Source organism: Apium graveolens, chromosome 4 (genome assembly GCF_009905375.1).
Source record: "Apium graveolens cultivar Ventura chromosome 4, ASM990537v1, whole genome shotgun sequence".
Taxonomy (NCBI): Eukaryota; Viridiplantae; Streptophyta; class Magnoliopsida; order Apiales; family Apiaceae; genus Apium; species Apium graveolens.
This window is the reverse complement of record NC_133650.1, coordinates 10591024-10663112: the sequence shown is the minus strand read 5'-3', so window position 1 is coordinate 10663112 and position 72089 is coordinate 10591024. Positions and strand designations below refer to the sequence as shown.

General features: G+C 32.9%; 8 protein-coding genes and 1 non-coding gene across 10 annotated transcripts; 5 read left to right on the top strand and 4 right to left on the bottom strand.

Annotated features, from left to right (window-relative positions):
- Positions 1–13908: 13908 nt before the first annotated feature.
- LOC141718311 (uncharacterized) lies at positions 13909–15138 on the top strand. The gene is made up of 3 exons (XM_074520694.1): positions 13909–14178; positions 14263–14810; positions 14859–15138. Exons 1-3 carry the CDS (start codon positions 13909–13911, stop codon positions 15136–15138), a joined length of 1098 nt encoding a protein of 365 aa, XP_074376795.1.
- A 13971-nt stretch (positions 15139–29109) lies between these two features.
- LOC141716648 (2-hydroxy-palmitic acid dioxygenase MPO1-like) lies at positions 29110–31179 on the bottom strand. Its single transcript, XM_074518839.1, has 4 exons — positions 30642–31179; positions 29696–29758; positions 29555–29626; positions 29110–29474 (listed from the first exon to the last, which is right to left on the bottom strand). Exons 1-4 carry the CDS (start codon positions 30975–30977, stop codon positions 29361–29363), a joined length of 585 nt encoding a protein of 194 aa, XP_074374940.1. The 5' UTR covers positions 30978–31179; the 3' UTR covers positions 29110–29360.
- A 30-nt stretch (positions 31180–31209) lies between these two features.
- TRNAI-AAU (transfer RNA isoleucine (anticodon AAU)) lies at positions 31210–31283 on the bottom strand. Its single transcript has one exon. It is a non-coding gene; the product is annotated as a tRNA-Ile (tRNA).
- Positions 31284–31405: 122 nt separating this feature from the next.
- Positions 31406–33065, top strand: LOC141717727 (photosynthetic NDH subunit of subcomplex B 4, chloroplastic). The gene is made up of 6 exons (XM_074519916.1): positions 31406–31676; positions 31772–31819; positions 31927–32086; positions 32350–32405; positions 32503–32574; positions 32774–33065. Exons 1-6 carry the CDS (start codon positions 31569–31571, stop codon positions 32903–32905), a joined length of 576 nt encoding a protein of 191 aa, XP_074376017.1. The 5' UTR covers positions 31406–31568; the 3' UTR covers positions 32906–33065.
- A 2705-nt stretch (positions 33066–35770) lies between these two features.
- LOC141716647 (thioredoxin-like 1-2, chloroplastic) lies at positions 35771–37252 on the top strand. The gene is made up of 4 exons (XM_074518838.1): positions 35771–36133; positions 36311–36493; positions 36605–36769; positions 36869–37252. Exons 1-4 carry the CDS (start codon positions 35936–35938, stop codon positions 37058–37060), a joined length of 738 nt encoding a protein of 245 aa, XP_074374939.1. The 5' UTR covers positions 35771–35935; the 3' UTR covers positions 37061–37252.
- A 1191-nt stretch (positions 37253–38443) lies between these two features.
- Positions 38444–39535, top strand: LOC141718310 (F-box/kelch-repeat protein At3g23880-like). Its single transcript, XM_074520693.1, has one exon. It carries the CDS (start codon positions 38444–38446, stop codon positions 39533–39535), a length of 1092 nt encoding a protein of 363 aa, XP_074376794.1.
- Positions 39536–43735: 4200 nt separating this feature from the next.
- LOC141718309 (F-box protein At3g07870-like) lies at positions 43736–44863 on the top strand. Its single transcript, XM_074520692.1, has one exon. The coding sequence runs from the start codon at positions 43736–43738 to the stop codon at positions 44861–44863; it is 1128 nt and encodes a 375-aa protein (XP_074376793.1).
- A 503-nt stretch (positions 44864–45366) lies between these two features.
- Positions 45367–51136, bottom strand: LOC141717726 (agamous-like MADS-box protein AGL65). Of its 2 annotated transcripts, none has more exons than XM_074519914.1 (12): positions 50865–51136; positions 50246–50431; positions 49517–49576; positions 49408–49426; positions 49251–49315; positions 49123–49138; positions 48928–48989; positions 47777–47873; positions 47450–47509; positions 47216–47343; positions 46589–46970; positions 45367–45624 (listed from the first exon to the last, which is right to left on the bottom strand). In XM_074519914.1, the coding sequence occupies exons 2-12, from the start codon at positions 50428–50430 to the stop codon at positions 45616–45618; spliced, it is 1083 nt and encodes a 360-aa protein (XP_074376015.1). In that variant the 5' UTR covers position 50431; positions 50865–51136; the 3' UTR covers positions 45367–45615. The 2 variants fall into 2 exon arrangements, with proteins under 2 accessions (XP_074376015.1, XP_074376016.1); XM_074519915.1 differs by having other exon boundaries at positions 47450–47497.
- A 5985-nt stretch (positions 51137–57121) lies between these two features.
- LOC141718308 (putative calcium-binding protein CML46) lies at positions 57122–57670 on the bottom strand. The gene has a single exon (XM_074520691.1). It carries the CDS (start codon positions 57668–57670, stop codon positions 57122–57124), a length of 549 nt encoding a protein of 182 aa, XP_074376792.1.
- Between the last annotated feature and the right edge of the window lie 14419 nt (positions 57671–72089).

Below are 72089 nucleotides of genomic sequence, written 5' to 3'. Positions count from 1 at the left end.
CTTCAATTGCATCAGGATTTAGTGCACATACCATAAATTGTCCGAGGCCCTCATGCATGAAAATCAGAATTATAGCCGAATACCGTCTAACTTCTTTCAGGAACCATGTAAGGTTAACAAAACTGTTTTCCTCCACTGAATACTTGACATGAATTTCACGACCACTTGGGAACCAAAGCCAGACATTTTTTGGTATCACACTTGCAAATGTTGTGGCCAACTTCTTTGGTAGTTTCTGTATAAATCAATTAAATTTTAAACAGCAAATAATTTGATCCATATTCGCAGCAACCTTAAAATTCCCCCCAAATTTAAGATATGAAATGTGTACAACATTAAATGAAAAACGTACCACTACATTTTGTGCATAGTTATCTGATTTAAGAATTACGATAAATCCTGGAAGCTTGGTTTGATTATTATCCACCTAATAATTACAGTAGCATAATACTTTTACATACATTTTTTAAAAGAACAAATAACTCTATTCTATTAAACACATGCGATATTATCACATACCATCTTATGTCTCTTCTTCAATCTCTGATTTTTTTTTGTAATTTTTCCATCCTTTCTTACTAGCAATGAATTACAAAATTCCTGCAATGGATCGATGTCATTGTCTTCTTCCATTAACATACTTTCTCCTCTTTCGCAACCAACAAATTCATGTTCCACCTCCATATCTATAAAATTGTAATATAGAAACATCAGTACAATAATTATAACTTTTACCCTCATCAGATTTTGCCACATTGATATGTATCAAACCTTCATCAGAATCTAAATAAATCTGTAGAAACCAATATCTTCCCATCATCTCTTTTCTTCTAATACGCATTTTTAAGTAATCAACCTCAAATCCATCTTCCTGAAAAATCCTAGCTGAAATGATATTGCTATCATCCATAGTAAATACAAGTGTATCTCTTTCGCGCAAATAAAATATCACTAGCACATATCCAAGGCAGTAAAAATATCCACTTGACGAGTTGTATGAAACGAAAGATTCATGCCCTCTAACCCGGATTTTCTCTATCGTCTGGAGCTTTTGACTATATTTGTACCGCACCAAACTTGGTACAATCTTGGAAAGAAACAATAAATAATGTTATTTTTACGAATTACACGTAAAAGCACAAACATGTACGGATGCACAAACATATAATTATATATGCTCTTCAATTTGATCACAACGGAAATTACTCACAAAAACTCCACATGCCAGAGTATCTTTAGACACAATTTTCAAGAATGATGTTTCCGCCAACAAGTTTCCTGCCCCCAAAAAAATATTTTATGAGTTTCTACAGATGTACAATTTCCTTAATTCATAAATAATTTATATGTAGAAATTAAAAAATTGAACTTATGATAGTACCTCTATCAAGATCTTTACCATAAACTTCATGTTTATAGATGCAAACATTCACGTTGTTCACATTATAAATATCATTATGCATTCTATACAAGACAATATAATCTCCAACTCCAAGTCCTGTGTCTGATACAAAATCAGCCCATCCTTTCCCAAATTTGCAATGTCCTCCAATCCTCTCTACCTCGAATTTCCATTCCTTAGTAGTAAACCTCAGACTGACCGAGTTCCCATTTTTCAAGTTTTTGTAGAAATTCTCCGTTCCTGGGTTCAGTGTTTAATATATATATAAATAATTGGACAATTATACACCTTATACCAACTGATATGAAAGTATGAATTTTAGCTGATATGAAAATAATTCCAAAATCTATCATACCAGATCTAGCGCATGTTCTTGCAAGTCTGTGCTATTTATGCAGATAAGGTAAGATTCACTTTTGTTCAGAATTGCATCATAAACTAAACGAGCAATAGATTTCTGAAACTCAATGTTTCCATATAGGACAACGAATTCATCCTGTTTCCATTCAGGTTTATTCTTCTTCCACTTATTTGGATGTATTGTCTGGTAGTTTATTTCAACCGCGGCTTCCTTATATATCTTCACATTAAAAACTCCGTCCCCATAATAATCAAAGAGAAAAAATCTATATATCTTAATGCCATAGTACTCCATGAAACGAGCAAGACCACATATTTTACCGACTTCTGAATCATATCGAGCATGCCATATATGTGTTTTACAGTATATCTTCAAGTGATCTGGAATTCTTCTACCACAAAAACCTTTAAAATTCGGTGGCACTCTCTGATGAAGTACCATTAAATCAAAATTTCAGAAGATTATAAAGAGATTAAAACTATATAAATGAACGTTATAAAATCTACACTTACAATTTGCCCGAAATCATAAACTTCCACATTTGCTGCCAGAAAGCTACATATACTATCTTCATTGTCTGAACAATTAGTATTATGTTAATGTACCTGAATAAAATAGTATAATGACTAAAGGTCAAATTCTTACCTAAATCTGCTACATTCTTCGTTGTAGAATCTGATGCTCTCTTCATCTGTAATTACATAATAAATTTATTCCAATAAATATAAATCTTGAAATTTACTTAAAACCAAGATGGATGAGATACAGAGCAGAAATTTCACAAGAACTCTACATGCATAAGATACAAAAATATTATATTACATGAATCAAAATAAAACATGTTCTTAAATTCTATGCATCATTAATAGATTAATTTAAGATATATATACATAAAACTCTATGAATCAAGCAATATAATTGTATACCAACAACTGATTCATAGCTCCATTCCATGTATATAGATATATATATATATATATAAACTGTATGTAAGGAATATAACTATAAAATCAAAATTGATTCATACCTCCATTATAGACAACGAGTTGATTGTACCGAGAATGCTATTGCCTTCTCTGTGAAAGAAAGTTAGACTTCTTGCTTAATGGAAGTTGAGAATCCCAAATTAACGGCAGTTTGCGTTATCTGGGTTTTTTTTAAGACAAGTATGTTGTATTTTTTTGGGATAATAAAATCTCAAAGTCAGCTTTATTTTTGGGCTTTTTTGTTTGTTTTGTTTTTCTTCTCTCTTTCTCCTTATATTAAAAGGCCCATTCTGTAAATTACATTAATATAGTATATTTCTATATAAGGATGATTTTGTATTTTTTTTATTTCAAAAACAATTCATGCAAAATATTGAACTATATATAGACTTTACTTTTTGTCTTTTCAAATTATCAATTAATTTATACTATAAGTTGGGTTTACTGCGCTAACTTTATTCACATTGTCTTCTCAAAACTTGAGAAAATAATATGTTACGACACAAGAAGTAGGATACTCTTTCCAGATTGGTTAAATCTTGAGAACTAAAAAATCATAATTAAATGTCAGTAATTGATGATTAAATATAATGTATATTTCGAATTTCATACATTAACGAAATCTAAAAAAATTCAGTAAACTTAAAAGATAAAAGTTTTCTAACTACCTAGGGTGGTACAAAGACAATGAGCTATATCTTGGTTGTAGCACTTTTTGTTATTGATTATATGTCTAGATACAATAAAACAGCATGATGGATGTAATTAATGCTCTACAAACTATAACGAGTCTTCCAATACAGTTTTAGCAATAGGTGTGGGGAGAACTGCTTTTGGAGATATTGTCATGATAAACATTGATTTTATCTTTTTTTTCACAAATATTTAAAATACAATTTTTAATAAAGTTAGATTAAATCAAAATATATGTTAAAAAAATTTAATTCCCAGAGAAGATACAAATAATTACTATCTTCAAGATAATTTTTTTTACAAATAAATTTATATTACTATGTCATGTAATTAGTTGACAGCTCAGAAAAATAAGTTAAGATTTTTTGCCCTGTGAAATTTAAATTTGGAAATTGAATTTTGATGACGCCAGATTTAATATTATTTTATTTTATTTTTGTTACGAAAATATTGATAAATATTAAAATTACGGGAATAAGTAATTTGTAGAATAAATATTGAAAGACAAATATTGTATGTAATTACTTTCTTCCATCTTTAGATTAATTTATTATATGATTATTTTTAGTTTATATTCTTCAATGATTTATACGATCTTTTATAAGCAAAATATGTTTTTGGGAATAATTACATAAAATCAATATATTTATATTTTATTACTCAGGATAAATAAATCTTATTGAACATAAAAGGAAGATGAAAGGATAACAATCTTTTGTCCAAAACAACTGCAGATCATCATTGTTTATTAAGTCCATACGCATTCCCTTTCTCTTAAACTCAAAAGTAACAGTTAACTACATTTTCCAGCAAAGCTTTCTCAAATGGCTGATCCAACTATTTTTAATGTTTCACTAGAGCTGATCATACTTATCTTTTCTCACCTCATTTTCAAGACAGAAAGCTTCAGTTTGTTCATGAAGCTTTTGTTGGTATGGGAGCGTATACAACCAAAGAAACATATCAAGTATGTCCTTGAAGCTCTTGACTGGGATAAGTTATATGACTTTCATCAGCATCAGATGGAAGTTACACGTGACCAGTTCTACGGATTCGTTTCTTATTGTGTTAGACACGATGTTCATCAGGAAAGCTGTTTTAACTCATCTCTCAGACTGTTGCAGAGGAATAATGTTGATTTTAATCTTGAGGTTTTATCAGTACTATCTTCTAAATATTTCCCACCCAGATTTGCTTACATTTTCTTTAAGGCATTATTTAGACCAGCTGAATTAGATAGTACTGCTGCTGAAATGTATATGATAGTCACCAATACTGACATGAGAGGAAGAGTGAAAGAGATTATTACTTTGCTCTCTGACATGCACGGTAACATTGCTGGAAATGATGTTATGCTACCAACAAACAAATTATGTCCAAATGCAAGGTGTGTTAAACCGTTCCAGCTGGAAGATGGACCTCCATTTGAGATAGACTTGTGGAATTCACTTTGCACTGGAGCTGTCCAAGGAAACTATCAGGAAGAAGGCCACTTATGGCCAGAGGGTTTGAAGATGGCTCATATTTGGAACTCAAAATGTCACAAATACACTCTTCAATTGATGCTTTTCAAGATTTTACTTTATGCTATGAATTATTAAATTTAAGTAATGTATTTGTGTAAACTTCAATTGTTCTTATGTAACTGGAATTTAAATCCATGATTCTACATGCACCATCTTCTATAACCTTATTTTGTTTACAAGATTCTTGATATGTTGTGCATTCATTCCTTATAGTTGGTTTTGGAGTTAATACATCTTTCACAAATTTGTCAAATAATGACAATGTTATCAATGCCTGCATTGTTTAAAATTATAGGTTACAAAGGTTGATTTGGTTCTTCCTGAAAGGTGTCTTAAAAGGGTACTTAATTGACAGCTATCCTCAAAACTAACTTTAGAAGGTGCTTTCAATAAAGAAGCTCTCTTAATTTAGGTTGTAAAAGGTGAAGAAATAAATTCAGATTTTTAGTCATTTTCAATGGAATTAGACCTATGCCATACCCTATGTCTAACACATTTTCAGATGAACCAAATATAAGAGTTTCATTTGGTTTTAATTTTTCCCAATAATGTTTTTCAGTCGCATGACTGTTTTAATTCGTTTCCGTGTCTTGCAGGTGAAACTCTTCGACTCATGAAGAGGTTTACTAACTAATTCTAAATAACTTGCCTCAATTGACATAGTGAAGCAGTATAGTGTTGGTAAGAAAGTTACTTCCGAGTACAAGGCGTGGTTAGAACTTATACCGATGGTGCACATGGTAAACTAACAATAATGTTGTGTTGTTGTAACATGTTGCATAGATTTTGAAACCAGAGATCTGAACTATGAGCCGCGACATCAGTTATAATGTAAGTTTTTTTTGAACATTGCCATTATTTTGCTTGAATTCATTACTTTGATAATTATATATAGTTGTTTCAATTTACATATTTTCTGATCACAATTTACAATCACATAAACAACTGCATGTTTGAAATTTTGATAAATAAAGTTTGTGCTAAACTAATTATTTACTTTGTATTGAAGAAAGTTATTTAATTCCTGAAAAAGAAATTCAATCATAATTACTAATTCATAAACTATTAAAATATGTTTTGTTTTATTTCTAATAAAACAGCTAATTGATAAACTTTTATTAGTACTAATAATAGATATTATTCTATTAAGCTTTTGATAGAAAAGTTTCAATGTAACTGTATATGTATCTGAATTTACCTTAGCTTTCATCATTTGTAGATTTCATCATATGTAGTTGAATTACCCATGAACAATGTATTTTAGAATTGTTTTTCTAATGGAATATTAAACGTTGAATTGATTAGATCATGTGTGAAGAAAATACTATTATTTCTATAATTTTTTCAACATAATAATTATCTTTAGGGCATATAATTATGATGACTATTGCGATCTAAATCCCACAACTTTTTGGAATAGACAAATCTCCTCAACTCTTCTATTCTTCTTTTTAGATAACTAAAACTCTTCAACTATTTGGAGCAGACACATCTATTGAATTCTTACAAAAAATCATTTAATAATATCTCATATAATCAAATTAAACCCATAAACAGTTAACTTTTGTTTTATACATTTAGGTAAAATTGAACATGTTGAGCGTGTATGGCAATTTCCTCCTAATGGTTGGGTGAAGATTAATGTCCATAGTGAGTATGTCCAGAATGCTCCTGAAGGCGATAATAGAAATGGTATTGGTGTTGTTGTAAGAGATACAGGAGGTCATCTTCTCAGACTTACTTATGGCACAATTCCAGGAATCACAAATTTGAATAGTGCATTATGGGCTATTTTATTAGGTATGCGTCGTGCATTCCAGGATTCTTACGAATGGGTTATCATTGAAACCGACAATATACAAGCATACCGAGAATGCAAATATTACAAAGAAGAAGGGATTACACCACATTCCAGACAGACTTTTAGACTTATTCTTTCAAGGCTTAGTGATAAGAACATCCGTTATGAACTTAATTTGGTTCATCCTAATAGGAATGCAGTTGTACGTCGTTTGGCAATATTTGGAAGACAGGAATCTCATGACCTTCGAACATTTGATAGGCCTGTTGCAGTTATACAGAATTTCCTAAACATGGATTTAGGTATTGGGCCAGAGCAAGCAAGATTTCAGGACTTTGAAGTTAATGATCCCGAACCACCAATTGATGGTCAGGTTGTGCAAGTTTGAAATTCTTTCAATGTATGTGAATATGATATATGTCTATCATGTAAGGAAGACATATTTGTATATAGAATAAACTGCAATTTTAATTGTTGTTCAATATATATATATGTTTTTAAACATCTACAGTAAACACAACATGACAGTAATCCAACATTAACAATCAATCATAGTTGTAATTATTGCATAAAAACGTTTATTACTATCCTCCAAGTAGAGGAAGTAAGTAGAATACATCATCACAGCATATCGACTACAACATAATTTATATATTTCGAGCATAATCATCTAATAATATGCGAAGCTTTCCACTTTCTTCACTCAATATATCAGCACGAGCATTCAAAGTATTAAGATGTTCTTTCCATCCATCACCAAACTTTTGAAATGCACTTACCATTTCTTCTGTGTTCTGTTTGAATTTGTTCTCATGACCATGTAGAGATGTGGACGTATCACCTAGGAATCTGCGTGAATCCACTGTATAAGAATGTGGAATTTCAGTACTACTTTGTGATGATTCTCCACATTTTTTCCTTGATCCATTTTTCAGAGTACTCTCTATTTCGCTGTGAAAGATCGAAACTGAGTCCATTAAATTTGTAATATAGAGCAATATAAATCATAAAAACAGATAAACATTTGAATATTACTTGAATTGTTCTTCAAGGCCAGTAGAACGAGCAAACAATTCAGATTGCCTATTTTCCATTGTAGCATACATCTCCGAGTAGAAAATCTTTGTGTCTTCCATGTCATTATTGAATTCTGCACACGCTATATCCAAATTTTGCAACTCTTGCTCCGAGACATTCTTTATGCCTGACCATCTCTTCCTCTGCTTATGTAAAAGGACCCTGCAAAGTAAATAAGGAAACAAAACATATGGCTTACCAATTCCAGGAGGTGAATCTGTAACATTATCTTCAAAAAGAAAAAAATTGGCACTAGGCTTTCTCCTCCGATTACTTTCTGTTGTGGAACGTGTAATTTTCGTTCCTTCACACATAAAAATCATTCCACAAAACTCACCATTCCCACCGAAACTGAATAATATCATATCATTCTCCACCAGACCAAAATACTTAATCAGTTGTTTTAGCCCAAAAGTATTCTTAAATTTAGCATCGTATCTCACATCCCACCGAATCCCATTGATTATAATATGTTCAACACCAAGGAGATGTTTTTCAGTCTCCTGGCCTAAAAACCTTGGGATTGTCTGTTACAATGTTAAAATATAAAAAAATTATTGATAATTTACTAATAACATACAAGAATATGGGTAAAAAACAATAGGTTACTCACAATATATCCAAGCTTCAAAGGACCCTCGAAAAAAATCTTATAAAATGATCTTCTTCCATTTCTATCCCATGTTCATTAATTATCAAATTTAAATTTATTACTAAATATATTTGAATCTTCCAGATATTAAAAGACTGATCTTTCAAATAAAGTGTTACACCCTCATAGCAAAATTAAAAGAATTGTGAGATACCACCTTTTTTCTCAGCTTCCACTTCTTTCTCATTAAAAATAAAAAGTAGAACAATCTCTGGTAGCTCATGAGCCATATTCATAGCTATTACATCACCTGCACAGATATCCAACTCCTTCAGAACTCCAGACCATCCTTTCCCAAACCAACACTTTTCTCCAACCCAATGGATGAGTACATCCCATTTTCTGCAGCCATACTTCAGACATATCTTGGACATTCCTTTCCATCGCTTATACAAATTTTCCAAATGAGTAGGCAGTTACTGTTCAATTGAGCACATTGAATATTAGATTTAAGATAAGTAAACCAAATGTTTATAGATATGAGGTAAATAATAAATTTATAGATAGAGAGAGTTGTTACCATATTATCCAAGTCCTCCATACTTGAGTATTGTCTGATCACCATCAAGGATTGTTCACAATCAAGTCTTACAGCATTGTAGTGAATACAAGCAAGGTACCTCTCGGTAACATCATGATTACGACAATATATAAACTCATCCATAATCCAATTGTTATAGTTCTCTTTGTTGAAGAAAAATATTGGCTCAACTGATGGATGTGTAATCAAAACAGCCATATGGTTGAAACACTGGATAGTAAAGTTTCCATACCCATAATAATCAAAAACAACAACAGAATACATCTTTAAATCATAAAATCTCATAAATTCTTGAAGGCCGCAGATTTTTTTTCGATACTTATCATATTCCACATTCCAAACAATTGTCTTGCACTTTAGGTGTAATTGGGAATGAAGTTTACTCCTGAATTTATCAATAAAATTAGACGGAACCCTCTGCAATTTTCGATAGATAATGCAGTGAGGTACAATATAAATTGGGTTTCTTAATAATGTTCAAATAAAATCAGATAAAACTTACAAATGTTCCATCCTCATCTTTCTCCACATTTGCAGAAACAAAACTGCCTAACGGTTTTCGTCCTCTACCTACATTTAACATTTATCAATCATGTATACCTAAGTTTTTAAATAAGCATCCAACAAGCAATTAAAAATATTATCTGACATATTTACCCATATCCCAGTCAACATTCCATGAGTCGTGCTTTCTTTTAAGTTCCTGAACATTGAAACTTAAAACTCAATCCAAAACAGTTCATGAAGAAATTTTCAAAAATTCGTGAATAATCTACTTTTGGAAATCTTATCAATCTGCTATACGGAAGTATAGGCATCCAACGGTGAACTAATTATATCAATTTGAATTCAAATCATTGTCTATATGACTCCGAACTAAAACATGCAATCAACATCAATACGAACCCCCGACGATACTCTATCTCGCACGCGAACTACTGACGGACACAATACATACTAAAATCGGCTAAGTAAAGTTTAGTATCTGTTACTGTTATACATACAAATGGAGAATTACATATACAAATCTCATTAAACAAACTATTAGCCATGAATTTTACAACCAATTGATAAATAAATAAAACATGGATAGATGGGGATACTAACCTCCATAAATTGTTCATAATCTTCTGATTGAGAGAGTTGGTTTCCATGATTTGAAGTAGTAGCCATCGATTCTCCCTCGACAGAGCTCTCTGTTCAATGTTTTGTTTGCAGTTAACGGTATTTTACCTAAATCCAACACTTTATGAACGATATGTTGGGTATGAATTACCTAATCTTTAAAATTTTAAATTCTTTTAAATTAAATATTACAATATACATACTATTGCAATTGTGTAAAGATTATTAAGTTAAATTTTACGTTTTATCATTAAAATCATATCAAAACAAAATATATTTTAATTTTAATCCTTATATCCTTATAAATTAATAATTATCACATTTTATAAAATTATAATTATCACGTTCTATTTTTTGTTTGTCGTTAACAGTATTGTGCCTAAATTCAACACTTTGTTAAAGATATGTTGGGTATGAATTACCTAATTTTAAAATATAAATCTAAATTCTTTTAAATAAAATATTATAATATACATGCTATTGAAACTTTGTAAACATTATTAAATTAAATCTTACGTTTTATCATTAAAATAATATAAGAACAAATTATATTTTAATTTGAATCTTGATATGAGTATAAATTAATAATTATCACATTTTATAAATTAATCAACACAAATTAAAAAATACATGTTGAAATTATTTTATTTTATTATTAATTAAATAAATTATTCTTAAATTATTTCCTTATTAAAATTGTAATATACCTTAAAATTAATCTATATCATATGAAAAAACGTGAAACATGCGCTGATTTTATTACAAACAAAAATTAAAATTAGTTAATTATTTTTAAAAATAAAAAATATGACAACACGACATATATTTTTCTAACATACGTGAAAGAGTATATCCACGTACATTTTTTTCATTAACTGAAAAGTTACGTAAATATTTCTCTCTATATTATTTAATAAAAAAATTAAATATATTTAGAACGCGTAGCGCGGGCAAAAATCCCTAGTTTAACATAAATGACCTTAATGAGTAAAAAGATAGATACATAGTGAGTTGACGAAGAATTGTTGGAGGAATTGTTTGATTTTGACTTCTAAATAATTAGGAGCTCATTTATTTATTATTTGTTGTGAAATTGTAAAGAGATTATTGGAGTTACTCTTAGTTGTTTTCTTATTTGTAAATATTGTACAATGTCGTATATCAAATACAAATTGATTGTTTATCAATGTGTATTATTTTCATACAAGACATTATCAAATTATACAATATTTCTAATATAGCTCATTAAGCAAAATATATAAATTCTTGTTTGTGTTGTATAATTTGTATTTAATAAATGAATATAAACATGATAGTCAGTGTACGTTTAAAATGAAATGATTAAACTTAATTTGTAGAATGCCATTAGTATGTTTACAAATAAAAAGTTAAAAATTAACATATATGTTGAATACCGAGTTGACCAAAAAATTTAAATTTTATTTAAATAAACTATATATACTGCCGCTCTATATTATTACTGAGTTCACTACTAACTTACAATTAACTTACTCAATTTAAAAAGATAAAAAATGCATAACTAAGGTCAGAATGACTTGCAATCATAATATACAATAATGTAAAATTTACATTACTGTTAATATTAAAGTTGATTTTAGTGAAATATATTAGTTTTTGAAATTCAACGTATGTATGTATGAAAATATGTTAGTTTTTTTATTTACACTAGTGTTAACAAAGTAATATTAAGTTATATGTATGTGTGTGTGTTAGCATGTAAATTATAGTATGTTACATTCATTAGTAAATTATGATGGTTTCAATTATTTATATGCTAAATATCTGATTTATGTACATGTATAATCATTATTAATATCTAGTGAGACAATTGATTACTTAAATAAGATGCATTTATATTTATTCAAAAATAAAATTATGTAATAAATAAATTGCTATAATTTATATATGGTATTCATATTATCACTGAAAAATAATCTATATTTATTTTTTACGCAACCGAGTATCAATCATGGTTGTAACATAAAAATAAATTATATATTTTTAAGATTTATTATTGATATTCATAATTTTTTACAAGAATTCGAAGGAAGAATTGTATTTATATCGTTATTTAAACCGTTTTTAAATTTATTTCATTACGACTCTAATATTTTTTTATATAATAATTTATTAACATTAGTTACTATTCTCCTAAAATTAAATATTATTCAATTCGATAAAGTTTATAAACAGGAAATTTACCAAAAATACCACTTTTATGAAGATATTTGCAAAAATACATAAGCGGGTTGCGTATATGGTTGCATTTGAGGTTGAAACGGTTGCATATGTGGTTACATATGAGGTTGATCCGTATTTTTGTAAATATTTTCTGCAACTTGTGTATTTATGCAAAAATCCCTTATAAATATCAGTTGAAATGCTTAATTCCTTCAAATTATTAAACAATATATACTTTTTCTTTAAATAATATAAAATGCATTGAATCAAATGCTAAAATATAGTATAGATAAAACTTTTATTTGAATAATTCAAAATATTTGTACAATATTATTTTGATCAATAAATATTGTCAATCTAAAAGAATTCTTTTATAAAAGCTAGTTTTTTTAAGTGAAATATGAATAATAAATCGATTTAATATATCATCATAGTTTTAACAATTCTCGTGAGATCTCATATCAAATTTCGAATATTCTTAAAATCGGGACAAATCCTAAAAACAATAATGTGTTACCAGTGAAGTAGTAATTTTAATATAAATAATCAATTGACTTGATCCTATAAAGAACTCAAAAACATTAATTTATATTAACATAACATATTAAAAAAATTTACATTATTAGTAAGATATTCTCGCCGAACTTGTAATTTAAATTTACTAAACATACAATGAGATGATATTTTTCGGCCGGGTCATGTAGTCAAATTTCGAGTATTTTTTAACAATGGGCCAAGTTGTGATTTCACATTCGAAATAAACTAAAATGCATTGACTCATTATAATCCGAACTTATCTAAATATGTAATACCAATATAGATTATTTATATATATGCGACTTTATTTTGAATATTTTTTTAAATATTATATATGTACATTTTAATTACTTTCCATAATACAAAATATGTTAAAAATATATAAGATATATTTTCAAACTAAAAAATAATTAATAAATAAGATAATAATCCATTTATGTACTATGCCTAACTTTATATTTGGAATTTAATTCTTTAAAATTAAATTTACAAATATTCAAGTAATTATCCTTTTTTTGCGGAATTCAAGTAACTATCTTTAAAGTAAAATAAAATATTCATTTAGCACACTTACATATTATGTGTATGATAAAAAGCACATGTGACAATATGGTGTAGTGGTATAAGGTTGTATAGGTGAATGAAATATCTTGAGTTCGATTCCCATAAACCACATCTTTTATAAAAATATTAAAAATCTAGTGGACCTAGATGAGACAAATGGGCTTTTTTTATGGATTCAAAAAGGAGAAGGGTGGACAAAGACGGGCTAGTAGGCCCAAATGAAGATAACTTAGAATATGATGCAGACATGGTCGATACTCAGGAAAATGAAAACATAATCTCAAAAAACTTGTTGAAGGCGGGTGCTGCTTTGTAGACCCCCCAGTCATCATGAGTACTTTAAGTTGGAACTGTCGGGGTATGGGGTTTCCCCGGAAGGTTCAGTTCCTTCATGACGTGGTGCGTCAAGAACAACCCATGTTTTTATTTTTATGTGAAACAATGGCGAAGAGATCGAGATTGGAATGGGAGAAGAACAAGCTTGGGTTTGAGGGGTTAATCACAGTGGATCCCGTAGGAAAAAGTGGTGGACTCACGTTAATGTGGAAGGAGAAAAATCAAGCAGAGCTGATTGGTTTATCCCGCCATTATATTGATGTTAAGGTCCATTTAACAGATATGAATGAATGGCGACTAACGGGTTTTTACAGAGAGCCTGACAGAACTAAAAGGCAGGATACTTGGAATCTCCTTCGTAACTTGGCAATGAATGTAAATTTGCCTTGGTGTTTGATAGGGGATTTAAACAATGTGTTCACCTCACAGAGTTGATGTTGATAGATGGTTTTAATGAAGCTATACATGCATAAACCACATGATGTTCACCTCACGGAGTTAGAGCTGACAGGGCATCAATTTACGTGGGAAAGAGGCAGAGATATAGATGGGTGGATGGAGATTAGACTGGACAGGGCCTTAATAAATGAGAACTGGTTAAATAATTTTCCCATGGCGAAGCTATATAATCTAGAGGGGGCTCCTTCTGATCATAGCGCAATTTTATTAGTTCCACATGTGTTGAACTGTAGTGCAAGGGCGTATCGGCTTAAGTTCGAGAATGTCTGGCTCACAGAACCCATGTGTGAGCAGCTGGTTCATGAAGGTTGGATAAACAGTCAAGGTCAGGGTATTCAGGAGAAAATTAAAATTTGCAGTGACAAGCTGACAATTTGGGGGAAAGAAATAACTGGAAATTTTGCTGGACGTATTAAGGAATGCAAGGCTAATTTGAGGCGGTTTAAGAATGGGAGAGACATTGGGTCTAGGGAGAGATATAATGAAGCGAAAGCAAAATTAGAAAGTATATTTAACCAAAGGGAGATTTTCTGGAGGCAGAGGTCAAAGTAGTTATGGCTGCAAGCGGGGGACAAAAACTCAAAATATTTTCACAGGACTGCTAGTGGACGTCGAAGAAATAACCATATACAAAAACTTCAAGATGCTGAGGGGAATTGGTTGGACTGGGATCACGGTTTATCAGGATTGATAACGAACTATTTTACTAATTTATTTGCTGCAACCGAAGCTGAGTGGCAGGAAGTTGTTGAATGTGTCCCGGGCTCAATTACAGATTCACAGAACAATGAATTGCTTAGGCCGGTAGTCGAAGAAGAGGTGAAAACAACATTGTTTCAAATGAATCCGGACAAAGCACCGGGCCAGATGGTATGACTCCGGCGTTCTATCAAAAGCATTGGGGAATAATAGGAGAGGATGTGGTGAAAGCTGTGCAGGAATTTTTTACAAATGGTGCACTAAGTCCTGATTTGAATGCTACAAATTTAGTATTGATTCCAAAGAAGAAATCTCAAGTTTCAATTAGTGATTTACGATCAAGCTCCCTTTGTAATGTTTTGGTGAAAATCATAACCAAGGTGGCTGCTAATCGTTTGAAAAATACATTGGAATCAGTCATTTCTGAAAATCAGAGTGCGTTCATGGCAGGAAGGTTGATTTCGGATAACGTGATGGTTTCTTATGAAGTCATGCATTACTTAAAAGGTAAGAGGAGAGGTAAGGAAGGACACATGGCCGTTAAGCTTGATATGGGTAAAGCCTATGACAGAATTGAATGGAGCTTTTTGAGGGCCATATTAAATAAAATGGGGTATAATGATTGGTGGGTTCATTTGATCTTAACTTGTGTGAGTACAGTCTCGTATAAGATAACACAGGGGAATAAGGATGTTGGCCCTATTTTTCCTAGCCGTGGAATCCGTCAAGGGAATGTTAGTGTAGGTGCCCTAGAGGCAATACATTATTCTTTTAAATCTTTATGTCAGTTGATCATTCAATAAATGTATTTATTATGACCTTAATTACTGCGATATTTTGTTAGCATAATAAATGTCCTTAGAATCATGATACACATTATATAGTTTAAGTACATGACTTAAACTTGCGATTATATAATATATAATATTCTTAAAGGTCCCTAGTCGAGTATTATTATATAGGACAATAATAATACATAGATAGACTAGTATGTTGTTTGACAAGATAACCACATCTCATTGGTTATAAGTATGGGGATACTAAAGTCAATACATAGGTACATGTGAGAGTACATGGTACTGGACAGACCCACAGTGAGATTCTTCATGTTTAATAAAGTCATAAAAAAGACTCACAGTGATAATGGTCTAACGATCCTTTGACTTGAAATCATTATATTTCTATACGAGGATTAATATACTTTGACTACATTAAAAGTTACTTTTGATCGGGTGATGATAAAAGTGGACATCGGGTATATCATGAGTCATATGAGAAATATGAATGATAGATAAAGGATTTAACCCTCCTATAATTAGGAGAGATATTATCGGGCTCTAGATTGAGTAAGATTATAAAAAGCATGGCCATGCTCAAATAATGATTTGTCTTGATAGTCTACTCATGGATCAAGTAAACCCGGATTAAATGTTGAAGAGGATGACTAAATACATGCCTCGAGTTTAATCTATAATATGTATGGTTAAAGGGATTATATTACACGAAAAACATTAATCACGAAAGGTTTTATCTAATCACGATTTAATTATTGTTTAATTGGGTAACAATGATGTATTACTAGATACCGCTCATTGTTTATAATTTTATTAGACACAAATTGAGTGTTTATCTATCAATGTGTATTATTTTCATACAAGACATTATCAAATTACACAATATTTCTAATATAGCCCATTAAGCAAAATATATATATTCTTGTTTGTGTTGTATAATTTGTATTTAATAAATGAATATAAACATGGTAGTCAGTGTACGTTTAAAATAAAACGATTAAACTTAATTTGTAGAATGCCATTAGTATGTTTACAAATAAAAAGCTAAAAATTAACATATATGTTGAATACAGAGTTGACCAAAAATTTTGAATTTTATTTAAATAAACTATATATACTGCCGCTCTATATAAAATGCATAACTAAGGTCAGAATGACTTGCAATCATAATATACAATAATGTAAAATTCACATTACTGTTAATATTAAAGTTCATTTTAATGAAAAATATTAGTTTTTAAAATTTAAGGTATGTATGCATGGGAAAATGTTAGTATTTTATTTACACTGCTGTTAACAAAGTAAGATTAAATCTATATTATATTATAATAGACGAAACATTAAAAGTTTGGTAGTCGGTCGGTCGGTACTTGCTGAAATTACTTAATTACCCTTACTTAATTATTCTAATTCTAAATATTAGGTCGATCAATTCTAATTCTAATTGATATTCAAATCAACTTTCTCTGTTACTTTACCGGTTTCAATTCTATTTTATATATAACTCTACTATATCATTATAATTTATATTAAATTCAACTTCTTCTACCAATTTATGCTTTAATTCATATCGAGTTCTATATTATTCTAATTTGTTACTTCGGGCTAAATTAAATTTAAGCAAACTAAATATAATTATTAAGATTTAGTTGATATATCATGCGAATCGAGCTAAAATAAAATCATAATACTATAAATCCTCCTAAAAAATTATACTAATGAACTTGAATAAATAAATTAATATATTTTATTTATCCAGGATAAAAAAAATACATTATATAATTATTTCAAACTAACACAAAACTAAAATAAAAATACAATTCGACCAATAAAAACAAAATCATATATACTAATTATTCAGTCTAAAACAAAATTATTTTATCAATCCAGACTTTAAAAAAATAAAAAAAAAACTAAAAATAATTAGTTTGATTTGGTCGGTGTATTGTGCATCGAGCTAAAATAAAATAATGTAAACCACTGATTCGAGATAAATCAAATTAATATTAGATTATGTATAATTCGTATCCTATTGATGTGAACTAAAAAATCAAATTTTAATTAAAATATAATTTTTTTAAAAAAAAAGTACACATAGAATTATCAATAAAACTATATCGTTCAATGAGAAATATTATTTTTTTTTCAAATATCTTTTATAGAATTATAATTAATCGATTAAGTAATCACCATGCTAAATTAATATTTTTTAAGGTCCCAATATAACGGAGACATTATATTTTTACCCTCAATAAAATAATAATTTCTTATAATAACATTTCCCCTTATCAATGCTATCATTTTAAACAAGTTTAAATATTTTTAAAAGTTACAAACATATAAGTCTACTAATATAATTATTATGAAGTAATATCATTTAAAGTTTTACATGAACAAAAATTGAATTCAAATTTTTTTTTAAAAATATATGTGCGATCCGTGTATCGCACGGGTTTTAAGCTAGTTATATATATTTGTGTGTTAGCATGTAAATTATGGTACGTTACATTCCTTAGTAAATTATGATGGTTTCAATTATTTATATGCTAAATATCTTATTTATGTTCATGTATAATCATTATTAACATCTAGTGAGACAATTGATTACTTAAATAACATGCATTTATAATTATTAAAAATTAAAATTATGTAATAAATAAATTGTTATAATTTATATATGGTATTCACATATCACTGACAAACAATCCATATCTATTTTTTACGCAATCGAGTATCAATCATGGTTGTAACATAAAAATAAATTATATATTTTTAAGACTTATTATTGAATATTTAGAATGATAAATATATATCATGCAGACATAATTGCTTATATTTATTTTATATTCTAAGTATTAACATATACCAAATACCATTTAAATTTGAAGTGGAAAAAGATACTATATTAACATAAAATTATTATTTCATGTGAATGAGCCGTTGCATACATAGCTCATATCCATAAATAAATAAATTATTCATCCACTGGTAACAACATAAATATATCATCACTATTACATAGAAAACAATTTAAATAGAGTATGTCCGTGCTACATAGCTAGTTTGGTCTAAACAAACATCTATGTTATTGGACCTAATAGAATTCGGTTGGACCATGTAATCAACTCACGGCTAAAATGCCTTTTCTTGTTCTTCCATTCTTGGATTAATGCTTCTATCCATAAGACCATAACTATCTTACAAAAGGAAATAGACATAGTGTCAACATTGAACATCACCAGGAAACAAGAAGCAATGTTACTTTCCTAACTATCATCTTCCCAAGCCTGCCAATTGACTTGCTTGAATCCGGTGATTGAAACCAAGCTCTCATTATACTTAAAAGTTTGATGATATTCAAGTGAAACTGGGACTTTCCTGGCCTCTTTATTGTTGGAATTATACAAAAGCAAGGTGTCAACTTCTTCTTGAATATATAGCAGCAAATCGCCACTTTTGAAGTAGCCAAAAACAAACTCAATTGGACGACCAACATCAATGCTAAGCATAAGAGTCCACGAAGCCTCGACTCGACTATCACGGAGGCATGCCTCATTATCCAACTTCCACAAATTAAACACATTAGTCAAATCGTTTTCCTTGACAGCAATACAATCATCAAAGTCCGTACTGCCAATAAGATAAGAGCCATCAGGTAACTTAATACGACAAGTAAACACTTCCTTATTTAAATCAAAAGCCACCATACCATGACATCCCACACAACACAAATAACCATTAACACAAACATACAACTTGACATTAGAATGTAGATCTTCCGGATTAGGCTCTACCCTTGGCCAAACATTTGTGACAAGTATAGCAACATAGAGGCAAGTGTATAAAGAATTTAACAAGTTTAGGCCAAGACCACAGTTAACAAAACAAAACATGCAGGTAAACAAAATCAGTAACTGAAATAACGAAGAGAGAAAGAAAGATGTACCCGAAACCATAGCTTTCAACAGTGACTGAAATAAAGGTTTACAGATACAAAATGCCAAGAAAATAATCACAGCTGAGTCACCAGGCCTTGCTCGAAGTCCTGACTGCTCTTGAAGAGATTATTGCCCCCTACCTGCTGCGTTTGGGATGTGCGCAATATCTCCACCAGGATAAAACAGCTCGGAGTTTATGTTAACAGCAGCAACAAAACCTCCACTTCGACCAGCACCTCAGTCGCCGGAAAATATCAGCACTTCAGGACGTATGGGAGAGAAATGCAGAGAGGTTGAAGAGAAGAGATGAGAATGTAGTGTGTTCAATCTTCATTCAGTTTAGCCTCTATTTATAGGAGAGGAAAAATGAAACTGTCCACACACTTAATGTCTGAATTAAACTGCTTCATTAATGAAAAAATCAAAACTGATCAGATTTTGAATTCATTAATGAAAAAATCAAAACTGAACAGCTTTTGAATTTAAATTATTTGTAACAGCTTTTCACATTAACACCCACATTATTATCAGAACTTAAGTTAAGTTCTGATTTAACTCATCAGTACTTAAGTTCTGATTCGACTCATCAGTACTTAAGTTCTGATTCTGATATCAGAACTTGTTAAGTTCTGATTTTATTCATCAGTTCTTAAGTTCTGATTCTAATATCAGAACTTGTTACAGATCAGATTATTTGCAGGTTCAATATATTTAGACTACTTAGCCTATTTCAGAACCCAACCCAATAATCCAGTCACCGATAAATAAATTCGAATTAAAATAATTCTCAAATAAATAAAATCCTCGCCCAGGTCGCCTCGCGTACGCGAGACGCCGAGACATTCGCCCAAATCGCCCTTCGACCCGACCCGGTCCGGTGCGGGGCGGGGCGCGCGTGTGTGTGTGTGTGTGCGCGTGAAGCACACAACAACACATTGGACCATCACACACCTTAGTAGTTGTATACTACTCATGTGGGTAATACCATATAAAGCACACAACCCCCTTTATTTATTTCAATGTGGGACAAACATTCTCAAATTTTCCAAGCTTTTCCAAGCTACTTTCAACTCTCATTTCATATGGATTTCATTAAGAAAATTCTTAAAACCATACATGAAAATTTAAGTTCAAATATCATTGAACAATTTCCAATCATTAGATTTTAGGATTAACATCAAGAACATAATTAAATTAAGTTCTAAAATCCTAATTTTCTAACAATCCCCCACAAATCCATACAGAAATGTGATCAATTTCCCATCATGACTTGTTTTTCAGAGTCGGTACCCTTCCGGGTTTGAACCCTCCTAATTCCTCTACTTCAATGGCTATCGGACTCAGATGGAATGTTTCACCTTGAATCTTAATCCGTTTAGTATAACCATATTCCATAGACGACGACAAGTCAAAGGTTATGGTGCCAATCTACGGCTTTGAGACATTAATGGTCATGTCTCGATCCTGTTCGTCGAATGCTTCAAGGATTAACCCTATCCTCTAATTGCGACCACACAATTACATTCGCTTAGCTGGGCATCTCCAGAGATATACTGCCTCTATCTCGTCAAATGACTTGATCCCATTCAGAGTTTTAACACTCTTGCTTTTCTGGCAGTGTCAGTACCTTCTAGGTTTACAGGGGATAGACTCAGATACTATAGTATCATCTATGTAGCAAAGGTACTACCAACTCATCCTTACAGCTTGTTATTACCCATTGAATACACTTCGAGGGATCTCCTCTCATGTGTATTGGGTTCCCACTGTTGATGAATTATGATGGGTTGACAGTCCCATCCCCAACCTTGACTTAAGGACCACTGCAGGTTCCAGTCCTTTAGTAAGAGGATCAGCTATATTATTCTGAATTCCTATGAACTCTATAGCTATGATCCTATCAGTCACTAAACCCCTTATAGACTTGAGTCTAACTTGGATGTGTCTCTTAGTTTTAGCATTATGTTTTTTACTGCTAATCTTGTCGATAGTTGTTCGACTATCACAGTGAATAGCAATAGCAGGAAGCGGTCTGCTTACTACAGGTATTGCAGACATAAGTCCGTGTAACCATTCAGCCTCCGTCCCTGTGGCATCAAGTGCACACAACTCAGTCTCAAAAGTAGACCGAGTAACTATAGTCTGTCTGCTTGACTTCCAGGATATTGCTCCACCAGCCAAGGTGAACACGTATCCAGTCACTCCATTGGAACCAGACTTCTTAGCTATCCAACTTGCATCACTGTACCCTTCAAGCACACCAGGAAATCTCCTGTAGTGTAAACTAAGGTACATTGTGCCTTTTAGATATCTAAGTACTCTATCAAGAGCATCCCAATGAGTTATGTTTGGACAGCTTGTATATCTAGCCAATTTAGACACAGAATATGAAATATCTGGTCTAGTGCAGTTAGCAAGATACTGCAAGCTCCCAATAATCTGAGAATACCTTAACTGAGACACAGGCACTCCTGAAGTATTCTTGACAAGGGAAACTTTCGAATCATAAGGTGTACTAGCGATTCTACACTGTGAATAACCATATTTCTCAAGTATAGATTTCTCTATATAATGAGATTGAGTCAAGGTTATTCCTTCAGTGGACTGAACCAGTTTGATTCCAAGAATCACACTTGCCTCACCCATATCCTTCATTTCAAAATGTCTTTTCAAGAATTCTTTAGTCTCGTTAATAATCTCAATATTAGTTCCAAACAATAAAATGTCATCCACATATAGGCACAAAATAACACACTCATTACCTTTAACTTTAGTGTAGACACAATTATCACTTTCATTAATCTTATAACTGAAAGGCAATATAGTTTCATCAAACTTTTTATGCCAATCTCTGGGAGCTTGTTTCAAGCCATAGATGGACTTGATCAACTTACATACTTTCCTTTCATTGCCTGATGCAACAAATCCATCAGGCTGATCCATATAAATCTCTTCCTCAAGTTCACCATGAAGAAAAGCCGTCTTTACATCCATCTGATGAATGATAAGACCATGGACTGAAGCCAATGCTATAAGCATTCGGATTGTTACCATTCTTGCAACCGGAGAGTATGTATCAAAATAATCAATTCCTTCCTTTTGCTTAAAACCCTTAGCTACCAGTCTAACTTTGTACTTATCTATTGAGCCGTCAGGGTTCAACTTCCTTTTAAAGACCCATTTGCACCCAATAGTAGAACACCCAGGAGGGAGATCAACCAACTCCCATGTTCCATTGGAAACAATAGAGTCAATTTCACTCTTGACAGCGCCCTTCCAGTGCCTTGACTCAGAAGAATCCATAGCTTGCCGGAAAGTTAAAGGTTCGTCCTCGATATTGTAAGTGATGAAATCACCTCCAAAATCCTTGACTACTTTTGCACGCTTACTTCTCCTTGGTTCCTCTAATTCCTTAGGAATAGAGCTACTACTAGGTTCTGCCCCCACATTTGTCATCTTTTCCACATGATCAGGAATGGAACTTGATGTGTGAGTAGGATCTTTCTCAGAAGTCGTTTCAGGTATTCCAGTCTTCATAGGGTAGACATCCTCAAAGAATGTCGCATCTCGAAATTCAACTATCGTGTTTGCCACTATACCATCTATGTCAGATTTTAACACTAAAAATCTCATAGCTGTAGTGGTTTCAAGATAGCCCAGAAAGATACAGTCAACAGTCTTTGGACCTAGTTTCTTTCTCTTGTGTTCAGGAACAAGCACCTTAGCAAGGCACCCCCACACACGAAGATACTTAAGACTAGTCATCCTGCCTTTCCATAACTCCAAGGGTGTTTTATCCATGTGTTTCAGAGGGACTCTATTCAAAATATGGCAAGCCGTATTTAGAGCCTCTCCCCACATGTATTTAGGCAACCCAGAGTTAATAAGCATACTATTAATCATATCTTTAAATGTTCTGTTCTTTCGCTCAGCAACCCCATTAGACTCAGGTGTGTATGGTGGAGTAACTTCATGAACTATACCATTGTTTGCACAAAATTCATTAAAAGCATTACTCGTATACTCACCACCTCTATCAGATCTCAACCTTTTAAGTATCTTACTAGTTTGTTTTTCTACTTCAGTTTTATATATAATGAATTTACTAAGTGCTTCATCCTTATGTCTAAGTAAATAAACATAACAATATCTACTACTATCATCTATAAAAGTAATGAAGTATCTAAACTGGTCCTTGGTCAACACACCACCAAATTCACAAATATCAGTGTGTACTAAATCTAACAAGTCTGAATCCCTAACAACGTTATGAAAAGGTTTCCTTATCTGTTTAGCAGACACACATACTTGACATTTAGAATTCTTTTCTATGGTATATTTTGGAATCAACTCTAAGTTCATCATGTTCTTAAGAGCACCAAAGTTTAAATGACCTAGTCTAGCATGCCATATATTTGAGGATTCGATACAGTTAACAGTAGGAATAACATTATTAATCAAATTTCCCAAAACGGGATCCGCATTAATAACAAATAAACCATTTGACAAGTAGCCCTTGCCAAAGAATGTACCAGTGTGAATAAGAACTACTTTATTACACTTAAACGAAATTTCAAAACCACTAGAAACTAAACAGCTTCCACTTATTATATTTCTACGCATGTTGGGAACATGATGCACTCTCGTCAGAGATAGAATACGTCCTGAAGGGAACTTCAGATCCACGTTTCCAACTCCATGTACTTGAGCAACACTAGCATTCCCCATCTTCACAGTCAGGCTATGACTCTGTTGATAAGATACAAATAAACTAATATCAGCACAAATATGTACATTAGCTCCAGTATCTATCAACCATTCATTTGACAGATAGGTAGAAAATATCACAGGGTTGTAGGATACATACCGGTCAACGTCGGTTTCAGAAGCCGTAGCCTCACCAACGACCATGTTCACTACAGGCCCACTTGCGGTTCCAAGCACAACATTTGCTTGCGCTACCTCGGTTTTCTTCGCTTTCTTCGTAGGGCAGTCCTTACTCCAGTGCCCAACCTGCCCACAAGACCAGCATGGTTTGTTTGCCTTGGGTTTCTTGGCCTTGTCCTTGTCACTCTTAGGTTTATTACTATTAGCTTTCTTAGCAAGAGCCTTCCTCTTTTGTCCTACAGTTGCTATGTTTACCTTCAAGGTACCGTGTTCAGTTGGTATCACATGTCCCTGTTTGGACTTGTGTTGTTCTTGTACCGAGATGTCCAGCATAAGGTTGGTCCAGGTGATCTCTCCTTTTTGTCTTTTCAGGGAGAGAGAGAACTCTTCCCAAGACTTCGGGAGTTTTTCAATCACACTCATCACCTTGAACTTCTCCGGGAGATTCATTCCAGACTCCTTCAAAGCATGCACTATCATCTCGAACTCATGCACCTGCTCAGTCATGGACTTATTGTCCACCAGCTTGAACTCGAGGAACCTTGCCACAAAATACTTTTCTAGACCTTGTGAGTCAGTATTATGTGTCTGGTCCAGCTTCTCCCATAAGAGTTTTGCGGAGTAGGCATCAGAAGAATAGACATCAAACAAAGTGTTTGTTAGTGCCGCCAGAATGGCCGCTCTAGCCACTCCATCCTTCTCAGCCCACTTCGCAAAAGCCTTAACTGTGTCAGCCTTCTCTTGATCCACTACTGGTTTCTTATATTCCACAACCGACAACAGACCCTTTATAGTCAACCACAACTTCATCCTTTTCTGCCAGCGAGAAAAGCCAATGCCACCGTTGAATTTCTCCGGTAAACCGGTTAGTTCAACAGCCTGTGGGAAACTATAGGTGGTCCAATCAATGGCCCCAGCAGTTACACCCGAACTGCTACCACCACCAACGATAACCTCACTTTCGTTAACCATTATGCTAAATTCTATATAACTAATAATCTCTTCAAGAATGTTGTAAAACTCACTAACAAGTATAGCAACATAGAGGCAAGTGTATAAAGAATTTAACAAGTTTAGGCCAAGACCACAGTTAACAAAACAAAACATGCAGGTAAACAAAATCAGTAACTGAAATAACGAAGAGAGAAAGAAAGATGTACCCGAAACCATAGCTTTCAACAGTGACTGAAATAAAGGTTTACAGATACAAAATGCCAAGAAAATAATCACAGCTGAGTCACCAGGCCTTGCTCGAAGTCCTGACTGCTCTTGAAGAGATTATTGCCCCCTACCTGCTGCGTTTGGGATGTGCGCAATATCTCCACCAGGATAAAACAGCTCGGAGTTTATGTTAACAGCAGCAACAAAACCTCCACTTCGACCAGCACCTCAGTCGCCGGAAAATATCAGCACTTCAGGACTTATGGGAGAGAAATGCAGAGAGGTTGAAGAGAAGAGATGAGAAAGTAGTGTGTTCAATCTTCATTCAGTTTAGCCTCTATTTATAGGAGAGGAAAAATGAAACTGTCCACACACTTAATGTCTGAATTAAACTGCTTCATTAATGAAAAAATCAAAACTGATCAGATTTTGAATTCATTAATGAAAAAATCAAAACTGAACAGCTTTTGAATTTAAATTATTTGTAACAGCTTTTCACATTAACACCCACATTATTATCAGAACTTAAGTTAAGTTCTGATTTAACTCATCAGTACTTAAGTTCTGATTCGACTCATCAGTACTTAAGTTCTGATTCTGATATCAGAACTTGTTAAGTTCTGATTTTATTCATCAGTTCTGATTCTAATATCAGAACTTGTTACAGATCAGATTATTTGCAGGTTCAATATATTTAGACTACTTAGCCTATTTCAGAACCCAACCCAATAATCCAGTCACCGATAAATAAATTCGAATTAAAATAATTCTCAAATAAATAAAATCCTCGCCCAGGTCGCCTCGCGTACGCGAGACGCCGAGACATTCGCCCAAATCGCCCTTCGACCCGACCCGGTCCGGTGCGGGGCGGGGCGCGCGTGTGTGTGTGTGCGCGTGAAGCACACAACAACACATTGGACCATCACACACCTTAGTAGTTGTATACTACTCATGTGGGTAATACCATATAAAGCACACAACCCCCTTTATTTATTTCAATGTGAGACAAACATTCTCAAATTTTCCAAGCTTTTCCAAGCTACTTTCAACTCTCATTTCATATGGATTTCATTAAGAAAATTCTTAAAACCATACATGAAAATTTAAGTTCAAATATCATTGAACAATTTCCAATCATTAGATTTTAGGATTAACATCAAGAACATAATTAAATTAAGCTCTAAAATCCTAATTTTCTAACAACATTAGTATTCGCAGAATAGACCTCAGCAGTCCAAGACTTACCGGAAGCAGTTACCAACACAACAACCTTATAATCATTACCCGTAGGATCAAAACCAAAGCCTATAGAAAGCGTCGTAATTCTATCGAAATGTATGTTATGTGGGGGAATTAGCTTAGCCTGTTTAGTGGCGGGATTCCAAAGATGGATATAAGGATTTTGAAGTCTACTAACATAAGGCGCGTGCCAAAAATAAACAATGCCATTACAACAACTAACAGTCCCTAAAATGGGAAAGGAGAAGTCAGCTAGTGAGCCTGAGGCACCAATTTCACAAGAATCCAGATGGAGCAGAGACATTCCCCTTCTGTCGAGGATAAGAATTTGATTAGCTCCAGGTGCTGTGATAGTGTGGTTGAGGTGCGATTTGATAAAATTTGGACTTGAAATTAGGGATAACCAGGGTTTACACACTGATTTGCAACGGAGTAATGGCTTAACTGGCAGTCTAACAAGAATCTCAGAAATGAGATCTTGTGTTAACATATCAAAGAAAGGAGTAGTACAATCGGAACTCATCGTAATGGGGTTTAGGGTTTGCGGGATCTCTGTTATCAGCGGCGGAACCAGGAATCTAACATGGGGAATCAAAATAAATAAAAGTAGAGAACATACCGATTTATTTGAGATGTACACGCCTTTCTTTGATCAAATAAAAAGAATTAATGATCTCCTCGGCAGAAATGGTCTCTGCAATCTCCTTTTCAATATACACTATCAAATATGTATAATATACTGCATATTTTTCTGGGGAGTACTCTAACCAAGGAAATTTATCAAACCAACTCTTTTGAAATCGACGGGATAATTTTATGGACCAGAGAAGGGATAAACTTGCACAGGTTGATATGGGCCAAGATCAATGTATGCTCTCCTAATTAAATCTTTTTTATTTGGATGATAAGTCTCAATTTGTTTCCGTAAACCAGGATCACGTATTAACGAATTGAAATCAATAATTTCATCAGTGTTCTCAGAATCAATACCTTAATTAACAATCTCTGGATTTTGAGGATTTTGCTCGGAATTTCTGTTTATTCCACCAAAAATCAGAGGCTCAACTTCATCTCCAGTGACTTCAATTGAGGCGGCAGAAGGTTCTTCATCTTCACAAGTAGTTGTTTGCTTCTTCTTGGGTTGAAAATAGGATGTAATCTCTTTTCTCTTACTCATATTTACGGATTAGATGCAATGGTAGAGTAGATAAAGAGGGATGATATTATGAATTGTAATTTTGTAACCTGTATGTATAGTGTGTATTGGGGGTTTTGGGACCGGAGCAGAACAACTGAACAAGTTTGTTCTGGTTTTAGACTTTAAGTTTAAGCATTTTTTTTTAATTTCAAATTGTACTATCTTTATCTTATATGTTTATTTATTAATTATTAAGATTAATGAACAAATTCCATGATTTCCATCTAATCAAAATTATTTTGAATGAAATAATTAACAAAATTAATAAAATTTTGTATAATCAATTCTCAATTTCAATTTTTTTTTTAAATCTAGGGAGACAAAAAAATTTTTGATAGTAAATTTTAAAAATTTATATTAAAATTTTGAGTTTATTCCGTAGTTGGCGGGACCGGGGCTCCTCTCCCTAGTTCCTCCCAATATGTTATAGTGTTTATGTTATGTTTGGTCAGGAAGAGAGAAACGAAATGAAATAAAATGAGGGGCGTTTGAGCAAAAATCAAACCAAAATCTAACGCTCTAATTAAGGTTTTGTTTAGTCCTAATCCGGATCGATTAGAGCAAATTAAAAATCGGTTAGATTCAGCTTTTGAAATATCCAGTAATAAAAACTATATTTTTAAATTATATATATTTTACATACATTTTTAATTTATAATTGTATATAATTATAAAAAAATATAGAGATTGTACCATGAACTAAATTATTTTGATTCGGGTCAGTATATAACACAACTGAATACTAAGTCTCATGAATGATTAAAATTAATGAGCAATAATGTAGTTTGGAGAGAAAATTTGGGTGAGTGCAAATTTGTTAGGATGAAAATAGTGAAAAAAATGGTACATGAATGCATTTTTTGTTGAGCTCTAGCTGATGTTATTAAGAATGAAATGGACGAAAAATAGAAAAATGAATATTCAACATATATTGTATTTTAAAATTTATTTTTATTCATTTCAACCAAATATAACATTAATTTATTATTGGCGAGTTTAAATACATAAAATTTAAATGTTATTTATATATTTAGACCTAATTGTACTTCAATGAGACGAAGTATCTAGCCAAAAAAAATACTCTGTTAACTGATGCCTACTAAAGAGGTGTGCCAAAAGTGAGGCTGCCCATTTGGTCTAAACAAAACATCTATGTTATCGGACCATGTAATCAACTCACGGCTAAAATGCTTTTTTCTTGTTCTTGTCCTTCCATTCTTGGATTAATGCTTCTATCCTAGCTTCAACAGCTTTGTGGAAGCCAGGATATGGTTCATAGTGCAATAACATTAATACCTGGATTAACACACATTGCATTATTATGACTCAAAAGGAGAAAGCAGTTCCTGTAAACATATTAGAAGAGTTAAATTTACCTCAAGTAGCACGAAGAAAGGTGCCATCAGGAAGGCCTGAACTAGATTGTCCAAAAGAGCCGGTGCCCGCTTCTACAGAAACAAGTTAGACTGTAACATGTTACGGAAGTTTAAATAATATCAGATTAGAGTAATATGTACCTCAAAAACACCATGGCCGATAAACTGTGCAGTCCAACAGATTATTTGAGCTGCTAGGACAACCTGAAATTAACAGGGTAATATTATTCAAAATTGCAAGTCTGCAAATAGAAAATATCATATCATATGACCGATGAACGGGCTGCCTATGATTTATCAATAATATAGACTTTTGATTGTTAAGTAACCAATCGCAATAAAACCTTAAGGTGGTAGAAGAAGACCCGAACAAGATCTTATATTCTTTAACCCTGATAATCAAACATGGGGGAATAATGTCTGTATACTAACGATGTCTTTAACATTTTTATGCACTTTCATTTCATCACAGTGATACAGATGTGCTCGTGGGAGTATTCCAAGTCTTCCTAATTCTACCTGGGGGGAATACATGCTTAAATGGATGGATTCTCAGCTTATTAGGACCCATAATATTTTAATAAGGTAGATCACAAAAGTAGGTTATTCAATAAAGTTGATGTTGCTCCTGTAATTCGCCAAATACTGCACCTTCACAGAATTACAGCATTAACAAGACATCTTGTACTGTAAGCAAATTCTAAATCAAGTCTACTGCTTCAAGTTATGAATTATAGAATGCTTCTGTTAAATATACTTTCTGGACTAGCTTCATATTTTCGACACTAACAAGACATCTTATACTCTCAAAGCAAATTCAAAATTAAGTCTACTGCTTCAGGTTATGAATTATAGAATGCTTCTGTTAAACAGACTTCATAATTTCGACACACTATGAGAAAACCATCATTGGTCTACTAAATAAGCAGATAAAAAGACAATGAAACTACATGTGTTACTGAAAAATAGCACCAGAAAGTGAGAAAATCAAATCATACATCTTCGATTATTTTGGCTTAAACATAAATTTACGAAAAAAAATAACAATTTTGCAAAAAACTAAAAAAATGCTGCAACTTGCAAGTACCTTCCAAGCTAGAGAAAAGCCCAAATGACTTGCAAGGAAACTAGCAAACACCCAACAGCCAGAACAGATAAGAGCACCAAGAGAACCAGCTTTGTAATCAAGGCCAATATAGAACAACCCATAAATCACAGTTAACAAGAACCCAAAATTGAAAATCAAAGGACGGCCCAAAAACAAGATTTCAGGAGAGGTAAAAAGTGGGGGAGTAAAGTAGCAGAGAATGAGGGCAGTAAAAAAAATGGGCCAAACGAAAATGGTATGAATGAAAATGTTAACTGGGTTGTGGTGGTATGATCCATAGAATGCAAAGTGTTTTTCAAGATCAAACAGTCCCATCTTTTTTATTTTCAGGAACACTTAGGGCTTGTTTGGATATGGAATTTTTAACTGTATGAGTACCTTTATATAAGTAGCTAAAGTAGTGTAAAGAATTAGGGTTTCGTCCAAGAAAGAAAAAAGAAAGCATAATAAGTGTTAAAGTAATCACCGGAATTGTACATGACGTCAAGTTAGTGTTCTTGTTGCAAAAAGCCACTGATTTGTTATAACAAGCAATTTTCTAAAAAGTTGGCCCATGCAGGTCTCGAACCTGCGACCTTCGCGTTATTAGCACGACGCTCTAACCAGCTGAGCTAATGGGCCATGTCCTTTGAAATCTCAAAAATTATATATATCTTATATTTAGTTATTTACACATACAAAAATATGTAATTTTTATGTGCGTTACCAGTTTTGTAATGAGTTCATTATACTGTCATTGTTGTAAACATGGTTCATGCAGTTCATACAAAGGGGTGGATACAAATACTCTCCTTATCCTTGTTATTTCTCTTCCCCTGAATAACAAACAAAATATCAGTACAGATTATTATTTCAGCTAACATTAAACAAGATAAAACTAGCAGAGCAGTAAGTTTATCACTAAACATGGCTGAAGCTATCATGAGTTTCAGTACATTTATCAAGCCTAATGCTCACATTTCTTGTTTTCAAACAACTTATAGACTGGACTTAAACTCTTTATCATCGAAATCCGTAAGTAACTTTTCATTTTTGCTCTGTACACTTGAGTTCTAACATCACTTGATTCATGTAATTGTACCTTCAACTTTTCAAGCTTGCCTTTGCAGGTCAGGCAGTATTACTCAAGTTCTGGATTTAGCAATGGTTGTCAAAAGGTACGTAAAACACACACACTCGCACGCGCACACATGGAATGATAATTTGCAGTGCTAGCTTTGTATCATATAATTGTTGATGAAATTTTGTTAATTTGGTTAAACAGATTGAGGGCAGCAAGAACAAGAGGGCTGAAATGCAGAAAATGAAAGCTTTGCCAGATTTAACACTGATGGCAGTACTAGTTGAGCATATGGAAGGCCAGAGAGACATGATTACCCATAAATCTATTTGGCACCTTAGTGATGTAGCTATGAAGAATGTTTGTGAGTGTTACTTTCATTTATCATTATCTTTATTTATTATTGCCCTTATTATTTTCAAGAATTTGTTTTAATGTAAAATGATAATCTTGAATGTGCTGGTAAAGTTAATTTTTGCAAGGATTCATTGATAGCCTAGTGACAAGTCACTTCCTCGTCTCCCTTGACATGTTTGAAATTTGCTTTCCTCTGCGTATACTTAAAAATGTAACATGTTGTAAAATGCCAATAATAGAAATGACATTTGGCTTCTCAATTTTATGTAGACACTTTCTACATCATGTTTACATGCTGGGGATGTTGCTTCTTTGGTTCCACAAAAGTGAGCAATCCATACTACTTTCTTTTTCTATTTTCCATGCCTATTGAATATAACAAAAGATTTTTAAGCGTCTTATAAATCCCTTGATATGGTTTAGGATCCATACTATGATTCAGAGCAGTACAGAAAAGATGGAGGAGATGGAACAGGGCATTGGGTATATGAAAAGGTAAAAAAAGTTGTTAGTTTTGCTACTGGTCATCCATCCTTATTGTATTATAATCTTAATTTTAAAAGAAACACAAAGGTTGTTCATCTTTAAGGATTGAGTTTAAGACAGTAGGAATAGTTTAATCCGAGATTATTGTTCTGCAACAAAAAACCAAGCAAAAAGACTAATGTCTGCAATGTATACATGTGGGTTCTAGCAAGAGGATATAGAAGAGTCAGCTAGAGCAGCATTGTGGAGAGAAGAGCTAATTGAGGAGATTGAGCAGAAGGTTGGAGGGCTCCGAGAACTGGAAGAAGCTGGCAAGAAGGAGGAGGAGCTTGTTCGTTAGCGATGTACATATAATTTACGATCAAATTCTCAGCGTCTTCTAACTCCTAAGTCCTAATATGTCCATGTTTTTACATAATAATCTTTTTCATATATTTGTAAAAAGCAAGTACAGATGAAATTAATTGCATCGTATATACTGCAAGATCTTAGGTTCGTATGTGCTAGTTGTTACGACCTGATGAAGATAAAACATGAGTTGAACCAAGTCAGGCACTCGACTTCAGTGCTAATATTGGTCTATTTAGTACTTGAAAAGAACTTCAAGGGGTGTGTGCCGCTCCTATATATCCTGGTTCCACAATGAAATATCTTACTCTGTTTGACAAGCGAAATCCATGTTTTATAACTGACAGTGAAAGACCATACTGAATTCCACAAAACCGAAAATTTGTTAATTTCTTATAGTTGACATTAACTTCAAATATTTTGAGCTACAGAAGTTTGCAATGGTAGATCACACCATATTGTTAAAAGCTATGCAGACAATGCGGCCAGTCTTTTTTGTTCAGAACCATATATAGTGTTTGGTGAAACACAAAAAGAAATGTTTGATGCTATCAGCAACCTCATCATTGTAATCAGAACCATCTATTAGTAATTACATATAATAATCTAATTATTTCCTTTATAAGAGGGACGAAGAACTGATGAGAAAGCTATATTGCAGTGCTAAGTCACAAGACAATAAATTAACTTCACGGTATATAAATAAATTTTACATACATTATTATGATCTGACAGATAAGATATCCTACAATATTTAGCAACTACTTTGATTGAAATTTTGTGTATAATAGTTGCCCGGGATGAGCTGGTTGAAGCTGGAAGGATATTTGATAACTAAGGAGGATCTGTAAGGTCTTCTGGTTTACTGAGTGGACAATGGAAGGGAAGAGATATATCCCAACCATGCTTACTAGAATATTGACATTAGAGTCTGTCCAGTTACCAACATTATCATCTTCTCACTAAAATTAATTGTAAGCAAATGATACAAGTCTCTGAAACTGAAAATTACGAAATATAGTAGATTTGGCTTTCCAGAGAATAGTGCTCCCATTCAGAAGGAAAAGGGACGAGACTTTAACGTTTAGTTTGATTAATTGGAATGAAGTAGAAATTCAATCGAAAACGATGAATACCACAACTCTTTTAGTAAAAAAAATTATAAGTTTCACGGCGTTACTACTTGCTACAGTTGAAAAAATTGGATTCTTTATCACTGGCCGGTGATGCAGCCATCTCTCATTATCTTTGGATGAGGTGGGAAACAAAATTTGAAGTAGCATTATACAAATTCTTTATCCACTTCACATTTCCTATCTTGGGACGCACACAATGCGATTCTGTGTCATAAAATAAAAAATTTTAAAAGGCGACAAACCAGAAAGCTCGTTTCTTATTGGCCATAAAATAGATACTGAGGAGTGGGGGATGAAATATGGGCACAAGTTGATCTACAACCCCCATATCGAGAGGCAGAGGCCGTTGCAATTTCTAGAAGCTCAATTTGGTCTTGCAGACTTCCCAAACAATTGGCTGTCACAGTTTCACTCTGCGTTCAGTGTGCATTCATTCACACAGATTCTCCGAAACCATTGGCTATGACATTGCATATTAAATACTATCATATCCAGCACGCTACAAAACAAGATATGATACTACAGCTTTTGCCCCAAGTGAATGCATTTAGCTATTGCCATTGCATGTCTGGTCCAAAGCATGGGGAAGCTTTATTTGTTTATGTCCCTCGTGTAGAGGCCACAGCCAGCCCCGTCCTAATTGCAAAATTTAATATTTTTGAAACTAAATTTTTATGGAGGCCACAGCTCTCCCGTGACATTGTAAATTGGATACTATTGCTTGTGCATTGTAAATTTAGTATCTTATCGTGTTATGTGTACAGTGTGTATTACGATATTTAGTATGAATGCACGTGGAGTTCTATTACGTTTATGTTATGATACTAACAATTGTTTGGCCTTGATAATTTTGCATAGACATAGAACGGTAAAAAAAGAGGATAAAGGGGGTAAGAAAGCAGAGCAATCTGCAGTGTACAGAGGTCGGAATATATTTGTGGTCTTAGAAATTGTGCCGCACACCTTATCCTAAAATTGAGCACCTACTCCACCTGCCTCTGCTGTGCAGTCTTAAGCACAGTCCTGGTAAAAATACAAACATACAGATAAGATTGGGCACCGACTATTACATCTCGCCGCTTCTTCTTTTCAAATTTAGCTTAAATTTAATTTCGAATTTCGTATTAAGTGACCTTGAAAAAATAGCTACCTTATCTAAGCCACTTGTAGATTGGGGTTATATGAGAAGAACTCTATAGCCAAAAGTTTAAAGATAGATCAAATGCTTGATCATGTACTAACATTAATTTTCGGTGATAAAATATTCACGTAAATTTTACGTGAACAGATGATTACAATGATCGCAGAGCATGACCATACGTTTTAAATTCATCGGCACTCAGTTAATAATTACTTGTAACTACTGTATAATTTAGCTTAACAGAGTCCAGTGAGAATTGTGAAACATCATCTTGATCCAACAAAAAATGGCAAGATTCTTTAGTTTTTTAAAGAAAATAATTGATCATGATTATTGATTCCTAAACAAAGAGCAAGTGGAACTAACAAGAAGTACAAACAAATACTTAATCATGTCAAAGTACACATCAGACACAACTCATATCCTCGTTAATCAATCCCACTCCTTTGACTAATATTATCCAAACTACCCTGTTAATCTCCGTTTTTTATTCTTTTCATGTGGATAAATCTTATTTGAACCTATCCACATCATTGACCCCCCTTTTATCTACTTATACACAGACATTTATACATACACACATGTTCCTTTTGAATCTTTACTTCTACCACAATCAAGGATTTCTTGATTCTTCATTGTTTTTTAGGCTCCTCACTTTTATTAAAAACAGTGATACATACATTTGTTTCTTGGAGAACTAGGTTCTTGGGTACTTACATTTGATGCTTAAAGACTGCAAAATTTTATGCACATGGCTTGTTCTTTTCAGATCAATTCTTTTACTTGTTGCTCTAATGACAACAATCTCAAGACTTGGCCCTTTTCACCTTGTCCTATAAATTTTAAGGATTCTAAATTTATGGGAAAATCCATAGGCTTATCAACAGATCAAAGAAGTTTCAGCAATGGCAATGTTAAAGCTCCTGCAAAATTTTCTGTTAACGTATGCAATCTCATTTCTTCTTTCTCCTTTGTTTTTCATTTTAAAATGTGTTATTTCTTTTACCTTCTTTGTTTATATATTTTGGTTCGAGCGGGATATACTGAGCATGTTCGGTTTGGTTTTGTTATATGTTTTGGTTGACTATTATGATCTAAAATGAGCATTGGATGATTTTAGGCACAAGCATCACTATGTGTAAGCAGAAGTATGAGATGGTGGGAGAAGACACTCAAACCAAACATGATAGAGATCCATTCAGGCCAAGAGCTTGTTGATGCATTATCAAATGCAGGGGACAGATTGGTCATTGTTGACTTTTATTCCCCTGGTTGTGGAGGTTGCAAAGCTCTGCACCCCAAGGTAATATACATGTATGCTTATTTTCTTTTTATTTATTTGTTGTTTTAGGTTGACACAATATATGAGTAGTAGTTGAGTACTAATAATTCATCACTTTCTTGATGTTTCCAGATGTGTCAACTAGCTGAATCAAACTCTGATGCAATATTTCTCAAAGTTAATTATGAAGAGCACAGGAAAATGTGTCAATCTCTTCACATTCATGTCCTGCCCTTCTTTAGATTCTACAGGGGTGCAGAAGGAAAAGTTTGTAGCTTCAGTTGTACCAATGCTACTGTAAGGACTCGTACAGTTTCGGATTTTTCGGATTCGTATTTTTTGTGCATCTTTATATCTATGAGTTGTACTAATAGTTTATTGAAAATCTGTATGCAGATCAAGAAATTTAAAGATGCATTGGCAAAATATGGTAGTGATCTATCTTGTGCTGGTCCAGCCAAAGGTTTGGATGAAAATGAGCTAATGAGATTAGCCTCAGTGGGAGAAATTTCCATTAATGTACCTAAATTACCCTCTACAAGTGAGGAGCATAGAAGGGAAGATTTGGTTGTATCTGCCTTTGTTTGACTTGATGGGGGGCAAAAACAGGATTTAGAAAGAAGATAATGCATTAACTATTGTGGATCAAATCTTAACTTTTTACAAGATTGATCTCTGGAGTCAAAAGCAATTTAGTAAGATATTTATTGTGTTGGGTACTCTTGTTGTTGTGGATTTGAATAAGTAGGGTATTAATTATTAGATTGTCATTGTCTACAAGCATTGCATTGTTGGTTGAGTTATTGGATTCAGGATACATTGCAATTATAAATCTCGTATATTTTCTTTTGTTCAGAAACAGATCCAGTCTGAGTCCAGTTCTAAAACCTGGACAAAAAACAGAACCATATGCTTGCTTGTGAAAGTTCATTTTTTAACAAGTAATTCTTTTCTGTGAATGAAGTTCTCTGCATCCGGGCTTATTTTGCGGTGCAAAGCAAAGGCTCAACAAAGTTTTATGTAGTTAACTTTGTACAATGTTACAACAATCAAAACTGTATCACTTTGATGGCAACCCCCGATTTTATAGCCCTCGTTTTAAGTTAGCTTCTTCACCAGAAATTAGTTTTTTAATCAAACTAGAGGTCTATCAAATGAAAAACTAGTGTTTGGCAGTTAGTTTAATGAAGTAGTTTTGATTAAAAAACTAATTTTGGAAAGACCATAACGTATAAACAAGTTAATTCAAACATTTATTTACCGAATAATTTTATTTAAAACAACTAAATTCAATTCATCCATCAAAACAGCTTGGGTTAGTCAAAACAATTATCAAAAAAATAGTCTTTTTCCGATCCCCTTAAATAACATACTTGTCTTTTGTTTTGTACTCCATGTATTCCTAATCGATTTTGAACTCTCCTCAGTCGGTCAAATTATTATACATGCAATTACTTAAGACATAAACCCTAAAATAAGTTGTTTTTATCCCTGTCTCTGCTTCCTCCTTTAAGTTCTTGTGCCCATATGAATATTCCACAATCCATGATCATGGTACGTAAAATCCTTCATGTTGGTTAATGATTGAATTCAATACTTAGTTTTAAATTTTTCAATATGTTTGAAGCATAATATTTAATTTCTCTATAGTCTATACGTACATAGTTTGTATTTATGTGTAGCCATCGCGTTCTATAGAAATAGTAATCCGAAGAGGTGCATTCGCTTGCATTGTTCTTTTATAGTTAACCCATCTTGTTTTGATAAAATTCGAACTTTCGATATCGCGTAAGGTGAGCAAGCTGTTACACCGAGAGATTTTGGGTCATTAGCTTAATTGCATTGTTGTTCTATTGTTTGTTTGATATCCAAAGCAATAGTAAAATACTGATAGGAAAATAGTACTAAAAATGTTTACCCAACATCTTACATTCTGTTTGTTGGAAGGTTTGCAAGGACGAGTCCTTTATTATGAATTTACAAACAGAGATCGTGGCTGACATTCTATCAAGAATTCCGATCAAGTCAATATTCCATTGCAAATGTGTGTGCAAAACATGGCACGATTTACTCTCAGAACCTTATTTTGTTAATCTGCATCTACCAAGATCACCAGCTGGGCTCATAATTCACCGATCAAACTACCCGCAAGAAACTGATATCCTTAAACTGGTTGAACTAGACGGAGAAAGTGACCATCATAATATTCATCATAATCCTCTAACGAGATTTGACCTAGGACTAGGCTTCAATTATGATGCGTTGCTATTATGTGAAACAGTTAATGGGTTGATATGTTTATGGAATTATTATGGAGTTGCGGGTTACATATGCAATCCAATTACACGAGAGTACATACTCATTCCAGATCAAAAGTATGACAGCCCATATGCTATTGTAACTTGTGGCTTTGGATATGTTGAAGCCAGCGACGAGTACAAGGTTGTACGCTTGTACATGCATATGAAAACTGGCAAGTCAGAGTGCAAGATATATACGCTTGGAACAGGCGTGTGGAGAAGTTTAGGACATCTTCCCTTCCCACTCATTAGTTTTCAGAATGGTATATATCTCAATGGCAACCTTCACTGGTTAACTACTGATCCTGAGGGCACACCTAATGAAATGGTTTGTACTTTTGATTTGGAGAAAGAGTTATTTCTGTTAACTCCTGCTGCTCCTTTTGTTGTTGGGAGGGATGTAAAAGATAGAATTAGGTACCTGGGTACACTAGGAGAGTGCTTGTGTATATGTGATAGCACTGCAGATTTTGAACTCTCTATTTGGGTGATGAAGGATTATGAAATGAAAGAAATGTGGAGTAAAGAAATCGTGATTCGAGAACCTAGTCTCCAATATCAGAATGTTCGTCCTCTAATATTTTTGGAAAGTGGGTGTATCTTAATGGTATGCTTGGATAGGTTTTTGTTCACTTATTGTCCTGAATATGGAACTGTGCAAATTATCGAGGATGCTCCCAAAAAAGCATTTGATGCAAGGGTTTATGTCCCCAGCTTTATCAGACTCGGGAGTTTTGTCTTGGAGAATGTTTTTGTTTTCTAGTTCATAGGTACAGTTGCTTTCCGCCTAAAGAAGTTATTCATTTAACTGGCTGCACAATTAAGATCAGCTCTTTTGTTAAATAGTTTGCAGCCGCCGCACCATGTTTCTTTGAGTAGACTCATTTTTGAAGATGACCTTTGACAATTGGCTAAGTAAATTTATCTACAGAATTGTATATTGGTGCCTGTCTTAAAAACTTTCTGCAACCTGTGATTAATTTTTAAATAATTGGTATTTCTTCCTTGCTATTCACATATCACCGCATGCTTCCCTACTGCTTCTACTTTTCATATAGTTTGATGATTTTTTTGTTAACACTGCATCCTGAAAATGAACAGAGAAATCTTGTGATTTCTTCGTAGACAAGATCAGTTTTGTAACATCTGTTAAACGCCAACAAGATTCTGTAGGAAATAACATATAACTTGTAAATTATGCATTAAAACAAAATATTAACCATGACTCACTTTTCACCTTTTTTTCCATCTATATTCTTTATGCCATAGTATACATTTGCATTTTGCAGTAATTGAAATATTGCACATTGCCAGATGCAAGTGAACAAGTACTGTAATCATCAATCACTGTTAGGAAAAACCTATGACCATTATAGGTAGGATTTTTGAATGGTCCCTATGTATAATGCAAGTAAGATCAAAAGCCTGTTCAGCTCTACAACTAGTAATAGGAAGAAAAGAATTTCTTGACTAGTTTGTTACAGGAAAATTTGACAGATCCCATGTAAAGCAGATGAAACATTGTGTTACAAATATTTGATGTGAACATTTTGTACCAGTAAAAGAGGTATATAGCAAATTTTAACTGCAGCAGGAGCTAATCTATTGCAGTGTCTCTCGATATCATCATTTTTGTCTTTCTTAAGCGGCTGTTTTATTTTTTGATGTTGAGCTGTAGTGAAAGTGTTTGTTATCTCAGTCTGATAAGTATTCCCAGTTAAATGAGTACTAGTATCAGTTGAACAACTGCAGCTTGTCTCTGATCATTATCATAATTCTGTGGATAATCATGTAGTTTGCAGCATCTCTGAACAGAATGTCCAGGCAACTTAAAGCGATCATAGTAAAAGTTTTTTGCTAAATGATCATAGTATAAGGTATTTGTTCGATTTCTTGCTTATAAGAAACTCAGTTTGGACTGTTATTGTTTGCGCCTTCCTTGACCAAACCTTTGATTTGCTGCAAGAACCATAGCATCATCTACCCCATGTGATGCTTGATGCATTTTCTTGTGATTTTCTTCTTGCATTAATAGTTTGTAAGCATGTGAGATAGTAGGCCAAGGACTTGTAATCAATATACTTCCGGTTATGACCTCAAAACCATCATTAATTAAGTTTCATCAGAAACTCTGCAAAACTCCTATCTTCTTGCGACTTCATTATCTTAGCAGTAATCTCAAAGTTGTAGTTTGTATAACAACACAAGAAGTGTAGAAATAAAAACAAATATCTTGAATTTTGAAGAAGAAAAGCAAAGAGATGACACTCAATCAAAAGTCATAATTTGAAAGCGAGTTCAGGATCGCCAATGCTCTAATACCATTACAAATATGATTACCGGACTTTAATGACTAAAAACACATGTACTTCATTGAATATTTATCTACTGCTCAGAACAAATTGAACTGCTCTTTTCTACATTTTGTAGCTTATCTATCATTTTGTTATTTCATACACTAGTAGTTATGCTAGAATGTGCCGTAAGTTGAGTAACAGCAGATATTGTACTTGACTGACAGTGTCATTGTGATGATTGAGTGATATCATATACGTGAATACATACTGATTATGAAATATTTAAACATCTGATTACTGGATATTAGGACATGAGCTTTTCGCGGGTAACTTCTTGAATTTGTTTCAAGTTAAAACAAATGGTACAGTTAAAACTAGATAAATGAATGCACTCGGTTCAAAAATTTTTATCTATATTATTCATTTGTAAAATATTAATTTATCGAGTTTCTACTCTAATAGGATGAGGGGGCGAAAAATTAATTTTTTTTTGTTGAAAGACAAAAAAAGAAATTAGAAAACATAATATGGCAAGGGTATATAAAATCGAACACAGAAGACATAAAGCAACATACATCTACGTTATATTAAAAGAGAGTACATCTGATGTCATTCTTGTTCATGTCTCGTTAAATAGCTGATATCATCAAATCCTACACGTCAAACTCACATTAATTTGATAATATCATCTTTTACTAATATTTTTTCCTAATTAATTATACTTTGAATATCTCTATTTTGTTTATAACATTTACTTATTTTCTCTCTTCCTTATTTCTCATATCTTCCTACTAATTTTTAAAGTCTCCATTAATTTTTTCTTTCACTAATTTAAATATTCATCAATTTATTATTATTTTATATAATTAATAAAAAATATTATAATTTGTAATACTCTTTTTAGGTATTTATATTTATAATTTTATTCTTGTTCTCAGCATCGTAACATTATATGAATATAATACATATTAAAATTAAGGGCATGTGACGGGAACTAATACTTTAAAGTATAAACCCTACAATAAGTTGTTTTAGGATTGCCTCTGGTTTCACCTTCAAGTTCTTTTGCCAAGATGAACATTCCACAATCCAAGATCATGGTAAATGAAATCAGCGTTGGTTAATTTTTATTTTTCTTAATTTGTATATTTGTATTTCGTATTATTAGATGTGTATTTCGATTTTTAGATATTATAATCGGAGAGACTGTGTGTAATATTCAAATTTTTAATCGATTACTAAGTGACAATTTACTCACTGTTAGCGGTTCTTTTTGATGCCTAGAGCTATTTGCATTATAAATTAGGTATTAAATTTATCATAACTTAAAATAACTTAAAACCAACCCCCATTTATAATGAGCCGCGATGTGTCTTGTTTCGCTTAGATCAAACTGCACCTAGATTGTGATTTCTAGGGCAGTATTCATATGATACATTGTGTTTGTGTCGGGTGATGTCTTCATTCCTAATTGTCTATAAAAACCTAGCTTTGATTCTTGCAATTTTAAGGGTCTCCTAATACATTACTTAAAAATATTATATATAATATATGACTTTCGGTAACTTAAGGTTAAGGTATTATATTGCGTGTCAACTCTAACAATATTCATTATATTCGTTCCTTATAAATTTAATAATATTAAGTTCAAATTTCACTAACAAAAAGTTGTAGAAAAGGAGCTTTCTTAAAGATAAAGAATGAAACGTGTCTCTTAACTTTTAAGAAACCATTTAGGAGACTGTTGAAGTATTATGTCAAATTCCTTCAATTTTAACTTAGGGAGGTGAGATAGCTAGTCTACTGGACAATTTGGACTTGCTCTTATTCAATATGTATAGTTTTTAGTATACTCTTAAGTTATGGATTTATATGGGGCTGGGTTAATCAATCTGATTATCAATTCCTTAGGTAATATAAACCCGAAAACAACCCCTTAGCCATGCACTCTGTCTCTGCCAGAAGCCCTGCTCAGTTTATCAAATTTTTAGTTTCGCGTAAGGTGCTGGTAGGCTTATGCTTATTTTCATTTTCTTTCCTAATAATTTTGAACTTGTATACCATTAATGTAAATCATCAAATGTAAGAAGTGATGAAGCTGAGGAATATATGTACATATTGATATAATAGTGGTTGCATTTTGGTTTTAATATAAACAATCATAATTTTTTTGTTAATATCCTAGTAAAATTTAAATACTGCAACATATGCAAACAAAATCAGGACTTGTTATGAAGAAAAAGGGATATCTGGTATTATGACAGTTTCATAATATATATTTGAAAAAAAACTTGTTTCCATACGATTTGACTAGTGATTAAGGGATATCCTCTGTAGTATGTCGGCTTCATAATATGTTCTTGTAAAAGAACTTATATTCATATAGTTAGGGGAGCCTAACTTCTAGTTCGGCTGACCTTTAAAGATCAATAGAAATACTGGTCTCAGAAATCGATAGAAAAAAGTAAAATTTCTATGTCCTGCAACTGATTTAATGAGTCTTTTTATGTGTTGCAATGGTTTTCTTTAGAAATTGTAACACAAAGAGGTGCAGTTGCTTGCATTTTTGTTATATTTTTGGTTTAAGATCTGAAGCACTAGTTACTAATATGGTAATATACATATTACATTGTGTTTATTAGAAGGTGTGCAACAAGTCCTCTATTATGGATTTACCAGCAGAAATTGTGGCTGATATCCTCTCAAGAAATCCGATCAAGAAAACCGTCCATTGCAGATGTGTATGTAAAACATGGCGTGCTATACTCTCAGAAGCTTATTTTATTGATCTGCATCTGTCAAGATCACCTGTTGGGCTAATAATTCACCACTCAAATCCCCCACATGAAACTGATAATCTAAAACTAGGCGAACTAGACGAAAAAACAGACCATCATGATATTCATTATGATCCTCTAATGAGATTTGACCTGGGACTAGGCTTCGAGTATAATCTGTTGTTATTAAGTGGTACAGTTAATGGGTTGGTATGTTTATGGAATTATCATAATGTTGTAGGTTATATAACCAATCCAGTTACACGAGAGTACATACTCCTTCCAGATCACAAGTACGACATAACATCATTTACTATTGCACCTCATGACTTTGGATACGTTGAAGCCAGCAACGAGTACAAGGTTGTAAGCTTGTACATGGAGACGAACTTGGATATGAACATTGATACAAATATTGACAAGTCAGAGTGCAAGATATATACACTTGGAACAGGCATGTGGAGAAGTTTAGGGCATCTTCCCTTCTCGGTGATTAGTGTTCAGAATGGTATATACGTCTGTGGCAACCTTCACTGGTTAACTAATGACCAGAAGGACACACGTAAAGAAATAGTTTGTACTTTTGATTTGGAGAAAGAGTTATTCCATCTAACAGCTTCTGCTCCTCTTTTTTATGGGATGAATGGCTATGATAGAGATTATAGGGGCTTGGGAACACTAGGAGGGTGCTTGTGTATAATTGATAACACAGCAGATTCTGAACTCTCCATTTGGGTGATGAAGGATTATGGAATGAAAGAAAGCTGGACTAAAGAAATCGTCATTAAAGATAAACCTGGTAGGCTGCAATATCAGATTGTCCGACCTCTAATATTTTTGAAAAGCGGGAGTATCTTAATGGTATGTTGCGATCGTTTTTTGTTCACTTATTGTCCTGAATCTGGGGCATTGCAAATTATTGAGTGTGGTCCGAAAGATGCATATGATGCAATGGTTTATGTCCCAAGCTTTATCCGACTCACAAGTTTTATGTTGGAGAAGGTTTTAGTTTTTTAGCTCATAGGTCCAGTTGTTTTCTAACTAATGAAGTTATGTTTGTAACTCGCTGAATAGAAGTATAGATCTCAACTTTTTGATTATTTCTGTAGCCTGCTGTACTTACTATGTTTCCTTGAGTGGACACATAATGGAAGATGACCACTCACAGTTCATTTTTCTTGGCAGACCTCTTGTTTTACTCTGTAATTATTTTTCTTTAGACAATTCTTGTTATGCCAAACAATTTGAAATGTGCCTGTCTTATAAGTTCTCTGCATTCTGATGATTTTTTTTTGACTTCTTAATATTTGGTATTTCTTCCTTGCTATTAACTTGGATCTCTGTCCATTGTGTTTGCTGCAGATGATGCTTTTTATTAACATATCATCCTGAAAATGAAAATTTGCTATTTTTTTAGGGCGGCAGAACAGACTCGTTTGAAGTATGTTCATTATAATTGTACCAACAAGATTTTGTAGGAAGTAACATATAACTTGTAAAGTATGCATTAAAACAAAATATTATACATGACTCACTTTCACTTCTTTTCTTCCATATATATTCTATATGTCATAGTATACATCTGCAGTAATTGAAATAATGCACATTGCCAGATACAAGTGAACAAGGACACAAGAACCAGCTGATCTTACAGCTTAAACCATTGATTCCCTACATTCACCATATGTTTTAGCTATGTTCGTATTACACCGCCTTTAAATATCGTGACCTTCCAGCACAATCATATCAAGCATTGCAAAGTCCAAAAGCTAATCTGGCTGTTGCAAGAAATAGAAAGTTCACAGAGATATTAGACAAACTATCATATTTCTTTCTAGTCATACAAGATTCCAACAGGTGGAGTACTCCCTTGCTTTTCAAGTATTAATAATTGCCTATACATGGAGTCGAGGACCATATTTTGCTACTTAGTTTACAAACACAATCATAAGAAGTTCGAAATATTTGTCTAAATTTATTAATATTATCATAGAACAATACTTTATCTGGTCCAATTCATGCTTGAGGGCGTTACACAAACAGTACATAAAAAGCCATAGTTTCACCTATATTGAGAAGGAAGAAGTAGATAGTATATTATAACATAAATGTTTGGAGCCTGCTTTAGATTTTTCGAGGATCCACTGTACACAAGTATAATGATGGAGGAAAAGCCATAGAATTCCAAATGGTCTCATAACTGATAGTCTATTGAGTATTAACTTTCGCTTAGGGAGGTGGTTTAGCAGTGAATATAACAAACCTAACAACTTCCTGACCGGATGGGAGCAAGTCTGGTGTTTGACAATTTTTCAAGCTAAAAGCCATTGGGCTCTGTATAATTGATGAGCAGTAGGTACAAGTTAAAGATAACAATACAGTAAGCTACCTGCATAAGCTCATTTGTGCAACCCTAGTTGATATTCATGTACAATAATTTACAAAAGATCAAGCATAAACAAATTCCTTTCACTAAAGTCTGTGTGCTTTCTATGCACTAAGCCACTACCCATTTCTCATTTTCTAGTTGCATTAAAACTTTCTACGCACAGTACAGTATATCGAGCAGTTTTCTTTTGTTAAGTGAAAATAAATGTGAAACTATATTGAGAATTACGCACTCCTAAATGTTCTAATTTTATTCAAACAAAAGTATACACTACACACACAAAATAATTATGTCGGGCTTATAATTCTACAATGCTGAGAAAGTGCCATTGCATTGGGAGGAATACTTCTTACCTTTGAGTATGAGCTCTCCATAAACATGGGAACAATGTGAGAACCAGATTCAGGGATCCAATTTTGATGCATATGGTTGTAGATAGGCCTAGGAAGTTGATAATTGCTATTGATGTGATAATTGGCAGTGTCTGCTTGAATATTCGCTTCTGTGCTAGCATCAAGTTTCCCCATAGTTGGCAAATTCAGATTGCTATACGCATGGAACGGATATTGTTCACTGGGTTGTAGATTTAAGCAATCTGTAGTACTTGGTCCACTGAGAGAACTTTCCTGTCTCGTATTATCTATCTGTCCCATACTATCAATCTCTGTTTCTTTGGCTGTCTCAAACAAACCAGAATAGCTCGGAAGTGATATGTCTCTGGAACACACTGCATCCCTGGTGGAATAAGAGATTGTCCAATCTATTACAATAATATCAACTACATTATCAATGCAGCAGTTCAGTAACAGTTATACAGACATATAGTTTCCTCATGTATATCTGCCCCCAACAAATCATGTTCCTTGAAACTTAATTACAGGGGAACGTGGCAAGGTGCCGCACAACACAGATCTACACGATTATATATTGAAGGAAAACATAGATAATTCTTTAAAGTGTAGTAGTAGGAATCCCCTCACCTTGCCTGCATGTAATTTTGTTCTGTAGGTAGTATCACTTGGTGATTTTCGTTAGTGGGAAGCCATGATACGGGTTGGGACTCTTGCATAGCATCAATCATCAGAGACGAATGCATCCCATTTTGATACTGCAATGCAACAATAAAAAAACAAAAGATTCTATTCAGGCACACTGTCAACATGTTAGGGTGAGAGTGATCTAAGTTAATAGAAATTCAACACCCTTTACTTTACCTGGTTACTGCATTCTAGCGGCAACATCTGGTGAGACCTAACGTTTTCCTGCCAAGTACACTTGTTTGTAATACACCAAAAAAATAATATGCCTGTAAGTAATAAACACCCAGTACGTCCTCCAGAAGCATGTTTTAGTAGGAGGTGTAAAATTTATTTACATACTAAACATACATAACTTTCTACGATCTATGCAGCACATAGTCACATACATATAATTGGACCTGAGTTTTGTAAAATTTTGTGTTTAGCATTAGAACTTAATAGGAGCTGGAACCATTGTTTAGTAGTCACTTCTGTTGAGTGTTCCTACTGAATATATCATACCTTATGAATACGAATCTGGTTAAGGGATTCACTTAGTGATTCTTCCATCTGCCTAAGATGTTCAATGTTGTCGATCTTATCTGGATCACTCCAGTAGCTGAAACACATAACAATAACACAAATAAGGTAAATCAATTTTAATTTTAGAAGGAAAACTATAATATCAGTTTTGGCTTGCTAAGTTTATCAGAAATTCAGAATGATGCGCCAACAAGTACTCCCTCATTCCCAATGTCAAACATCATAACATCATTTTTGGAACAGAAATTGCATATATAACCTCTTATAAGAGGTGGTGAGTACCCGAATAGGTACTTACTAGCCAGACACTTCTTACCTCTTATGACAGGCAAGACTACAGAAACCAAACAGGATAAATGCACTTTCTTTATAGGTATTTACATAATTTTTACCACCAAACCGTCACAATCTATTTGGAAATTGAGAAGTGTTGTAGAAGAATACAAGAAATTTCGAGAGAGTTATGCATATGTAGAAAGTAGAGAATAATCTTTTACGAAAATGATGAAGCTACTTGATCCTCAATACTAGCATGAAAGGCATAAGGTCGTGAGGAAGATGCAGACATAGAATGTGATATTAACGACAGATTTCTATAAACAAATCCCTTCTTTAATACAAAATATCCTTTCAATATGCAATTTGCATAAAAGTTTTGTCTTTCTTCTTTTTTTTGGTTGAGGAAAAAAGTAATGTCTTCATGTTATGCCCTGGAATGTAGTTCTAATGCACGTAACTGGTTCAAAACATATTGAGAAGTACTCTGGAATGTAGTTTTAATGCACGTAACTGGTTCAAAACATTTTGAAGCATGGATAAATATCAGAAAGTATAGACATGTAGATACCTCTATCATCTATTTTAAGCAAAACTGAAGAGAGAAAAACTTCTGAAAATGACAAGTTCTAGTTACAAAATCAAGTTATTTGCTACTGGCATACAATTCCAGTTGCCAGAATATGAAGTAAAAATGCAGTTATGTTTTAGCCCTTTCTAGTTACCAGTCTATATATAATCACATTTCATAACAAATTGTAACTATGTGCTACAACATTATTATGTGCAACTCATATCAGTTGTGGAACAAAATAAAAAGAATTCAAAACCGAACTACTACTTCAAAATTAAACCTTAATCTTTTATGCACATCTGCCACTTGAGCTCCCAACATACTTGCATGATTGCTCAGTTCCTATAACCAATACAAGACAACAGAACATATTATTCACTATATTATTTAACAAAACAACTGTTAACAAAAATGTAAGTTGTAACATTATTATCAAGATCAAGAGAACTTAGTCATGATGTAAAACGCTGACTACCTCAATCGATTGATTACTGCAAAAAGAGGAATTCGAGAGTGGGATAAAGGGTGTTAGATAATTGACAAAACTCCAAAAATGTGTATATAAATTTGTAGACAAGAAGGAAAATAAGCATTGGCATATACCTTGAACACAAAAACTCGTCAATATTTACATCATGATCAAGCTTTTTAAAAGTTTTTCTTAAAACCTGTATTCTCAAGACAGCACAAACACAATCAGTCTTTTACAAATGAAAAACAAAATTAAAGAAATAAGAAGAAATGTGTGAGCTTAACATACCTCAAGGCTCTCCAATTTCCTGTTCAGTCAATAATGAACTATTAGTAAAGTATTCTATGCAAGAAAACATAGAAGAGAAAATAAGGCTCCAAAAGTGAAATATATGTACCTTTTCGCCCTTTCTTGAGGAGTAAGTTGAGCAAATCTTGCTATGACATCCTCGATATTGCTGAAAAGTAACAAGAACCAATGCAAATCATGATAACCTCATCAATATTAGACGGTGAGGACCCTTGAAAAATGCAGAGAAATGCAGTTTGCGTTAAGGGCATTTAAATGCAGAGAGGAAAGTTGAAATTATATGCATTCACATTTTTTCGCATAAAATTACTTGTGCTTTGATATAAGGCAAAATATATTTTCTATTATTTTTTATTGTTAAGTTTCTAAAGCTGAAAACATTTACTTAAAACTTCACTGACTTCTAGCTCTAATAAATCATGCTATGAACAATTGTTGCAGTCCAGCCACCACTCAAAAAACCAAACTCGTCTGTATTGCTTGGATTTTCTCGACATAATGACCTTGATCCGAACTTAATCAACTATTGCTTCTCATGTGAAGCATGCCAACTTCAACATTTTCAAACATTACTAATTTCAGTACATATATGCCATTATATTCATCTATGTTATGGGGAAACGGTGATCCACGTCTTAAATCAATGGATACAATTGCAATTAGCGTAATGAGATCAAGTGTAAGTCGAGATATAATTACAGCCATTTGAAAAAGCAACCTAAAGCCACTCCAATTAACGTGTTCGTTCACCGATAATCTAATGATGACCATGCCAGCAACATTAATAAAAGATCAATTAGTTAAAACAGAAAATAACCTGCGAGCTCCAGTGAAAATAGTAGGTTTTCCCGTCGGAGAAAACATTAGGAGGACAATTTCAATGTCACATAATATCGACAACTCCTTAGCCTTCTTCAAGATTCCACCTCTGCGCTTGGAATAAGTAACTTGGCGGTTACTAGTATTCTCTAATCTTTTTATCTTAAGCTTGACCCTCCCCATCCTGCAAAAAGTTTAATTCAAATTATTCACATCTCCATAAAAATAGAATCAAGAACCATGTCCAAAACATCAAAAATTCACCTTCAATCACCAATTAACATGCATGTCACAATTCAAAGAATTGGTGGAAAATTCATTACAATAAGATCTTTGTAACACATTACATATCATCTCTAAAACTACATTTACAAATCATGAGTTATAATGGTAAAGAGAGCAAGATTCTAAAGAAAACAAAATACCAAGATCAGAAAATCGAAAAAGGAGCTACAAATCATGAGTTAAAATACTAACGAGAGCAAGAATCTTGAAATCAACAACAAAGGTGGTAGAATTATACATCGAAAACAAACAAGAAAAGGCCTATGAATTAAAAATAAAAGAATAAAAAATAATAAAGCAAGAAAAAGGGAGGGATCGTGAAGACAACTTACGAGAAAAGTGTAGCGGGGTTTGAGCTAAGAATTCGGTCGTCAGAAAGGAACGGGAGAACCGGGCGGTGAGTTTATGAATTTAAAAACATACGTAAACATTTTCTTAAACATTATATATTATATACTCACAAAAACAAGGAAAACAAAAGAAAACTGGTTATATGATTCATGTAAATTTTGCAGGGAGAGAGATGGGAGAGAGGGGAGAAAGAGAGATGAACGGAGAGTACAAGTTTATTAACCAGACAAAAAGATCGGTGATTCCGAAGAACCAAGAATGGAACGTGAGTTCCAATGCTAGGGTTACATTCGTCATTTTACTCACAAATCTAAGTCACCTCTTTTGTCATTTTCCCCTAATTATCTTCTTATCTTCATATTATTCTGAATTTTTTTTTAAATGATTTATTGAAAATATAAAGCAAAGATAGTTTCATTAGAAAAAATATTTTTAGAAAAATATTGTTTAATTTTGTAATACTAAATATGTATATAAATTTTTTAAGACGAGCCGCAACTCATACAAAACTTTGCACCAATTATTTTAGACAAAATAAAAAAATTTAGAAGTTTCATTAATATTTTAAGTTCAGCCATCTGAAGCACCTTATCCGGTACTATTTGAAAATTGAGAAAGTGTCGTAAAAAAATATAAGAAATTTCGAGAGAGTTATGCATGTGTAGAAAGTAGAGAACAATATTTTGCGAGATTGAAGAAGCTACTTGATCCTCAACACTACCATGAACAATATTTAACAACAGATTTTCATAAAAAAAAACCTTACTAATACACAATATTCTTTTGGTATGCAATATGCGCATAAAAGGATTGTCTATTAAATCTCAAGTGCCGTACAATTTCAAGTGATATAAGAGAATGCTTAATACACGAAAATAGAAAGCTAGTATCCAATGAAATGAGTATAGGTAGTGGGAACTCCATCTAGCCACTAGCAAAGAAATCCCAGGCCGATACCCGAAATTTACTATTACGTGGAGTTAGTGCTCGAAACTAGTTTCGACTTGATATTTTATTGGCTCAAATCAGGACAACGAGCAAAAAGTTATGATTGTTAGAAGGATGGAAGAATGAGTTAGAGATCCTGACCAAAGGAGTTAGGATTTCAAATTGAAAAATCATGTACTAACAAGAGATTTAGAAAGCCAAGACTAGGATTTCTAGTCTCGATCAGCCGTGAATAGAAAATCGAAAATGGTCTTTACATGACAAGAATCCTACTCGTAGTTTCAAATTCCTAGTATCCACGACTAGAGAATTCTAGTCGTAAGAGTCAAATGATAAAAGAAATTTAAGCCATAATAGTCTAGTCATAAGACGTGAATTCCTAGTCGCATGACTAAGATCAAGTCGTCCACAACTCAGATTTTCTAGTCAGTCAGATTAACGACTAGAAGCCAACTAACGCCATAACATGACTAGAATATAGTCGCAGGATATGAATTCTCAGTCGTACGACAAGAATCTGAGTCGTCCATAACTTATATTTTCTATTCGTCCAGGTCAACGACTAGGTGTTATTTGGAGCCATAACACGAAAATGATCCTAGTCATAGAATCAAGTCAAAGGTTATGATGAAAACGCCTCACAACACAACATGAATCAGGGTCGTGAAAATCAAAAATTTTAGCCATCCATGATTCGAGACCGATATACTCAAGGAATTTCGAAAGAAATTTATCAGAGTAATACATTATTTGAAAAAAATTATTCGACTTATACATTATTCAATTTTTTTAATCTGATGTGGATTTTCTTCGGAATTTTTTTATCAGAGTTGGACATTATTTAGATTTTTTTTAATCCATTTTAGACTTTATTAAAAAATATTATCCGAGTTGGACATTTATTTGGAATTTTTTCAATCCGGTTTGGACTTTATTCTGAATTTTTTTATCCGAGTTGGACATTATTCAAAAAAATTTAATCCGCTTTGGACTTTATTCGAATTTTTTTTATCGAAGTTGGACACTATACGTAAAATATTTGTGCGCGTTGACCGGTATAAAATTTTATCCGGGTTGGATATCTCTAAAATGGGTCAATATAATTCAAGAAATTAAATTAAATAAATATTATATAATAATAATAGTAATAATAATAATAATAATAATAATAATAATAATTGAAAAAAAAGAAAAGAAAAAAGGAAAAAATAGTGAAGTCGTGCGTTAAAGTCGTACAAGCAGATCCATGTCGTTAAATGGTTAAGAGAATTGTAGTCATCAGCCTCATCGATTACAAAAAAAAAAAAAAAAAGGTGATTACATGACTCAGGGTCGTTGGGTAGCCAAAATGCAAAAAGGTCACCCAAGGTCCCAAGTTCTCAACAACACACAAAATGAATCCTGAGGTTTACAATATTAAGAAAATTTTACTAAATTTTATAATTTTTCAAAAATTCACCCGGGGTTAAAATTTTTACTAAACCAGCCGTGCAAAATTAGAAAATACCCTTGGAGGTAATAAAATATTCTTTAAATACCCTCGAGATACGTAAAAAATCCTAAAATATTAGAAAAAATTACGAATAATATCTGAAGTTACGGAAAAATTTCTAAAATATTAGGAAGAATATCTAGAGGTACGAAATAATTTCTCAAATATTAAAAAAAAAATTGAAAATTACTTGTCTGTACAAGAAAATTTCTAAAATATTAGAAAAATTCTTAAAATACTTGTGACTACCGAGAAATTCCTAAAAATTAGGAAGAGGTACATAAACATTTCGAAAAATACATGGGGATACCAAAATAATTCCTGAAATAACAATAACTACCTTTTAGCTTGATCATTGGCATACATCAAGATACGTAGGCATCTTGTGAGAACGGATTTAAGCCACGAAACATAAGTGCAACCATTTAAGCTCGAAACTCATCAAATCATAACATTAATTATACGTAATAAATATATCTATGTTTTTTATCCATAACATTGAATATTAATATTTATTATAAATCTGTATATTAAAATTAAATAAATGTAAATATAAATATGTATATTTATAAATAATACTTTAAAAATAATGATTAGTTTTATAATATTGTAAGTATAAATGATTTAAATATATATATTTCATATAATTTTGTATATTTTTTACCTAAAAATTCAATATTTAAATTTATTTAGTTATATTAATATTAATATTTAATTTTACACAAAATACGAGACGGAAACGACACGAAAACGGAGGTACACGAACACGGAAGTATAAGAACCCGAAATGGGTCGGTGTTGTGTTTTGTCTTTGAGTACACGACACGAAAAGGTACATGACACGAAAGTATACGACGCGAACGAATTTCCAGGTATACTCTAAACGATGTTTCTTTCAGAAATATAAAGAACGAAATTTGTAGAGAATGAAAAGTTCTTTCCGAAAAGTCCAGAATCAAGAATCAACGAATTTCGACTTACAATAAATTAATTATGAATTTTACAAAATTGTTGATTTTTGTATATAAAATTCCTACGAATTTTGAAAATAAAAACGAGGAATGAGAATAAGACGTATTTATAAAGTAACAAAACTCTAATTCTTAACCTACAGGTTATTTATATTCAAATTTGATCCAAATTTTAGGCCAGTTAGTTTAACTCAACTTTTTAAATCCTAATTTTATCAAACTTTAATAATTTTTTTCTATTATTCTATTATATATTATTATTATTCTAAAAATTTATGGGATATTACACTTTTGAATCATACTTTATCAATAGCTTTCTTAAACTTGTGTGCATCAATGTAACCATCATATTTCTCATCGAACATCATTGTACAGATGAAAAGTTTGTCTCACTTCATTAATACTAAGTTCATTTTTATCAAACAGAGTCATCATTTCATTCGTGCTTATTCTCACTGCAAATTTTTCACCATTTCTCGTGCTGCAAAATAAACCCAATCTTTTCATTACCAACTCTCCGTAACCTCAAAGTAGAGGTGGCCAAACGAGCGGGTCGAGTGTGCCGTGCCAAGTTTCAGGCGGGCCGGTTCGGTAAAAACTGAACCCTTGAACGTCACGTGAAGATGAGCAGTTCGTGTCGAGTCGTGCGAAGTCAACGAAATGGCAACCCGTGAACAGCTCGCAAATTATGCGAGTTATGCGGTTTAGTGACAGCTGGCGAGCCATCCGTGCGGGCGAGCCGAGCTGTATATTATCTACATGATGCATTAGTATGTCTATCACTCTAGTTGATTATTTGAACTAGAGGCTACATCTCACATGTTTATATATAATTTTAATATATAGTTGATTAATTTAATCAACTCACCAAATATCATTTCATTATTTTAAATAATTTCAGTAGGTACTTAATTGACTTTAAAAAGAAGCACAATGGTGAACATGGTTGCAGGCATGTGAAGACATTTTATAGAGCTGTTCGCGAACCGAGCCGTTCGCGAACAAGCTCGAACTCGGCTCGTTAGGGGCTCGGTTCGGCTCGGTTCGTTAAGGACTCGAACTCGAGCTCGAACACAAAAATGTGTTCGTTAAGAAAACGAGCTCGAGCCGAGCTTTTGGCATGTTCGGCTCGAGCTCGGCTCGAAAAAAAATTAAAAAAAAAAATTTATTTTTTATATATTTAATTATTATGAATTTTATTCAGATTTTTTATAAATATTTTTAAATTATTGAACTATACGAATGTCAAAATATATATTTTAGTAATTTGAAAAAATTCAAATATTAAATATTAATTTTTTAATTTGATATTTTAATAATTAACAAGTGATTTGACTATTACTTGTAACTAGTATTTATTTCCTGATCGGTGTTTCGATTTTTTGAAATTATTTATAAATGATCCAACCGTACGGATGTCAAGATATATATATTTAAGTGATATAATAAAAAATTTAGAAAAAATAAATATATTTGGGTTGCTATTTTAACGGTAAACTAGTAGTTTGACTAGTACTTCTCCCATATTAATGTTTTGATTTTTTTAAAAATATTTATAGATGATCCAACCGTACAGATGTTAATATCTATATATTTTAGTGACATGATAAAAATTTTAGAAAAAAATAAATTTATTTTGTTTATTATTTTGACAATCAACCACTTGTTTGAACAATACTTGTAACTAGTGTTTAGTCTCGTATTCATGTTTTGATTTTTTTAAAAATATTTATAGATGATCCAACCGTACGGATGTTAAGATCTATATATTTTAGTGACATGAAAAAAGTTTTAGAAAAAAATAAATGTATTTGATTTGTTATTTTAACAGTCAACCGGTGTTTTGATTTGTACTTGTAATTAGTGTTTAGTATCGTATTAATGTTTCGATTTTTTAAAAAATATTTATGAATGATCCAACCGTACGGATGTTAAGATCAATATTTTTTAGTGATATGACAAAATTTTTAGAAAAAAATAAAAGTATTTGGTTTGTTATTTTAACAGTCAACCGGTGTTTTGACCAGAATTTTTTAATTAAGCTCGGCTCGGCTCGGCTCGGCTTGACTCGGCTCGTTTTGATGGAGAAAGCTCGTGTTCGGCTCGTGTTCGGCTCGGTTCGACTCGACTCGATTTTGTTCGATAAAAGCTCGTGTTCGGCTTGTTCGTTAACGAGCTCGAGCTCGAACACAGGTTTTTGTTCGTTAAGAAAGCTCGGCTCGACTCGTCAGAAAAAAAATTAAAGCTCGACTCGGTTCGATCAAAACTCGACTCGGCTCGATTCGTGAACAACTCTAACATTTTATACAGGCAATGCTAAATTACGACACACGAGAAAAGTCACAAAAACACGAAACTCCAAAAGCCCAATATCTGACGTATCCTAGCTTTTTTTTAATAACGCCTACTTAAAACTTTGAAACTTTTTATGGATAATGTTTGACGTGAGAATCTTAAGTATCAGTTACGATAATTCTATGAGTGTCGAGCAACTTCTTCAAATGACTCCGTGCAATTGCCAAAATGATAACATAGTTAAGTTCGAATAATTTTCTCGAATGGCTCCGTACAATTGTCAAAATGGTAACATAATTAAGTATTGAGTGCGTATCTGTACAGAGCTAGCTGATTACCTCCGCATTAAGCCGAAGGGGATTAGTTAAACGATTAAATTACTGGTTTCTCACGTTAACAAACAGTTGGTAGGTTTTAACAATGAAATTAGCATCTTAGTTAAATTATTATAACCTAATTAAAATACTAACCAAGAATAAAATATGTACATTATGACAAGAGCAAACAGCCAACAAACGTGTGAAACTGAAAATTAACAGAAACTATCTTCTAGAATCTTAAAAAATTCAGTAAAATCGATTTTTTGATCTCCATTAATATCATAAGCCGCAATCATATTCTGACATTCTCTTCGTGATAACCCTTCAAATCCTAGTCTCTCGAGAACTTTTTGAAGTTCATGTTCATCAATATAACCATCACAATTCTCATCGTACAGATGAAAAGCCTGTCTCACCTCGTCAATACTAGGTTCGTTTTCATCAAATAGAGTCGTCATTTCATCCGTGCTCAATGCCACTCCAAACTCTTCGTCATTTCTAGTGCTACAAAATAAACCCAGTCTTTCCATTACCACCTCAACATCACCTCTAAGCAACACATTTTCATGGCCACAATCAATATCTTCATCCGGAGAGATTCTTTTTCCAGCCGCAGAATCCATGTCCTTGTTCTGACTTTTGCATGCCACAAAGATAAACCCTAGTGTTGCGTAGAGTTTCGAAGAGTAGATACCATGTAATTCCGTTAACCAGTTTACAAACATGCAAATGTAAACGAGGCTAATCGATCTTACTTCCATCAGCTCAAGCCCTTCTATGTTTGAAAAACTTAAAGTAGCTAGCTAGTGAATGTCTATGCAGAACTCTGTTAGTACCAGTATATATAAATTGTCGGAAAAGTATAGAATAATAGCAAGTCTCCGTTGAAACTTTAAAATTTGCAAAATTTTCCAATTACCAAAACTTTAAATATGTCTCTCTCTCTCTCTGGAATAACGTGCGCAGGTTAAAGGAGGAAGAGCTCGGGAACTTCCTGGTAAATTCATCATGCAAGATGTATTACTCTGGAATATTGGAGCTTTAAATCGACACTTGACGTTTTAAGCTGACGTCATCACCAGTCTCATCATCATACGAAATTCATCACCAATTTAATGACAGAGTACAATATTTCTATGAATAATTAAATTTTGAAGAAAATCATTATTTAAATTGCAACGTATGAAACAATTCATATTTTCTTTATTTTGTGAAAGCTGGTTTAAAATTTCCTACACTGTACAACACATACGTCAAGTAAAAATCCAAGTAAACATGATTCTTTAGTTTCTTTCTTACAGAGTGAGTAAGCCGCTGGAATTTAACAAGGGTCGTTAATGTCGTATTAAATCTTTAATTATTTGATAGTATAATGCTTTTTAATGAATAATACTTTAATCATTTTATATCCGGTCAACTATAAAATTTATACATGCATTTCACCCAAATTTAAATGATAACTTTTATTGCAAGTAGACAATTTTATAAAAATCGGAAATTTGGGAAGATCAGTCGAGATAGCGACTTGAGATTAATTGAAAATCGGGAATTAATTGAAAAAATTAATCGGAGTAAAACACAGATTTATTATAATATTAAATTAAATATAATATATTATAATTATTATATTAGTTATTTATTAATAAATAAATATATATTTATTATATCAAGAATTTCTATAATTATTTATATTTAAATTAATAGAATATTTTTATTTTAATAGATAATTATATATGTACTCTAATAAAAAAAATTCATAAAAATTAATTAAAAATTTATAATGCTCAGATATAATGCTCAAATATTTTACCGAGATTAATCTGTTGAATCGAAAATTTTATGTAATTTGAACAGAGGTATCGGTTGGTTAGCATTTGTTTGGGTGGAGTAGGCAGAAAGGTGAGTTCAAATTTGAGAATTAAGCATCGGTTTAGGTGGAGTAGGTAGAAACGTGAGTTCAAATTTGAGAATTCAGACGGAGACACACGCAGCACACGTGTGCGTATAATGACCGGTCTTGGGCACCAACTTTGATGAGTCTACAACTTTTTTATCGATAAAATTACAATTAAATGACTTAATTTGTCGCAGTACAATATTAAAACTTTTGCTTGGATCATCAGTTTAAAAAAAAATTATTCGTATTATTAAATTACATAAAACTTTTATTTATATTATTAAACTCTAAAATATATGCATATGTTCACTATTAACGGATATCCATTAACAATCTCAAAACTTTTAAATTGGTAATTGAGTCGCAAAAAAAAAACCAAAAGGTTTATTTAAAAAATAAATAAATTATAATATTTTATTTAGTGAATTGAAATATACTCACACAAAAATCAAAAAAATATTTTATTATAAATTTAGGGGTATATTTTATTTTAAAAGTTTTTATATAATAACTACTTAAAAAAATTGTAGAAAAATTATCGTAAATAGAAATTCATTGATTTTGTACTTTTTGGGTTGAGTTTTTTATTCTCAATCAGTTTCGTGCTTTTAGTTTTTCCATAAAATATCATTTATATGGTTAAAAATATTTAAAACTGATTTTAGCCTATCTCTGAAATCAAATCGATTATTTAATTAATTTAATAGGTATACTTTGTTTTAAGTTTTTCTTAAATTTTAATCACTTAAAACAAATCGTAAAAGAATTATCATAAACCAAAATTTATTGATTGTGAATTTTTTGGAAATATTTTTTCATTATTTACAAGTTTCATGCTTTAAGTTTGTAACATAATGTATCATTTGTTGGATCAAATATGTTTAAAACAAATTTGTAAGATCAAAAAATCGAGTATATCGACTTTCAAGCATAGTAAAAAATTAAGTATGTACAATTTTTATTAAAGTGTAATTTTTCAAAAAAAAATAAACATATTATCGGTCAAATACAATTATCGATGTTGAAAAACATATATATAGAAATATGTTATTTAATCAATTTAGATTTTTGAAATAATTGTCTGAATTTTTTTCTATTAAAAGAAAAAGAAAAAAACTTTTTGAAAAAATTAGTCGGTAACTTAATTGAAAATGATACAAAGTTCAGCCATGAATTCACTATTAAACTTGATGCCATATCAGTTGCACGTCACTTTTCCGTTCCGCAGGGTCGGGGCAAAATTATCGAAGGCCCTTTGCGAAATCACAAAATTGGGCCCACAATTTTTATATTAATATAAACTTAAAAAAGATATTTTCCAATAAATAAAATGAACTCTCAAAATATATAAACGAAGAATATTTTCAAACATTTTAGTTAGAGTTAGAGGTTGTTCCCACGTGTTAAGAGAAAAAGATCATCTAAAATACTTGCAATATCTAATTTATCCAAAAATACATTTTCGGTTGTCATCAGAACAAATCCATTTTACATTTACTATGATATTATTATTCATAAATATATATATAAAGTTTTAAAAATTTGGGAGTCCAGTTCTTTCGGGGCCCTGTGCGGTGGCTCACCCCGCGCTCCCCCAGCGCCCCCTCTCTCCGTTAGTCAATTTAACGGCACTAACGGGAGTAACCTATTTGGAATGTTTTTATTATTTAAGTGTTTTACTGAAAACTTTTTGGGGCTGGTGACCTAAATGAAAGTTTTGGTATTGTACAGTTACTAATTAGCTCATTTACACATAAAATTATTATGTATGTTAGGAAATATTATATTTATGATAAGAATGTGTTATAGGAAGAATTTGGTATAACAATATTTTTGGAGGTTGCTGGAATTATGGAGTAAAATACTGGAATTTTGTTAAGCACGCGAAAAATACGGAATGATTATTGTGACTGATCTTGTTGATTGATTACTCGAATACCAGAGAAAATACATATATTCTCTCTAATGCAAACTGTTTCTCAACCCAGAACAAGAGGCCTACGTACCCTATTTATAGGGGTTCAAACTACCCGTAGTTCTTGGAGAACAAGTTACCTCTAAATGGACTAGGGTTTCGTCTAGCCCATCAAGGTTCAAACCCGGAAACCAAAATTTTAGCCCAATTGGCATCATAACTATCAGGGTCGCGGGGTAAATTTCTTTTAGCTCATATGCGATCCATAAGGACCTTGGCACGTGCAGCGATCTGATAGTCATGCCCATGCGACCTTTCTTAGAGGAGTTTATGCTTATAAGATTTTATAGCTACGCGCTCACTTAAGAGCTTGGCCCGCTGCTTTTTCATATTTGCAAAGCGCCCCCTTAGGAGATTTGCCTGCGAATCTCCACATTACTAGCAAAGAAACAGTACGTCCCTAAAATAGGTTTGCTATTAGTGATATTAGCGACCGTTTTAGTGTTTATATCTTTCTGAGAGCCGTAAGAGCGTCCCATATCAACAAATTCCTTTCATGAGGCTTTGTATGACTCTTATTGGGGCCCATATCTACTATCATCACCATGCCCATTCCTACGTGATTCATAATGTAAACTCCACTAGGCATTTTAGTACCATGCCATAAAGCATGCATAACAACTACCCCGATTCTAAGTCGCTTTTATTAATACGACGTGGAATCAGAGTTCAAAGTCAATATGATGAAGCGTATCGTGGGTCGTGACTGCGATCTTTCACAGCTGTCCCTATCCTTGGCCTTACTTAACTGTTAAGGGTGGTGTTTTTCGTTAGGTGCCATCAAAGCTCAATGGCTACGATTTTGCCACTGGTCCAACCTTTTCTCTTTCCTGAAATGCCTATAAATATGTTGGATCTTCACTCATTTTCTTAATTTCCCAAGAAAATTTTAACAAAGTACTTTTCATTTGCTAAAGGATCAAAATGGCGAATATTCGAAGAATATCAAGAATAGTTTACCGGATTCAGTCCTTCCAATCATCAAGTTCATCTTAATCTTCAAACATTAAGTTCTTTGATCTTGTAATCCTGTTAAGTCATATACTTGCTTGTTTGTGTTATTCATAACATGCGTCTCTTGATATGTCTCAATCACGAGGGGACCCTAAAACGGGCCTTAGGAATTATGAATTTATTCTATTTTTTTAGGTCACACACTAATTAAAACACCATCTTTTCAGATGTCGAGTGATATGTCATCAGCTTTTTCCCCACTAAGCCACTTTCCTCGCAACCAACGTGGTTCTGTGGAGTTCCAAAAGGAACTTAACGAAATATCTGGAACAACGCGTCACCCTCTTTCTCCGACATCAAGAATTAGTGAGAAAGCTGCCACTAACTTAACAAGGATACAAGCTGCGACTAGTTCCTCCAATTCATTCCAACTCTTTCTAGATCCATCATGGAATCAAGAAAATTTTATCTGTGACTCTGATCTTAGTAAGTGACGTAAAAAGAAACCCTCTGTTGTGCAAGACATGCCTGTACTTTAACAAGACTTAGTCAAATTGACAACCCTGAGTAAGTTGTATTGTAATCTTAGTTTGCATTTGTACTTTTAACATCTGAAGTCTGTAAAAATGTAAAAGAGTAAACTGGAGTCTTTTTATTTAAACAGTATCAAGCCTAAAGATTCTATCTGGAAGAAGATCAAGAAGATCATGCCTCAGAAGAATTATGAAGAAGTTTGGAGTTGAATAAATCTGGTTGGATAAAAATATTCTAAGTCAAGATCTCTACAAGTCACAGATTTAGTGTTATAGAGAAGTCACTCGAGAATTCCAAATTACTTATCGAGAAGTCAGAAAAGCTTATAGAGAACTCACAGAGATATCGACAAGTCAAATTGAAGACATGAAGATTTGAGATATCGACAAGTTGTTTCTTCACTAGAAAAGTCAGAGTTATCGACAAGTCAACATTCATTAGAGAACTCTGAGTTATTGATAAGTTAAATTCCACTAGAGAACTCAGAGATATCGATAAGCCAAAATTCACTAGATAACTCTGAGTTATCGACAAGTCAAATTTGATTAGAGAACTCTGAGTTATCGACAAGTCAATGAGCCACTAGAGAACTCAGAGATATCGATAAGTCAAAGTGAAGATATGAAGACTAGAGATCTCGACAAGCCAAATTCTCCTATAGAGAACTCAGAGACCTTTACAAGTCAAATTTACTATGGAGTACTAGAGATCTCGATAAACCAATATACTTATCGAGATGTCAAGTTCTCTATAGACCAAATGGAGATCTTGAGGCAAAATCTCAAAGTACAATGTGCAGACCATTTCAATATCCAAGATTTACAATCAACAAACAATCCAAACAGCTCGATTGACAAGTCTACAAAAAACAGCTTGAAGGATGTGCAAGATCAATGGTGAAGATTAACTGACAAAGGAAGATCAAAGTAAACACAAGATGCTAAGATATGCTAAGCCAGAAATAGAAGATACACTTTTCCTAAAATAGAAATGATAAGTGATAGTTTACTAAAGTTAATAGCATGTCTTATTGTACACTATGTAAATCAGCAGTTAACCAAATTATAAAGTTAACACTGGTCCTTTAGTTAGTTGTAACAATTTAGATAGAAAATATTGTAACACTCATTAGAAGAAGCTAAGCTCTTTATTAACAAAGAGCCTATAAATTTTGTAGCAAAACAGTCTTAATTTTAATATAAAATTAAGTGAGTTTTGAAAGATCTGTGTTCTTTATTATTGCATGTTTAATTTCTGCAGTAACACATTTCACTTCAAAATTTAATTTACTTTGTTCAATCACACAAAGCTCAAGAAAAGCATAAAAATAGTAAAACACATTCACCCTCTCTGTGTGTTATTCATTTCCTCACAAGTGGTATCAGAGCAAAATCTGAAAGTAAACAGATCCAAGATCTTGGAAGAATGAATACACAGAAAATCAGTAGAATTAAAATTCCTATATTTGACAAAGCTAACTACACTCTTTGGAAAAAGAAAATGTTGCTGTTTATCAAGATGGCCAATCCACTCTACATTCAGATTCTCAAAAATGGACCCTTCATTCCTATGGTTAGAGTTGAGGAATCTACAGATGGAGACATGGTCATTCCAGCTCATTATGCTCCAAAAGATCCTTCTGAGTACACTGAGCCTGAAAAGGAGAAAGTTTCCCTGGATAGTGGCCTGCAATTAATATTGATAGAGTCACTTGACAATATGATGTACAACAACATTGTCAACTGTGACACTGCCAAGCAAACCTGGGAAAATATTGAAATACTCTGTGAAGGAACTGAGGAAGTTAGATCTAATCAAAGAAGGATACTAATTTCATAATATGAGGGTTTTATGTCCAAGCCAAAAGAAAGTATAACTGATGTGTTTAAAAGATTCAATAAGCTGATAAATGACTTGCAGTTCCATGACAAATACTATGAAGCTGAAGAAGTAAACTTAAAGTTCTTGCTTACTCTCCCTGATCATTTGGAACAGAAAATCTCAGCAATCAGGGAAGGGAGAGACTTGAGAAGAATAACACTGGAAGTTCTATATAGAATTCTAAAAACATATGAACTAGAAATGATTCAAAGGAAATCATTGAGATCTGGTCAAGGACATGTTGTAGATGGCTCAAGTGCCTTAATTGTCAATGAAAGCCAAACATCTAATGATGATCCAAGATCTCAAACTCCAGTTGCCTCACCAAGTGAGCAAAGAACAAATGATTCACAGGAACAAGTCATTCTGGAATTGGAAGAAGATGAGTTCTACACTCTTGATGAACTGGATGAGCTAGATCAGTCAATGGCCTATCTGGAAAGAAAGTTCTCTAATATTAGAGTAAAGAAGCCAAAATTCTTTAAGGGTAAATGACAGTTTTTCAACAAAGACAGCAGCTGGAAAGGAAAAGGAAAGTACACATATGATAGAAAAAATGATTATAAAACTGGATCTGTTGACAGATCAAAGATAAGGTGCTTCAACTGTGATGAACTAGGAGATTTTGCTACAGAATGCAGGAAACCCAAGAAAGTAAAGAAGGATAAAGCTTATCTTGAACTGGAAGCAAAGTATGAAGCTCTTATGAAGAAACAGCAAAGCAAAGCTTATATTACAGAGGGAAAAAGTTGGGATGATTCTGATAATGATGGAGATGAGGAAGTTAGAAATTATGCTTTAATGGCCTTAGAGCAAGGAGAATCATCCTCATCAAAATCACGAGTACCACCTCTCACTACCATTGATTTAAATGTGAGTCAGTATAAGGAAACTATAGAAAAGATGAGCACAAAAATGTTTCGCATACACACAAGTATGGTTGCTGCTAATGAAGAAGTTAGCAAACTGACAAAGATAAATGAGAAGTTTGAAAGTGAGAAACAAGAAGCTGAATTATTGTTGGTGGAGCTTGAAACTGTAAGACAAGAGAATGCATATCTGAAGAACAAGCTCAAGTGTGCAAGTGAAATTGAAGCAGTGCTAAGGGAGAAGCTGGAAAAGAATGAAGTTAAATTGAAATCCTTTAAGAATGCATCTGAGTTAATTGGACAGTACCATGAGAAAAACAATCCATGTGCAAACATTGCTATTGGTCTTGACTATGATGCATTGAACAGCAAAAAGAAAGATATAGGTGACAAAGGAAAAGCTACAGAAAATGAAAATGTTCCAGCAATGTTGAAAAAGGTTATCTCCCCTATGTTCAAGGCATGTGAAGTAAATTTCAGTGAAGAAGAGTTAATTATCAAGAAAGAAATTATTGATGAAGACAATGAGAAGAAAGATGCAGAAGCAACTTCAATCTTTCAAAGTTGAAGATAAGCTCATGGATAATCAAAGCTCCAAGACACCTGTCAAAGAAAGCAAGACTGAAGATGCAAGAAAGAAGAAGAAAAATAGAAATGGGAAAATTGGGATAAAAAAATCAATACTTTTGCTTATGTTGCAGATGCTCCAAGAAAGAAGTGTGATAATCGTGGCTCTGTAAATCATCTAACTCACCTTTGTAAAAAGGTTGTTAGCAAGCCAGCTGAAGGAGCATGCAAATACAATAAAGCAGATGCAAATGATCCCTACTCATTCTGTGACAAGTTTGACTGTATCTCTTGTAACTTGAAAGTGATGAAGAGTTGCCACAAACTGAGAGTAGACTTTAAAGAAACAAAAATTGGGTCTACATTAGATAGGGAAAATGCAGAACAGTCATTGAATTCTATTTTATCTGAAACAACTCATTCTACTTCTGCTAAATCAGTTAACAATAAGAAAGTACCCAACACTGTTTGGGTTGCTAAACCTTAAAACTCATTGTGTGCAGGGCAAAGTGAAAAAAGTCATATGGATCATTGACAGTGGGTGTTCCAGACATATGACAAGTGATAAGGCCCTGCTATCACAGTTTAAGGAGAAGGTTGGTCTTTTGGTGACTTTTGGAGACAACAATAAAGGATTCACAATGGGATATGGCAAGATTATTTCTGGAAATATTGTCATTGATGATGTAGCACTAGTAGTTGCTCTTGAAGTGAATCTTCTAAGTGTTAGTCAATTTGCTGAAAAAGGCTTTGAAGTTTTATTCAACAAAGAAGAATGCACTTTTATCAGCAAGAAAACTGGTGAAGTTGCTCTGAAAGGAGCAAGGAAAGGAAGCTTATTTGTTGCAAACTTGGATTCAACAAATAAGGATGGAATTTATTGCTTCTACACCAAGGCATCAGAAGAACTAAGCAAGCTTTGGCATAAAAAGTTGTCTCACCTGAATTTCAAGGCAATCAACACATTGGTCAAAAATGAATTGGTAAGAGACATGCCTAAACTGGAGTTTGCTCAAGTTGAAGTTTTCGAAGCTTGTCAGTAGGGAAAAATGAAAAGATCAAGTCACAAGTCAAAAACTATGAATTCTATAAATGCACCATTGCAGCTCATTCACATGGACTTGTTTGGGCCAGTAAATGTCTTATTTAACTCAAGGAACAAATATGCACTTGTGATGGTGGATGATTTCTCAAGATACACTTGGGTAGAGTTCATGCACTCTAAAGATGAAACTCAACACATCATAATTGAGCACATCAAGAAGATAGAAAAATAGGCTGAAGATCACAATTGTGTAAAAAGATTGAGAAGTGATAAAGCAACAGAATTCAGAAATGCAACATTGAGTGAATTCTACAAAAGCAAGGGCATTATTCAAGAATTCTCAGTTGCTAGAACACCTCAACAAAATGGAGTAGTTGAAAGAAAGAACAAAACATTAGTTGAAACTGCTAGAACAATGCTGCAAGATGCCAAGTTGCCAACAAGTTTCTGGGAGGAGGCTGTTAACACTGCATGCTACACTCAGAACAAATATCTCATTAACAAGGCACATGGAAAATCACCTTACTCAATCATGTCTAAGAGAAAGCCTACTGTAAAGCATCTTCATGTGTTTGGAAGCAAGTGTTACATTTTAAAAGACAACTCTGAATATGTGGGAAAATTTGACTCAAAAGTTTTTGAAGCAATTTTTCATGGGATATTCATTAGAGAGAACTGCCTACAAGGTCTATGTGATATATCAAAAGAAGATTATGGAGAGCACATATGTGACTTTTGATGATGACAAGTTTCCAGGCTTTGAATGTCTTGATGAAAATGAAGCTGAAGCCCTTGCATTTGAAAACCTCAACATTGATAGTGATTCTGATGGTGAAGATGAAGTCAATGCACAACATATGTTGAATGAAGAAATTACTATACAGGAAAATCATGGGAATGGAAGCTCATCTCAAACACCTGAATTTGATAGCACAAACTCAAGGGGAGAAAGAGAAGATGGATATAGCAGTCATACCAATAATGAAGAAAATGATGAAATCACAAGTCAACAAACTCATACAAGGAAGTGGGATAGAAGTCACACTAGAGTAGCAATTATTGGTGATCTTACTGCTGGTGTGAGGACTAGAAGTGTAACTGCTAATGAGTGCCTACATGCATATTTTCTGTCTCAAGTAGAGCCTAAGAAAATTGATGAAGCTCTATTGGATCCTAATTGGATATCTGCCATGCAGGAAGAGCTGAATCAGTTTGAAAGAAACTAAAGTTTAGGAACAGGTTCCTGCACCAAAGAATATAAGTATAATTGGAACAAAATGGGTGTTCAAGAACAAGATGGATAAAAATGGTATAGTTACCAGAAACAAGGCAAGGTTGGTTGCAAAAGTCTCCTCACAAGAAGAAGGAATTGATTATGATAAAACTTTTGCTCCAGTTGCAAGACTTGAAGCAATAAGGATTTTTCTAGCATTTGTTGTACATTCAAATTTTAAAGTGTATCAGATGGATGTCAAAAGTGCCTTCCTAAATGGTGAGGTAGAAGAAGAGGTTTATGTGCAATAGCCACCTGGCTTTAAAGATCCAGAATTTCCAAATTTCGTGTATAAATTACTCAAGGCTCTATATGGACTAAAGCAGGCACCTAGAGCTTGGTATGATACATTGTCAGAATTCCTACTGAAACATGGTTATACTAGAGTTACTATAGATAAGACTCTCTACTACAAGAAATATGGTGAATATATGATTCTAGTTCAGATCTATGTGGATGATATCATTATTGGTTCTACAAATGAAAAGCTATGCCAAAGATTTTCTAAGCTTATGCAGAGTGAATATGAAATGAGTATGATGGGGGAATTAAGTTACTTTCTTGGACTACAAGTCAGTCAAAGAAGTGATGGGATCTTCATCAGCCAAAGGTATGGTTGATTGTTCACCTGCTTCTACACCTATGTCTACAGCAACAAAGTTGGATAAAGATAGTAAATGCAAGAGTGTAGATATTTCAAGCTATAGAGGAATGATTGGATTATTGCTTTACTTAACAGCAAGTAGACCAGATATTATATTTACAACATGTATATGTGCAAGATTTCAAGCCAATCCAAAAGAATCACATTTGATGGCTGTGAAGAGGATTTTCAGATACTTAAAGGGGACTCCAAACTTCGGATTATGGTATCCTAAGGGAACTGGTTTTGAAGCTGTTGGTTACACATATGCAGATTTTGCTGGATGCAGGGTTGACAGAAAGAGTACTAGTGGAAGCTGTCAATTTCTTGGACAAAGACTTGTATTCTGGTATAGCAAAAAATATCAATCTGTATCAACATCTACAGCATAGGCTGAATACATAGCCGCAGGAAGTTGTTGTGCTCAAGTGCTTTGGATTAGAAATCAGCTAATAGATTATGGCCTAGTGTTACACAAAATTTCTATCATGTGTGACAATACTAGTGTTATATCCATAGTGGCTAATCCAGTTAATCATTCTAGAACAAAGCATATTGATGTATGGTATCATTTTATTAGAGAACATGCTACAAATGGTACCATTGAGCTCATTTTTGTTCCAACAGAAAAATAATTAGATGACATTTCTACTAGACCTTTGGATGAAGCAACTTTCACTAGACTTGTAGGTGAAACTGGTATGCTTAATTCTTCATCCTAAGGCAAGAACTCAGCTAATATTTTGCAACAGATTAATCTCTAGTAAATCAAAATTAATTTGATTTAATTGGAAATTAACTGAAATATGAATTACAAATATTTCAGAAATCTCTGCATATTTTATTTTCAAAACAAATTTTAACTTGGAATTTTTCAAATTCTAAGTAAACTGCTCAGTTGTTAATTTACATTCTTAATATGCGAAATTAACACAAGGAAAAATTAAATTGATCCAGAGGTATATAGAGAACCGAGTTCTCGATAAGTCTAACTGACTTCTCGACAAGTCATTTTAAGACTTCTCGAGTGAGTTCTCGATAAAAAATTTGCTGACTTCTCGAGTGACTTCTCGATAAGCTTAAATATGACTTATCGATAAGTCCTTGTAGAGTTCTCTAGTAGTGTTATTTCACAGAGTTCTCTAAAAGTATAATTTTTAGACTTATCAATAACTCAGAACTGAAATAATTTAATTTAATAAATTATTTTGGTAAAATACTTTTGGAAAATCTATTCTAATTTTATTTTGACTTTATTCAAATAAAAGTTGGAATTAATTCAGCCAATTTCTGGACAAACTGGGTATTTATTTGACATCTCGATAAGTAAATTATTAGTTCATCTATAAGTGAAATTTCAATATGACTTCTCGATATGTTTTTGTTATTCCCTAACAATACAACAAAAATTACAGAAGGGGGGGTTGAATATAATTCTGGATACTTTTTCAAGATTTTAAAACAGTTCTAACTCAATAAATATATGAGTGTTTGATTTACAGAATGCGGAATAAAAGAAGTTATATAAATCAAAACACAAAATAATAAAAACACAAGTTTTTAAAACTTTCTGATGGATTTGAAAGTATCCACCAGATATATGTATATATATATATATATATATATATATCGAATGAGAACTCTGTGAAGCTTGATCAGCTCACAGCTGCTTACAAGTATGAACAACTAAACTTACAGAGAAATGCTACAAAATACAGCTTGAAAATGTTTCTCTGAAAATGTGTGTGCTTAGTTTGTTGTTCTACTAGATACACTTGGTTTATATATCACTAAGTTTACACGACAATAAGACAAGATAATAAAACAAAACATATCTAGTCTAACTTCATGCTGCTTCACTACTATATTCCAGTATCTTTGAATATCTTTATAATAGCATGGAAATGGTAATGCTTCTTTGTTCTCAAATCCCTGCTAACAGGCTGCCACATTCCTTTTGCAAACACCCAACACATGTGACCGTGTTGTCACTGTCAACAGATATTTGAATTTGATCATCCTTCGGGTAATGCTTGTCATCCGTCGGGTAGCTTTGTTGATCATCCGTCGGGTAGCTTTGTTGATCATTCGTCGGGTAGCTATTTGTCACTTGACTCCATTTTATTTGTACAGAATTACAAGACATCTTATATTTACAATTAATAAACCTATTCAACATATCCACTAGTAGTCAATATGACTCATATGCTCATACAGAATCTACAAAAAGTTGTTTGCAGAAATGTGCTACAATACTTATTTGTTACATAAGCTACTCACCCGGTGGATGTCAAATCGTCATCCGTCGGGACTATATTAAATAATCCATCGGGACTATATTTGATCATCCATCGAGTACTATAAAATTCACTAAGTTAAATCTACTAAGATGTTTTGTTAATTTAATCATCAAGTACACAACATATTCCTAACAATCTCCCCCAATTTATGTCTACTAGAATTGTAGGCATAAATTAAGAGAAACTTGATGATAACAAAACACTCTAAAAATACAGATTGAAAATAGTAGATGAAACTGATAAGTGCTACAATATATACTGAAAATTGAACAAAGCAAAGTATATAAAGAAGTTGCTCACAATCATTATCAAGGTGCTCCTCTAGTCTGAGCAGATAAATCTATTTCCTTGATTGTCTGGATTCTTCCCAAGCCTCCTGTTATTCTCCTCTATTTAATTCTGCATTTGTCTGTGGAACTCAAGTTCATCAGCCGCTGAGAGATCTAGCATTTCTTGCATTTCTAATAGAGTTTCATTGCTAGAGATACTCAACTGGTCCTCCAATCTGAAGAATCTTCTTACTCCCCTTTCATCCTTGAATTCCATCAGCCAATAAGGCCTCAGATGCACTCTATTTCCTGTGAAGGGAATTGACAGAGTTTTTGACAGTGCATCTTTAGCTCTATTACTCCTCAGCTCCTCAATCTTCTTTAGAACTAATCTCCTTGCAGTCACATTGTATCCAAAGTTCTTTTTGAAAGATGAGTAGAACTTTATTAGAAAAAATTGGTTTTCTAGAAGAATCTTGTGAAGTGGCCATATTATCTCTTTTCCTCCCTTGTATTTAAACACCAGCCTTTCAGGGAGATGTCTGTGAGCATCAATTTCCCTTACTTCTTCCAATTCATCTAAGTAGAGGTTTATGTCAGAGAACTCCTTGATGCCACAGATGTATAACAAATCTCCCTTGTTAACTGTAGATTAAGATTTGGTTAGGGTCTTGGATCTGAGAGTCACATGCTTCACTTTCTTGATTGCTCTATTCTTTGTCTTCTTTGGCTTGTTGAAGATAGGAAAATTTAGCTCAGGAATTGGCAAACTATCCCAGTCTACTGGCTCATCCTTAGGAATTATGGGCTCACCATGAATGTTCCTAGTTGGATCCACCACCTTGAATTCTTCAAATACCACTGAGGGTTTTGACGTCTGAGTTGAAGTTGTAGGCCTTTTGGGAATATAGTCTTCCATTTCCTCATCACTGAAGTCCAATTTTCTCTTGATTCTTTTCTTGTACCTTGGTTT

Bases quoted from the DNA above. Each gene is read 5' to 3' on its own strand.
- LOC141718310 (XM_074520693.1), top strand. From the start codon at position 38,444: ATGAATTTACAAACAGAGATCGTGGCTGACATTCTATCAAGAATTCCG.
- LOC141718311 (XM_074520694.1), top strand. From the start codon at position 13,909: ATGGCGAAGAGATCGAGATTGGAATGGGAGAAGAACAAGCTTGGGTTT. The intron at 14,179-14,262 runs GTAAATTTGCCT...GTTTTAATGAAG, and splicing joins TTCGTAACTTGGCAATGAAT to CTATACATGCATAAACCACA. The intron at 14,811-14,858 runs GTAGTTATGGCT...ATATTTTCACAG, and splicing joins TTCTGGAGGCAGAGGTCAAA to GACTGCTAGTGGACGTCGAA.
- LOC141717726 (XM_074519914.1), bottom strand. From the start codon at position 50,430: ATGGGGAGGGTCAAGCTTAAGATAAAAAGATTAGAGAATACTAGTAAC. The intron at 47,344-47,449 runs GTAAAGTAAAGG...GTTGCATTGCAG, and splicing joins CGCTAGAATGCAGTAACCAG to TATCAAAATGGGATGCATTC. The intron at 46,971-47,215 runs GTGAGGGGATTC...TTATTCCACCAG, and splicing joins CAAAATTACATGCAGGCAAG to GGATGCAGTGTGTTCCAGAG.
- LOC141716647 (XM_074518838.1), top strand. From the start codon at position 35,936: ATGCACATGGCTTGTTCTTTTCAGATCAATTCTTTTACTTGTTGCTCT. The intron at 36,134-36,310 runs GTATGCAATCTC...GGATGATTTTAG, and splicing joins CTGCAAAATTTTCTGTTAAC to GCACAAGCATCACTATGTGT. The intron at 36,770-36,868 runs GTAAGGACTCGT...ATCTGTATGCAG, and splicing joins TCAGTTGTACCAATGCTACT to ATCAAGAAATTTAAAGATGC.
- LOC141716648 (XM_074518839.1), bottom strand. From the start codon at position 30,977: ATGGGACTGTTTGATCTTGAAAAACACTTTGCATTCTATGGATCATAC. The intron at 29,759-30,641 runs GTACTTGCAAGT...TGTTAATTTCAG, and splicing joins GCTTTTCTCTAGCTTGGAAG to GTTGTCCTAGCAGCTCAAAT. The intron at 29,627-29,695 runs GTACATATTACT...TTGTTTCTGTAG, and splicing joins TCGGCCATGGTGTTTTTGAG to AAGCGGGCACCGGCTCTTTT.
- LOC141718309 (XM_074520692.1), top strand. From the start codon at position 43,736: ATGGATTTACCAGCAGAAATTGTGGCTGATATCCTCTCAAGAAATCCG.
- LOC141718308 (XM_074520691.1), bottom strand. From the start codon at position 57,670: ATGGAAGTAAGATCGATTAGCCTCGTTTACATTTGCATGTTTGTAAAC.
- LOC141717727 (XM_074519916.1), top strand. From the start codon at position 31,569: ATGGCTGAAGCTATCATGAGTTTCAGTACATTTATCAAGCCTAATGCT. The intron at 32,087-32,349 runs GTGAGTGTTACT...AATTTTATGTAG, and splicing joins TGTAGCTATGAAGAATGTTT to ACACTTTCTACATCATGTTT. The intron at 32,575-32,773 runs GTAAAAAAAGTT...TGTGGGTTCTAG, and splicing joins GGCATTGGGTATATGAAAAG to CAAGAGGATATAGAAGAGTC.